Source organism: Bidens hawaiensis, unplaced genomic scaffold (assembly GCF_021521415.1).
Source record: "Bidens hawaiensis isolate Kalapana, Puna unplaced genomic scaffold, B.hawaiensis_p1.1 tig00015453_1, whole genome shotgun sequence".
Taxonomy (NCBI): domain Eukaryota; kingdom Viridiplantae; phylum Streptophyta; class Magnoliopsida; order Asterales; family Asteraceae; genus Bidens; species Bidens hawaiensis.
This window is the reverse complement of record NW_027492383.1, coordinates 395,330-466,374: the sequence shown is the minus strand read 5'-3', so window position 1 is coordinate 466,374 and position 71,045 is coordinate 395,330. Positions and strand designations below refer to the sequence as shown.

Below are 71,045 nucleotides of genomic sequence, written 5' to 3'. Positions count from 1 at the left end.
GATACGTCAACAATGACTCTGGAATTGTGTGAAGGTGGGTTAAGGATAACAAAGGATGGTATTCATTTGTTGACGGGTCTACCAAATGTAGGTGAAGTAGTTGTAAAGTGTGAGGATGAAAAATCCATACTAAGGGTAAGTAAGGCATGGGAAGAGGTCCATGGAAAAAGTGATGTGAGCCCTCCGGATATTGATAGCAGGCTTGGAACATATGATCAAGCTGACTGGTTGTTCAAGGTTGACTTTCTAATGCTTTTCATGTCTGCAATGGTAGAGTGTTTTGGAAACGGTAGATGTCTGAAGGCGTTTTTACCGTTCTTTAGTAAGGAGTGTGATGTGAATAAGATTGACTGGTGTGAGGTTATATACCGGAGTATACGGACAAATGGAAGCGTGATGATTGTAAGAATTACTATGTGGGGCCGCTAACAATACTAGCTGTAAGTGATGTTACCTAATGGATTTATCCTTATTTGTTCTATAAAGTATTAGGTCTGTGATAGTGGCTTCAATTATTTTTGTTTTTACATGTCGGTATGGTGTAGGGAGTTGGACGTAGTATGACTGATATAACTGTAGAGAATAGTTGTTGTTGTGGACCTTGATGTAAAAAATTTAAAATATATCTAATTACGGTTTCTGGGATATCTGTTTGGGTAGATGTATTAAACGTAAATAATGATGTTTGCGATGTTCGAATTTGTATTATAGTGACAAGGTAGTCGTCTTTGTTGTACATGTGGATAGGGTGTAGGTAGTTAGACGTAGTTGAAACTGATATATATGTTGAGATTGTAAACAGTAATGTGGTCGCTGTAGTGAACCTTAGTGTCATTTAAATTACAGGTATCCTAGTTACTATTTTCTGGATAAAATATTGGTTAGGTATCTTCATAGTAGATACTGATGTTTGATATGTTTGTAGTTGTATTATGTTGAGAATGTAAGGGTGGATGGAGTAGCAGCGTTACTATCTAATCTGGGACTATCTGGCTAGACGTTGGATAAGTTGAAAGACAGGCAACATCTTGAAATAGTTGGTGGTGGGTTCGGTAGACGGACCAAAGTAAAAAAGATTGGATCGTCTAGCAAGAGAACTGTTGGGTCATATTTGTGGTTTAGGCTTTGTATATTGGGCTTATTGTTTGGCTACACTATGTAAACCGAAATCAAGGGATTCGGTGGGCTTTGCATGTATTAGGCCTAGGTTAGTAGTCTATATATAGGATGCATGTTTACATTTGTAGGGTTGCTAGCTGGTTGGTTGTTCGTCCATTGTATTTGGAACCGTGTAAGCTAAGGGCTTAAGCACCCGACGTATAATATACGTGTGTTTTTAAGCTTGCTTATTTTGTTTTGCTTGTGTTCTTTATTGCCTCATAGAATCAGCTTGGTGATTAGTTTCCGCCTAATCATTGAGTATATTGATATCACATTGAAAGATCCATTCACGGGACTTACAATTGGTATCGTAGCCTATAGACCTATTCTAGGCTCGGTCATTGGTGATATCAAGGATTCTGTTTTTTTTTTTTTTGATCTAAGAAGGTTTCTCGTGTTGAAGGTTTCTGGATCTCGAAGAAGGGTGTTCTTCGTGTTCTTCGGGTGAGGAAGGCTGAATTCAGAATAGATTTTGGTATATCTTGCATTTAATTTGAATCCCATCTTTCTCGGGATTTAGTTAAATTTTCAAGAATTACCATATCTTTGTCTATTCTTAGTTCTCGGGTTGAATTTGAAGTTTTCGGGAAGATTTCAAAGTTCACGGTCTGCAGCCAAGGTTTTCGGGGACATTCTCAAATTCTCTGGCTAAATTCATTGTTCTCGGGTTCAATTCGTCGTTCTCGGCCAGATTTGATAGTTCTTGGTCAAAACCAAAGTTCTCGGCTACGGTTTGAAGGTTCTCAGGAAAGTTTCAGGGTTCTCGGGATTGTTCTCTGGCTCTCTGGTTCTCTGTTTGACTCAACAGTTCTCGGGTCTTTATTCGGGTCCACAGGTAACTAATTGGGTTCTCAGATAGACGGGTCAGTCCTTGGGTTTTCTGTGTACACTTGGGCTCTCTGTTGGGCCTTCTGTTCATCTGGGCCTGTCATCTGAGGTAATTTCATGGCTTTCACCTTCACCAAATCCTCTGAGGTAAGTCCTGTATTATGTTCTCAATCATATATTGATAAAGTGGGACTGTACAAAATTCACTATAGTAATCTACTTAGAGAAATGGAGGAAATTAAATATGAAAATACTACCTTTAAGAAACTGGAAAAGGCATTAAAAGAGAAAATAGAGGCACAACAAAAGGATTTTTCAAAACTTCAATCTGATTTCAGAACAAAATGTTGTCACCTCCTTGATACTAGAAAGAAAATTGACGAACTAACCACTGAGTTAGATGCATCAAAGTTGGAGAAGACCAAATTAACTAATAAATTTGAAAATATTGAATTGAATTTTAAAAAATTTGATATCTCTAGCGTTGTTGTTGAGTCAATGATAGAAAACCAGTTGAAATGGAAAGAGAATAAGGGTGTGGGCATTGGGTACAACATGGTTCCCCCACCATACAATGACAATTACACTGGGCTTCCTCTTACTAAAGAAGAGGAAGAAAAGGAAAAGTGTATGCGGTATGGTAAGTCAACTGCAACTGGCAAAAGTATGGTTGGTCCAGTTACGGCAACTGAATCAATATCTGGGGTGAACGATTCTAATGTGTTTGCTCAATGTGCAGATGAAGTAAAAGTTGAGGATTGGACTGATGAGGATGATGATTCACCTATAAATTCTCATGTTTCATTGAATCTACATGTTTTGAATACTATTGCTACAAATATTTGTGTGGGCTCTGTTTTAAAAAACAAAGACAATCGTGTGGTTGATTTCTCTAAAACTTCTAAAAACAGTGATCTGCTTTCTATTAAACTTGATAAAACTAAGAATTTTCATAAATATTCATCACCCAAGTTTGTTAAAGAAGGAAGTTCATGTACTTGTAACTGTGAGAAATCCAGTGCTAAGTCCAAAGGAGGAGAAACAAGCTCACACAACAGAGCAAGACCAGGAATCGGCCACTACGATTTTTACGTTAAAAGGCAAACTTGTTTCAACTGTGGCATTCCCGGTCATATTGCTAGAAATTGTTCTCGTCTCCCGTATGTTCAATATTACAGACACCATCAGAGGACTATGCCTCAAAATACCTACAAAAATTTTAACTCACATAAAACGAGGTATTATAAGGCAAAGCCCTCTGACGGTGATTGGAGGAGAAACAAGGCTGACAGGTCAAGTTTCCATCAGACCAAGCCTTATTCGGTTCAAAAGCGGAACGGAAACTCGGGTTCGGCTCCAAGACCCAAGTGGGCCTCAGAATCGAAATCGTTTAGAAGAACAAAGTCAAATGTGTATCCCATTCGCAAACCGGAGACTAAGTCAACCACTTGTGTAAATCACAAAGTTTTCAAACCAAAATACAAATGGTTGCCCAAGTCTCCGGTAACAAAGTCTTCAACGTCCCCTGGTTCAATTTTTGATAATCAGGAAGACATGTCATGGCAACCTGTGACACGTTTTAACAAGTCAGGTTTACCCAGAACGACTATGGACTGGGTACCTAAGACTAACTTATCTCGCACATCGTGTAGGAACAGCTATGGAGGAATATCGTCAGACCGTGGTATGTTGATAGTGGTTGTTCCAGGCACATGACAGGAGACATATCTCAACTGCATGACATTCAAATCTTTAATGGAGGGTATGTTTCCCTTGCGAGAGGGGAGAAGGGAAAGATTACACAGAAGGGTACTTGTCTATCAGATTTGTGACAAAGGTTATCGGGATGCAACATCGATTGATGGACTATGGTTTGGAATTTCTTAATACTCCTATTTTCTGTGATAATGATGCTACAATTGTCATTGTTAAAAACCCGGTTCAACATTCTAAAACCAAGCACATAGAAATTAAAATTCATTTTATTCGTGATTGTTATGACCGGAAGCTAATTCATCTTGAACAGGTCCACACTGATTATAATGTGGCGGACCTATTTACGAAACCGGTTGGAACAGCCAGATTCAATGTGCTTGTAGGGTTTCTTAAGATGTTACATTTTGAAGACTAAGTATTTTTTAGGTTAAATTTGTACATAAAAGTTTTTCGGTTTTAGGTAAAATTTCTGTACAAATTTGGGGGGAGAAAAAGAAAAATACAAAAAGAGTGTGTGTGTTAAAAAAAAAAAAAAACGTTTTGTTCCTTTGCTTAAAATCATGCCGGTTACTCAAGTTCAACGGACATATTTCATATGTTTGGTCCTGTCATCAATTCCTGACTCACGGGATAGCCATTAACCTTAGGGCTTAAAGTGACCGGGGCAACTGAATATACATAAAAAAAACTGTTTTTGTTTAACTATCGTTTTAATTTCTCTCACTGAAAATTATGTCGGACGCCTAAAGTTTGAGGGACACATTTTATGTGTTTGGTCCTATCGTCTACCTGTAGACTCATAGGATAGCCATTCACCTGAAAACTGAAGGTAACTTGGGTGATTGAATTTCAAAATTGTCTTCGGGTTCATCATCTGGGAAGTGATATTATTATTCAGCTAAAAGCTGTTTAGAAGCTTTAAATATTTTCAAATGAAAATTGATCCAACCTTTGAGAAATGATAGATAAATTGATTTTGTGTGCCTAACGTGTGAAGTTATTAAGCTAAAAAGGCTTTTGAACAGTCATTGATGTGTGATGGTTGGGTAAAAGTTAGTTTATTTTATATATTAATTAGTTAAATAATTGAATGAACATTGGTACTTCAAGCGTTGTTATGTGTTTTCAGGACTTTGGAAGTTAAGGAGCTTAAACGAGCTAATTCAAAGCCATCCGGAGGAAGATTAAGCAAGCCTCGAGATGATGGAAGCATGGGGAAACATATATGGATGGTTAAGAAGGATTCGGGAGAGGATTGGATGAGAAATATGAAGCCGAAGCGAAAACTGAACAACATGGGTTACCAGGAAAGTGTGTTTTAGTAAAACGGGCATATCTTGGCCTAGAAAATGAGTTACGGAATCCATAATATATGAACTTCATGTTTCTATCTTCGCGTATCGCGAAGATGCACCACATATCGCGAAGTTGCTCAATGTCGGCAAAAGTTAGGGTTTTCACTATATAAACGATTTTTCGACCCTATTTCGGATATAACGACTTCCAGAGGTAAAAGAGGAGTTCTAGGGCGATTTTCCATCATTCCAAAGCTTTCGGTTTGTCCTAAGATCTTATGTTCATCAAGATAAGTACTTTAACGATTATGTCGATGTCCGGCTAATTGTGTGTCTTCGTTCTAGGCTAAGGTTTTGTGTGAAGTACTGTTTTGATCAGATTCTAATGCTTAATGGTTATAGCTTGATTGAATTTATATGATTTGTCTTGCTTAATTAGTTATTTGGTTGATTAAAGGTTGTGTTTGTGATTATTGCTTTGTGTAATGTTTGTTTGGTTGTTCATCAACATTTAGGGTTAGGTGTAACGCCCGTTAATTCCGGTTTCAAGAATTAAAGCTTGTAGGGTGTGTATAATTCTCGGGATTTGTCCGACGTTTCTCGGAAGCCTTTACGTCTTCCCGGTACGTTAAAGAAGCTAACTTTTCCTTCCATTTTTCCTTACACTTCAATCTGGAGGGACTAGAGTGTAATATATTATGTTATAACATAAACTAACCCTAGCCCCCCCCCCCTTGTTGCGATCGGCAGAAAGCAAGGACCCAAGACCCATGAATTTTTCTTTTTGCAGCCAAGTCTAAGCCTTAGAACTTCAATTCAAGGTATGTACTACGATTCCCCAAGTCTTTTACACCATAATTGATCGCTATAACGCGCGTATTGATCGATTTATGGCTTGTTGTATGCTAGCCGGGTGGCTATCCAATTGAGCGTTTCCAGGGCTGTTTTGAGTGAGGTTTTTGCACCAAAATCCTCCTTGGTATGTGTGGTACATCATACTTAAAAACTGTATTCATTGAAGGTGTTTAGGTCTGTCAATCGATTTTAGTTCGAAAACTAGGGTTTACCGGGTGTAGAATTGGCAATTGTTGAGTTTGATGCGTTAATTGATCGAATGACCAACCGAATCAGTTTGTACAGCCCTAGGGGGGGGTTTAAGGGCTGTGGGAAAATTAAATTTTTGGAACTCGGGGATGTTTAGGTTGGTGATTAGCTAATCGAGTCGGTTGTGCGCAAATTGTCGTTTAAACGTTAAAGTGAGTGTTGTAAAAGGGAACCGCCACCCATATCGACTCGTGTGGTATGTTTATGAGAAATGAGCAGGTTATGATGGGGATTCGGTCCATTTGGGGCTGATTTGCTTGACAAATGATTTAAGAACTTATTTCGCGCATATTCGACTCGATTGGCTTGCAAGCGGGTAAACTGTACATCATGGTTAACCCCGATCATGATAGTAGGGTGGGTTCGGTTAATTGAAAGGTTTTAGGGGCTGAGGTAAAGTAATTGGGTATGGGTTGGGCCTCAGGCCAAAGTGTTGGGCTTGAACGACCCATTAGGCAAGTGTGTTCTTACGGTCTAGTTTTGACGCGTTGTGTACAATTTACAGGCCCTTACTTGTGAGTGTGCACTTAGGGACTTCCTAGCCCGTTGCAGGTGTTCGGTTGATTTCAGGTGAGTTCTTGATGCCCCGTTTAACTCTTTTTAAGTTTTGGGCTAGCATGCACACCTAAGCGATTTTGCTTGATGAAATGTTTTAAACTGTTTTGCATAGGCTTGCTAGTATTGGTAGGCATTGGAATGTTATAGAATGTGTGTATGTATATATATATATTATTGTATGGCCAATATTTGGCGAATGTTGTAGTCGTTATCGACTACGGAATGTTACGTATGCCTACTTCGTGTTTGCATGCGTTGAATGGAATGTTACGTGGTGGGGTTGTACGTTTTCTCAGCCCTGAATGTTATTATTGAATGTTATATATATATATATATAGGAAGGCACGTATAGAGATGTTCATACGTAAGGATGATTATTTATTAAATGTGATGACCTAACTGATGTATTTCCGTTTACAGTTTTAAAAACGTTGGAATGATTATTAAGACTTTTGTTACTTATTTAAAACTTGAACTCACTCAGCTTAACCTGACTTTATGTGCATGTTAGTGTGAGTTTCAGGTTAGGAAGAGGATGCCTTATCGCTTAGACGTGCACGAAACTACTTGGACGGTGAAGAGCATACGGGATTTGAAGATTTTATGATTAAACATTTCATTTTAAAAATTTTTCATTAAAGATAATTATGTTGGTTTTGGGCAAAATTCCCGGGTTTTGGGAACTTATTTTATTATTTACGTTTTCCGCTGAATTTTACTCTGAAATTGGTTGCTTAATGAAACGATTGATTTGTTTTTAGTTTAAATATTTTATAAGTGTTTGTATGATTACCAACTGTGGGGTTCCCGGGGTTCGGGGCCTTACATTAGGCTCTTGTGTCCTTGAACTATAATCATCAAACCTTATCATTGAGTTAATTATCCTGCACATAGAATTGGTAATTGTGGTGTCCGGGTTCATTTGTGTCAACAATTCGGTTAGGGTATCGCTTGTCATCATAAATCAAACCATAGGACTAGCAATTATTGTAAAACCAAAGACTAGAGAATCTGTGATTGACGTATGAAACACATAACCCGAACCTAGAATGAATGCTTTTTAAGTAATATTGTTTACAAATCCTTTTAAGTAATAATTAGTCTTAATTAAATCTTTTTATAAAAACCACTTGACATCGTCTGTCCGCATTAGTTTAATAATTAATTTAGTAATAATAAATTAGCACTTTCCTTGAGTTCCTGTGGAGACGACCTTACTTACCCATACTTATTATAGGTATTTAAGTCTTAAAATTAATTGTTTGAGTAGACCGCGACAGCCTACGTCAATGTGTATGGTAGCTTTCCATGATAATTAAAAGTTTGAAGTGATATAAACTAAATCTGCTAAACTTATTGTGGAGAGTCATTTTGAAGATGCTTTGCATGTCTCTAGATACATCTCTTCGAATGATAGGCAGAAAAGTAATTACCCAGTCATACACGAGCCCGTTAGTGTCTTGATCACCAAAAATATTATCTTTAAAAAAAAAAATTTTTGATGTAAATATATATGAAAATTATTGTCATTCAAATTTGTTTTCCTTAAGCTTAAAGGGGTCCCAGGGAACGATAGGGATGGGGCATACAAATATGTCCTAAACATCCTGAATGTAAGGCTTGTAAGTCCGGATGGCATGTAAGTCCAACGTTCAACCTTAAAGCTTAAAAATTATCTTTGTATAGAGAAAATTCTTTTGATCAAGCATTAGGGGTTGTAGTCAAATTGGGGTGATATGGGGAAAGCCAAATACGCCTTGAGAATAGATAAGGGGCAACATAGGTCCATAAGTGATGTCCATATAAGCTTTATGCCTAATTGAATCTAATCATATCACTGGCTCAATGAAAGTTATACTAAGTTCCAAATACCTGCCATCAACCTTTTCACTATGTCAAAATAACGCTGAAAATGGATCATTGTGAAAGTATCTTAATCAATATGATTTCATGTTAAGATCTTTTCTTAAAAAGAGTTGCTCATTTTTAAACAGCTGAAATTTGATCCTAATATATGTTAAATGCTCTGAAGGCTGGATAGATAAATTAATTTTGTTTTTAAGTTTAGTTTTATTCTATTTTATTTTTAATTTAACTTTATTTTTATTTACCTCATATTTACTCATGTTGAAACAAATGTCTTTAAGAAATCGTTTTTATCATGAATCGGGATTGTTTTTTTAGGTCATGAAATTTCACGACTGCTAGTCTTGATCCTTGGATCATTATGTTTGACCAAATGTGTCCATAATATTTGTGTTCTTGGCCCAGCCATCTTTGGCCCAAGTTGTTTGTGTTAATGGTGTTCTTGGCCCATCCGGGTTCTCGGCCCAGATGGGTATCTCAGAAGTTCAAAAGGTTTTGTTTACAGATTTGATTAAGTTTGGAAGGGAGTAAAAGTGGTTTATCAAGGTCTTCATCCGTTGGTCAAGTTTGGAAGATTTGCTGAGATCGAGGCAGATGTTGATGCTGCTGGTGCAGCTGTAGCTGAGGAACATATGGTTCTCGCTCAAAGATACAACACTTAGTACCTACTGCTGAATAAGTTAAAGAGTTCGAAAGGTTCAAGAAAAAGCTCCAGTTGACTGCATTGAATCCTCCTCAATTAGTCACTGCGACACATGTTGAAGATGATATTGACGAAGAGCTAGCCACCGATCTTATTCCACGCAAACGACGAAAGAAAGATTCGAGACTGGGTGTGCAGGCTAGTGATGTGATACCAACTACTCAACCAACTGTTGCTGAGCTCGTTACTGTTGAAGCTCAGACAGCTCAAGGCCCATCTAATGCTGCTCAACAAACTCAACAACAGATTTTTGAAGATATTCTCGAGCATGAATAAAGCAATAAACTAAGGGGGAGATTGTTGGGTTATATTTGCGGTTTATGCTTTGTATATTGGGCTTATTGTTGGGCTACACTATGTAAACCGAAATCAAGGGATTCGGTGGGCTTTGCATGTGTTGGGCCTAGGTTAGTAGTCTATATATAGAATGTATGTTTACATTTGTAGGGTTGCTGGTTGGTGGTTCGTTCATTTTGATTATTCAACCGTGTAAGTTAAGGGCTTAAGCACCCGACGTATAATATACGTGTGTTTTGAAGCTTCTTTGTGTGTTTTGCTTGTGTTCTTTATTGCCTCATAGAATCAGCTTGGTGATTAGTTTTCGCCTAATCATCGAGTATATTGATATCACATTGAAAGATCCGTTTACGGGACTTACAAGAACTGGTAAGGAGAAAGTTAACACTGAGGATAGTCTGGCAATAGAAGAATATGAGGTGCAGGTATGATTCATTTATGTACCATATGTGATTGTGGATTAATGTTTACTTGGATGAAAATACAGTCGAGATTCTAATAGTTACAAATGTTGTGTATGTAGGCTAAGGTGCAGCGCATGTGGAAAGTGTTATCCATGCTTTCCCGATGCAAGGAAGAATTTGAAAAATTAATGGTAGAAGCGAACAATGCGTATCCCGGTAATGGTGAGCTAAAAGAACTTGATGAAAAATACACGGAGGTTGTTCAAATTGAAGAAGACCGGAATAGGTATTTGGGGGATTTTGGAAATAAACAAAGAGATAAGAAGGTGGTGGATGTGCGTGTTGAAAAAACAGTTAAACATGGCAGCTTGTGTAGGGAAGGGTAGTAACGAAAAAAGCAGCGAGCATAGTGTAATGAAAGCGATAGAAGAAAAGGGAGAACGGCTACTAGAAGTTGATGAAGTAGATGATCTAGAGCCTAATGGATCACCATTTTGGAGTGATCCGGATGTTGTGAAAGAGTTGTGCGACAGTGCGGACAAGGTGAGTTCCGGTGGGAAAGGAAGCAGAAGTGGAAGTGATGGTGGAATTGATATTGCTACGGCATTGAAGGGTGTAACACAAGAAACTAATCCGAGTTTGGTTGAACCGTCGTTTAGTTTGGGAATGACACAAAATTGGTGATAACGTGGTGATGAAGACACCAATGACAACAAAGATAGCAGGTGACACACTTGGTATGGATGTTGAGTTGAGGACGGGGGAGAATCAAGAAGGGCAATTGATAGATAGTGATACGGAGCACGTTCTGTTGAGTGAAGTGTCCAAAAGGATGGTCAAAAAAGGTAAAGGTATCGAAAGGGGGAAAAGGGAGAAACGTCAAAGCTACCGGCTCAGATCACCTTATATGTATAGGTCAGTGGATGTTACCAGCATAGAAGAAAAAGATAAGACTCTTGTGTGGAGGTACATACATCGGATTGGTTGTCCAGAAACGTAAGTCGTCTGATCTAATTCAAATTAAGTTCATATGTTAGTGTTAATAGTTGTAACAAATATTGTGTTTCAATGTAGGGAAACGTTGTTTTCGACTGTAGGTGGACTTTTAGGTTCACGGGGTGCATTCGAGACGCTGCAGCCGAACATGGCGATAAGTAGCAACGTCATCTCATGTTTCTCAATGGTGTTGAATGAAGGGGAGGCAGCTAGGAGCAATTCGTCACCGTATCGGTTGTTTCTTGGACCCATCGAGCTTGTAAGTTATGTTAGAGTTGTTTTCCATGTATGTTGCCATTAATGTTTAGTAGTCGGGTGTATTGGGCTTGTGTTGACAACTTATTAGGTGATAGTACTGAAGTTGTAAACGTTGGTGTAGGTTGCAGACAGAATTTGGATGGGCTCGTGCGTTAGAAATACGTGATTATGTTGTGTAATGGTGTGTAGTTACTATGGTGTTTGTTGGGTGTTTTGACATGTAGCATAGTACACTTAGTTGAAATTGCAAATGTGCTTGGATTTGCTGGTTGATCAGATGCGTAGTGTAAGCGTGTTCAACTGTCTGTGATGGTTAGTGTTTTTTGAGGTTATGAGAACGCATAGACGTTATGGTTGATTGGAAGGGGTTGTGTATACATGTTCAACTGTGTGTGTCGATTATTGAATGTTGAGATTAACATAGTGCTTAGAGGTTTTGGTTGATTGGATACCGTGGTGTATACATGTGTAACTGTCTTTTTTTATTTTTATTTTTTTATTTATATTAACCGAATGATTATACGTGATGGATGATCGGTTACGGTAGTAGTGTATTCATGTTGAAGTGTTTGCGTGTTGGTCACGTTTTGTAAATTAACAGAATTATTAGAGTTAATGGTTGAGCGGATACGGTTGTGTGGGCCTGCTTAAATCTGGGTGTTTTTAATTGTTTTTTGATGTTAACAGAATAGTTAGAGTTGATGGTTGATCCGATACGGCAGATTGTACATCTTTAGCTGTATGTGTGTTTTTATTTTTGTTGTAATTAACATACTCTTTATAGTTGATGGTTGATCGGATACAGGATTGTACACGGTTTTAACTTCTTGTGTTAATTAACAGAATGGAAGCTTGATAGGATTAGAAGATGTGACGTTCACAGCGGGTCTTGGATTGATAAAGGAGAATCTAAGGTGGGCTGTTGGCAATGATGTGACAACATTAAAGATACGGCCCTATGACATGTTTGTAATACCGATTTTGACAGGTGATCACTGTTATTTGGTGTGCTTTGATGTGAAAAATCTGGCAATTGAGGTGTTAGACAATGTTGATAAGTCGACAAACAAAAGGCGGTCGAAATCAGAGAAGGATGCAGATGAAGAGTATAGTGGTGTTTGCACACGTACGGTGTTGAAGCTGGTTAGTATCGTTTCAGTCAAATGCTAATTTGTTTTTTGTTTAATGTTTGCTAGTAAATGACAAAGCTGAGTAACGGCTAATGATGTGCACTTTAACTGCAGAAAGAGTTTTTTGTGAATTACCTCCACATCGTTGATTATCCAAAAGCAATTCCAATGGAAGGGGTAGAACCGAAGTGGCTGAAGTTAAAATACAGCAGAAAAGAATATGAAGAATCCGGGTTGTTCACAATGAGGCATATGGAGACGTTTAGGGGGGGAGTAACTGCTGCTGTGGGCTTGGGGAGGTTTCGATGAAGAATAAAAACGTATTAATCAACTTAAGGATAAAGTACACAGCAAAGATTCTGCTTTCTTGCGTCAACAAGCACAAAGTGAAGATCGATGAAGCGTTGGTAAGTGAGTGATGGATTTATGCGTGAAGTCTACAAACACGCGTTTATTGTTTAATGTTTTATGGCTATATGAAGTATGTTTCATGGTTTTCTGTCCTAAACTTCTTTTTTTTTTTTAAAGACATTAGTATGTTTTGTTTAAGCTTGATAAAACGTTATGTTATGACGATGTGCTTTCTATTATGATGTTTAGTCCATGTATCAAGGCTGTGTTTGGGTGACCCAATTTTGAGGATGTTTAATTGTAATGGGATTTTAGTATGTTAATGAAGTTGGTATGTTAAGCACTGTTTTATGTTTTGTCGGATGCAGTAAATAAATGGATAACTGAGCTGTTGCGTTAGGTTGGTTTTGACACACAAAGAATGGGTTTTTTTTGTTGTTTGTTTATTTTTTGTTGATGTTAGATGCCAAATGTAATGGTTGTTGCTTGAGTTTGTTATCATCAAAAAGTTTCTTTTGTCAAAGTAGTTACTGACATGCTCAGATGTTGAGGTAATGTGGTCATGTACGAAACTGAAAGTCGTGTATTGCAAAGTAAGATAATGTTGTGTGTAACATACATATGAAATCAACCGTCTATGGATGCTAAAACGTACGAGTTGCGCACACATTGCACCCATAAAACGTGCATAACTACTGGGTGACGCAGACAAGCGAACGCACTTGGATGCTAGACCATGTTAGTAGCTACATGAATACATGTGAACACAGTTACCTATCCAAAAAGATGGACTGCATAAAAACAGTGGGATGCTTCTGTGCGGAGTAGATTGGAGAATCGCACATAGAGATGGAGACGTACGTAAACACCAATTGGTGCATCAGAATGATAAGACAGAATTGTAGTTGACCAAGATGTGAGCCGATACGGGCGGTAATCCATGTAGGACCGACACGCGTATGCCTGTTAGGAACGTGCGGGCGTAAGTACGGGTACACTACCCTTTGGGTTTGTGTTGGCGGCAAGAGGTATGTACACGAATGTGCATGTACATGTTGAATGGTCGGGTGGACCCGCAAGTGGAATTGTATGTGTGAGTGTGTATGTTCGTTAACAAACGCTTTCTGATGTTAATACCAAAAATATGTTTGTACGAACAGACTGGGAAAGCGTGTACAATAATTGGGAACACAAAAACGGATACAGACACATGCTCACAGACACGTTATATGATAATAAATTGATATGCGAACGTACTGAAGTTTGGGCGCGGACGTAAGCGCCCAACTGAAGCACAACGACTGTAGAGGTTATGCGTGTAAGCAGATTGACCGACCCCCAGGCTGTGCCTTCACGTGAAATGGTAGTTGTTGGTTATGTTAAAACCAACCTTGGTAAGTAAGCTTATAACATGTTTTGTATATTTAGTTATTGAAAGGCTTTTGTAAACAGACCTTTGTGAAGGATGTGAGTTCACCACAGCAAAAACCAAATATGATTGTTTTAACACAGCAAAAACCATATGGTAAAACATGTATTGTACATAAAAAAAACAAATAAGCACAAGTTACACAAGTATATGAAACTTTAAGGGTTATTAAAGTCAGACCTCTAGTATAACATGTCTTGTACATGTAGTCATACAATAAAAGTATATAAAAAGGAAAATTAATGTTTATTGAACATGTAAAGTTGTAGCTGTAGATGGTAAGTTCTCGGAAATAAACAAACAATATAAAAAAACGGAAAACAAGAAAAAAGGTCTTATTCGGTATTGTAGTCGGTATCGCTGGTATCATCCAAATCTTCAGAAGAATCTGTTTCAGATGTGTCAACGGCCTCATCGGTTTCAGCATATTCCGCCGGTTGGTAATCGGTTGTTGCCATTTTGTCTTTTCTCTTTTGTTGCCTTTCCTTTCGGCATTGTTCCCTTTCTTTTCGCCTGCGTTCCTTCTCTTCCATAACTTTCTTATGGTTACGTGAGTCATGACCACGAACCCGTTTGTTACATTTTGCACAAAAACGTTTTGGTTTTTTGCTTTTCTTCTTAGCCTTCTCGCCTGGACCAATCTTGCGCTTGCGAGATCCTGAACCCTTATTTTTAATCCCTGTTGGTGGCTTTATTGTGATTTGCTCAGGTAGCTTGTAGTCAATCAAATCTTGTATTATGGCGGAGTTGGTATCATAGGAAGGTTCTATAGGAATTTTTTCCCATATTTTGTCCTTGATCTGATGCATCTGATCGACCAAAGATTGGAGAAGTTATATGTTTCCTCGTGCACGGTCGGCGCACTGATTGGTCAAAGACAAAAACTGTTGCCTTAGTTTAAATCTTTCATCAAGGGGAACGCCGTATCTGGTTTCAATCTTGAACAGTGATGAGGGTAGGCCGTCACTCCTCCATCGAGATGGAATGTATTTTTCAGGGATTTCATCAATTAGCTCGATTTGGAGGACGTTGAAGATGTGTCTACACAGGTAGCTGATGCGAGTGAAACTCTTACAGGAACATGAAAATGTGTTGTCATTGGGATTGTGAGTCACCTGCAGTATACGTTCGATCAGGGTGAGTAGTTAGTGACATGACAGTAGGTAAGTGACAAATGTAAGATATTTTGTTACATGACAGGAGATGTACCTTAAATTCGCCAACAAACCCATTGCGTTTGTCTTTGTGATTGATAAGATGAATGTTTAGTCCATCTGCGGAGTAAACACGTGTACGCGCAAAATGATACAATCCCTTTGTAATCTCTTTATGAACTTCTTTGAAAATTGTTATAGTGTAGACGTAGGAGGCGTGACGCTCGATTGGCAAACGGGTCTCTAACGGCGGTGTCTTTGTTGTGGTATCATTTTACAATCCGCGCTGCACGTGTCGTTGAGCATTCAATGCCATTTCAAAGCAGTTCATGAATTGAACATGATTGTTGCCAGGGCTAGAATATACTTTGAATTGTGAGTTGCAACTCTCAGAACGTGAGGTAGTCTTCATCAAACAACACTCATTGGAATATCTCTAAAGTAAGCCGGAACCCAACTTTCCCTAATAGCAAACATGTCTTTTAACCATTTGTTTTCTGTTAAATTAAATTCGTCAATCAAATCATGCCATCTGGATTCAAACGTGTCGGGCTTGATGAATACGTTCCAAACCAGCTTGTTAACACGACATCTAATTTCTTCATTAACCTGAATCTCACCCTTCAGCTATAAAACAAAAAAAAGTAACTAGTATTGTTGAACGTGCAATAGAGCCAATAACTAACTTAAAATGACCGTCGCATACCAAAATAATTAAGAACAGGAATAGAACATTCTTGTTGAAAGGTGTATACATACCTTAACAGGTATTTTGTTTGTAATGTGCCACATGCACAGTCTATGTGTAGATTCAGTCAAAACAGATGAAACCGCTTGTTTCATTGCTGGATCTTGATCTGTCAACACTAACCTGGGCTGCTTGCCATGAGCTGATAGGAACGCATCTAGTAACCACTGGTATGAGTCAATCGTTTCGGAATGTATTAAGCCGGCACCGAAGGTAACACATTTCTTGTGACAGTCAACGCCCGTGAAAGGGACAAAAATCATGTCATGCCTAAATTAAAATAAAGTGTGGTAAAATAGAATTATAATTTGTTTCCGAGAAACATAACGCGATATTTGTTACCTGTTTGTTGAGTATGTTGCATCAAAAGCTAGCACTTCACCAAACATATTGTAGTTGCATATAGATACGCCGTCAGACCAGAATATAGACCTTAGCACACCGTCAACAACTTTGAATTGGAAAAAAAATCCTCCAAATGACTCATGTTGTGGGTAAACCTATCGACAATCATCAAAATGAGTTTTGAAGCAAAAAGGGAAAATGATAGTACATTGATGGGATTGATCTAGTACATGGATAAACTAGATTAAAAATTACCATAAGGCCAGCAATATGATATGCGAAGATAGGCTTGACAGATTATATAGCAACTGATAAGATATAAAGATAATGAATGCCGAACCTAGTGGAATTACATCTTGAAAGATTGATACTATATCTGATTTAAAGAAAAGTCAAAAGTCAAAATGATTACTGTGTGTGCATGCTTTCATTTTTTGAAGAAAATTCTGCTTTGTTTTTATTTTATTTTGCAAAGAAATTCAACTTTATTTTTTCTTTATTTTTATTCAAATATTGGATCATCTCCTGCGCGATAAGATTATCTGACCTGAGGGTTAATATTTGAGTATTCTGCTATATTTTCTTAGTATTTCGTATAAAATCTTGGACTTTCTCCGCGCGATAATTCGAGATTATCCGAATTGAGGGTTAAGATTTTATGCAATTTCAACTTATTTTTTATCTTTTTATTTTGTTGAAATGGAACCTTATCTAAGTGTAGTAATACCGATCTTAAGGGAAAATTTTGACATTCTGCTTTATTTTCTTGTTATTATTTTTGCATGAGTCATAGTTAATCAAAATTTGAAAAAAATCAAAAGAAAAACGTACATGTGATATTCACTGTATAAAAGATAGAAATGTTATATCTGATTGATGGGGTCCACATATGGTTTTGTGCCTAATTGAACCAAATTAAAGCATATCGTAAAGTTTCCGACAAGTCTGTGAAAAGTTTAAAAGGACAATTATATCTACAATCATCGTTGGGTTACGTGTATAATAATCATCGAAATTGAAGTGTTACTTAGTGATAGTTTCGTCAATATGATTCCCTGCTCAACTCACAAAAATATGTACTGCTTTAATAGTTTAGTCGTTTAATGTTTTTCATTATTTGTTATTTGAAATTTTTTGAAAATTCAAAAAGATTTTTCTTTCTTTTTCAATTCTGCTTTAGTTTCGATTTACCAAGCTAGCGAATAATTCAAAAAGAAAAGGAAAAGAATTGATCCCCAAAAAGATTTAAGTTAATCGTTCTTAACGTAACTTACAACTGGTATCGGTTGTGCATTTAACGTAAAAATCCGCTTAAGTTAAGAATTACCGATCAATGGTGATCGGGTAATTTTAATGTATGCAATTAAAACCTAAATGGGTTTAGTTGAATATTTAATTCTTTGTTTAAAACCCTAAATTGGATTTAAATATTATTTAATTCCTTAAATGAGAATTTTGTCTGATTCACTAAGGAACTTGGTGATTCGTTAAAATGGTTTAACGAATGTAATACCATTCGTTATTTAATCATAACGAATGAGTTTCTCATTCTTTATAAATACATTCGCTTCCGTTGTGCATAACGAATGAATGACATCCATGTGACCATTAACAAATGGAATGGATTTAATGTATCATTCGTTAAGAATTTAACGAATGACACTCTCTTTCGTTTGAAACATTAACGAATAACATATATTTATTAAAGTTTAACGAATGAATCCTTATTCGTTCAAAATTATTGACGAATCAGGAAAATAAGTTAACGAATGAGGCCATTCCTTAGTTCAAATTTGAACGAATGACCTCGAAAACTGTGAAATTATTGAGTTATAATCCCAATGTGGCTAGTTAACTTATCTGAGTCTGACAACGATGCGCTATTTACTAGTCAGATCAGATTTGCTAACGTAAGTGACTACGAGCTTGCTATGCAGTTTCAGAAGGTTGTTAGAGTCTGTTATGCATACAAGATACACAGTTGCGTTGACTGGAAGACCAAGATGTTCCAGAGATAAAGAGCTCGAGACGAGGGGGAGTTTGTTAATACATGTTTTGTACGTCTCGATCTTTATCAAGGTTATTAATGTATAGTTTAAAGTATAGGGGTTATAATGTAATTATGGCAAAAAGGCCATTCGCTCTATTGCGTGTTACATTCGTTATTCGTCTAATTGTAAACTCATTCGTTAACCCTATTTAACAAATGAGATAACGAATGAGGGTCATTCGCTATCACTTAAAGTATTAACGAATAAGCATATTTATTCATTAAGGTATTTGTAACGAATGACCTATTCGTTAAGTTAAGTTTAACAAATGGGGTCATCTTCCTATATATACCCCTGTAATCTATTCTAATAGTAACAGTTCTAATTATTCCTTGAATTCTCTCGTTACTCTGCCGAATTGTTCTCTCAACCTACACATCACACACACTAACGTATCTCGAGCATAACAGTATACCTAGTCAACATGAGCATCGATGTAATCACAAGATCTAGATCCTTAATAAGCTCTCTCAAGAGTAATTATCATTTTAAATTATGTAATTGTTTTTATCTATTTGTTATATTTTAGTTAATCTATTTTTACTAATTTTTTATTATATTGCTATTTATTTAAATAAAATTATAAAAATTAAATATTTTATAGTATTGTGAAATTCTTATTTAAAATAAATGTAAAAGTAAGTGATGATGTAAAGATGGTTTGAGAAGTTGTGTTGTTGAAGTAAAAAATGTGGTTTTTAAGAAGCTGATGTGACAATGATGTGGCTGGTTTGAACTAAAAACCGTTGGAGATGGTCTTATATTGTTCAAAACCCTAATATCCGTACATATTTGAATTGCACTTAGTTTAATTCGGTTCGTAATCTACTAATCTAGTAATCTGTATGTATGTATCTTGATTCTTGGCTATTATATTGGTATTATATATTACTTTACTGTGAGTTCTTGTTATTTAATGATTTTTATTATCATTATAGGATCAAGGATAATAGTTTTGACTACACCACTATTGTAGACTTCACCACCGAAGTTATACCCGAGTTAGAAACGTTCGAAGGCACTAAGCAGGTATTTTGGGTATCGCCATGGATCGTATCTACGGTGAGTGTTGAAGTTGGTGAGGGTGATCGGTATTTCAAGGTAAATGTTAACACAATGGAATTCAAAGACTTGACTTTTGAACAATTTTCGGACCTCAAGGCGGTTATCGTTCAGCAACATGAAAGCACAATGGAATCTTATGACATGAAAATGATTGGATCTATGCTTATATCTATACTATCGTTGAATCCACAACTATACTATCGTTGAGAGGAGGCATTAAAATCAGTGTCAGCATTGACTTTTAAGAAAGTCAATGTAACTGTAAATTATAGCAAAGGTAAAACATCGTTGTATTAGATTTATTTTAAAAATAAAATCTTCATACCGATATTGTTATATTAAATATTGTGTGTATAAAGATAATATTTATGATCAAATGTTATTACATATTAAAAAACTAAATTTACTAGGTGATGTAAAATAAATGTCAAGTGTCTTCTTGACCAAATGTTGATAATGATGAATTGATCATGAAATGAATTCCTAAAATATCTCAGTGCTCTATTTCCAATTTCTCCCTGTATTCAAAACAAAATCAAAAGCAAAAAAGCAACGTTGACGATTATTCAAAGCAAGAATCCAGTTTTGTAATATAATTATTAACTCTATATCAAAAACTTAATCAAGCAAAAAACTTTACACATATGTATCCCGGATTTTGATGATTTTTCAATAATGGACAAAACACATATGAAGCTAGAAATTAGTCTATGGTTTTTTCGTTGTATTACTACTAGAAAATATACCTTTAATGACATGCGAAATATGACAAACAAGCCGTGTGCCATAAAAAATTGTCTATCTTTTATAAAATTTAAAGGAAAGATGCCACATATATTTTGTGTGTCATCATTTTAGTGTCATAAAAAGTTAGAAAAAAAACACGGAAATACTCTTTGAATAATTTTGTCATCTTTGTGTGTCACCTTATAATTCTAAACCCCGGCTTGTTAAAAAATTGAATCGAGCCAAGCTTAATTAAATGACTTGAGCTTTTAGTTTGACTCCATTAATAAACAACCTCAAGTCTGAGCTTGATATATCGAGATCGAGCCTTAACTAGCGCAGCTCGGATCGGCTCGTTTACACCCTTATCCATTGGGATATAGAACACTACAACATAATGGAAGAAATTAAGCTTCTGTGAAACTCTAACAAACCTCAAAACTCATAGAATTCAATTTATTCTCCTGTGTTCATACTTTAAAATTCGAATTCCATATTATAAAATTCAACCTAATTACAGGCTGTTTCTCGGATACACCATATAATTCACATCAAAACATCATAACAATGCCCTAGCACCAGTAAAACCCTCGGTTCAATCTCCCCTATCCTGTAGATTGGAAGAAATACCTGCATACTTGAAGCATTGAAGGCCAAATCGGAAACACAAATGACAGATTGAGAAAAGACCTAGGGCATCACGAATAATTGTGACTTTTCACAATCGTGATCGTTGCTTCTGTAATCGTCTTCACGAAGAACAGCAATCCTTGCAATTTAATCATCGAATGCTTCTATCTGGACGAAAGATGAAGAAGCCACTGCTCATTTCAGAGATCGGTTCGGTCTATCCACCATATCTTTCACAGAATCCGAAGGTCTGTATACTATTTTCGCTTAATCGATTCATGTTTTGTTCGATACAGACAATCTGTCGCAGCTAGTTTACACCCCTATCGGTGAATTACATTATGAGTTTAACTTCAAAAGTATGCTGTATATTTGATGATGTTATATATTTGTTGATGTTATGTGGCTAGTCATACCAAAACAACATGAAGTTTAACTAGTTGCAGGTGTGGTACTACGGTTAGGGCTCTGGTTATTAAGAGTACAGACTGATTGATGTACAAAACTATATTAGGGTGTAGATATTTGTTGTTGAAATTTGAAAATAATATAAGGTCCTTATGCTGGTTAAGTTAGTGTTTACCATGTTTGTTAAGTCTTCGTTTTTTTGTGCATCTACAATTCCCTTCGGTTCTGTTTCATATGATCAAACATGTATTCATTTGATTCGTGTTCATCGCTGTTCTTTAGTTTAGGACTTTAGGCCATATGTTTCAATGTTTAGATTTCAGGATTGTTGTAGTTTAGGTTGTGTTTCCATGCTGATTTATGTTATAGGTTGCAAATATTCATCAAAGTTTTTAAAAATATTATGTAGAGGTAACTTATAAGTATTCTGTGACTATGTATTAAATTATATAGCTATCATATCTCGAATGAATTCAAGTGTATAAATCTCAAGAATGTAACCCTATACTTATTAGCCTGTATTACTTATAGTTATCAAATGCGCTAGTTGCACTCAAGGCGCATTGGCCTCACAAAGTGAGGGTCTGAGAGGAAAAAAAATGCACTTAACTAAAAAAATTAAAAATATATTATTTATGTGGAAAATAATACTATTCTTCAAATAAAATAAACAAAAGTATGTTTTATAACATCTGCCATCGTTATCATTTCATCACTGTCATTTTGGTTAATGAATCTCATCATAATTAAGTCTTCATGTTTGTCTGTATGTATATAGATCTAACCATCATGAAGAAATGTACATTATGTAAAAGAAGTATATAACCGAATAGCACGAGTTAAAAGATGGAAGATACTAATGTATGTTTTTTTTTTCAACTATTTTGTTGCTGCAGAACAAAGGCGATCGACAAGGGTATTGGTGTGGATAATATGCATTACATTATTATGGTCTCTGGAAGGTAATATTTGTATGGTTTTTATATATTTAAACGTTAACACTTTTAGAAACTATGAATTTAAGCTACTGTCTTGCCTTTAAAGGTTTTTTTTTTTCTTTTTTCTTTTGACATAGCTAAGAAGATGAGCAGATTAAGGGTATAGTGGCAACAAGATATACCAAAGTTATTGTTGCATCCTACACAACCATGTTGATAATTTGCTAACAAAAATCAAATTACCAAGTGATGTCCGCCCTTTCATAGATGCCGCAATGGGTTAGGTAAAGCTTTCAACATAATTAGCATGTTTCATCTAATTTTAATCATCTTTCACTAATCTAATATTTTTCTCAGCTTGGGAGAGGGAACGATGAATACACGGATGATGATATTGATTGGAATTCGTGAAGAATGGTAGACTTTTTTTGACATCGTTTAGTTACTAGTGAAATTTTGTATCAGCGTTAATGAAATGTTAACTTTGAAATATTGTTAATTTTGAAAGTTTTTTAGTATTTTATGAAATATTATATGAAATGGATTGCTTTGCTATGCATGAATTTTAAGTTGTATTATATACATTAATTGCGTGTCAATAACCATTTTTATTACTTGAAACCATGACACGCAAATGCGTGTCAAAAATGATGTCAAGAACGCATGTCATAAAAAGATGACAAACAAATTCGCGTCATATTTATTTTATGACAGGGCCTTCCTTAACACGCTTTGGCGTGTCATCTACCTCCTTTAATGATGCGCATTGCGCATCATTAAAGGCCTACTTTCCAGTAGTGTATGCAATTATTAATAATTTAGTATACATACTAGGATATAACCCGTGTAATACACGGGTGGTTAAAAAAATACAACAAAAATGTTAAATTTAATAATATACGTAATAACATACCTTGCGGTCTCAAAAACATATTAAAATATACTTATATATCTAAAAATATATTTAATACAACATATTTTTATCTTATGGATTTACCTTATAGAAGAATGATTTTGTTTTAATAATATAGATAAGTAGATTAAAATTAAATAACGTATTAGATGTAAATTATAATTTTGGAAATTATTGAGGTGGAATCTTATGTGGATAGTTTAATTAAAAGCCATGTGAAAGCCATGTTGCTTTTATATAATAGTTAGATAGATTAGATATGACGATGGACTTTAATTTATATATGTCTAATAATGTGCTCTTTATGTATGTATGAGAAAATAATATGAAAAAGAAAATAAAGAAGATTCTTCATAAAAGTGACAAAATACATATGCTATACGACCCGTATGCCTAAAATCATACAACAGAAGCTGACTGGCCACGTTTCAACATCTATCTTAGAGAGTAGAAACTCGATAAATTAATACTCGATTATTTAATAAACTCTCTAAGATAATATTTTTTGCCGGTCCCGACTCGGGGATAGGGTGCTAAATTAATAATTCGCTAAAATTATAAGATAATACATTTTTGATAATTTCTTTAGACCCTATATAAAATATAAATTAATAATTCCTTATATATAGCATATTACATGAATGATTTATGAAGGTTTCTTGAAAAATGACTTAATTGTCTTTTGTTTTTTGTTGAAATCAATTTCCCCTTGAATTTCGTCTCTAATTTTTCTTAGCATGGTAAGAACTTCTGGTGTTGTTTTCTCATAGCTCAACAAGAAATTGTTCAATGTGATTGCCGCTTTAATAGCTTCGTTTCGCGAAGGGGGCTCCATTGTAGAACTTTTATCATCTTCTTCATCGATATCATCTTTATTAATTCCAATAACGCTTTCAATAATTTCTTCATCAGTCAACAACTGTGCAACTACATTTTCTTCTGGGTGAGTCAGAACATTATACTATAAATTAATAAAATATTAATTAATATATAAATTAATAATTATTAATTTATCGATTAATTAATAACTCTTTTAATTAATAAATTTTGGTGGTCCCAAATGTATTATTTTATAGAGTTTCTACTATATATGCATAAAGTTTGAGTCATACTTCAAGTTTGGCCAAGTTAATTTTTTCAAGTTCAAACATAGATGTGTCATAAATTTATATATATATATATATATATATATATATATATATATATATATATATATCCAACCCCTTATATTATGTGAGGGGTGTTTTTATAATTTAGAGGGTGATTCAGGGTATTGTGAGTGAAGAGTTTTTTTATATTTTAGAAAAAATAGTGATTTTTCTGTATATTTGAAAAGTTACTGTTCATCCCCTATAATTTTTTAATATATTTTGAAAATAGTTGTGAGTGAAGGAAAGAGAAAAGGTAATGATAAAATGTATAAAAAGTAATATTTAATTGAAATTGAGAAAGAAAATAAAGTAACTTTTTTTCTCCTGAAAACATATATAAAAATTAGTAAAAAAATGTTAAAAAATAGCAAAACATTTTTTTTTGATATTTCGATGTTTTGTATTAAATGTTACAACATATATTACATGTAACAAAAAAAAACGATGTTACATAGGGTTTTTATTTACAATTAAAGTGAATAAAAAATATAAATGTAACTTTTTTTCTCCTGAAAACATATATAAAAATTAGTAAAAAAATGTTAAAAAATAGCAAAACATTTTTTTTTGATATTTCGATGTTTTGTATTAAATGTTAGAACATATATTACATGTAACAAAAAAAAAACGATGTTACATAGGGTTTTCGCGGGTTTTCACAACTCAAGTGGGTTTTCATTTTAACCTTACCATATATATATATATATATATATATATATATATATATATATATATATATAGCGGATGGTTCATGAGAGAAATGATATTACTGTGATAAATGTAAGGAATGAATATGAGCCACTAATTTTAATTTAGGTTTTAAATGCTTAAAGATAAATAAGGAAAGTATTAATGCATGCTCCATGTTCAATTAATATAACTAATAAATATAATAGTTATCTATTTAATTAATATAACTAATCAAGTTTTTATAATTGGAAAATATAAAGAATTCATTTATTTTTATAACTTATTTTTTTCTTTCTTGAATTTTTATCCTACATAGGTACAATTTATTCATACATTAAAATTTCTTTTTAACCAAAACCAATTTCTTCCAACTCAATATATTAATATCAATCAACACGTATTTACATTGTGATGAATAATACAAAAAACTATCTTGCACGTGTTTACATTAAATATCAACAAAAAAGGACACAACCTACACAAAAACATATAACCTACACTTGTTCTAAGAATAAGAAAACATATAACCGACACACAAAATTCAGCATCAATAAACTACACACGCACACGAAAACGTATAACCTACACACGAAAAACATATAACCTACACTCGAAAATTTTATCCTACACATTTAAATACAATTTATTCATACATTAAATATTTTTTCTATCGAAAACCAATTTCTTCCAACTCAATATATCAATATCCATCAACACGTAGGTACATTGTGATGAATAATACAAAAACTATCTTACATATGTTAGCATTAAATATCAATAAAAAATATACAACCTACACAAAAACATATGACATACATTTGTTTTAAGAATAAGAAAACATATTACCTACACACGAAAAACATATAACCTACACACGTATAGGATGTGTGTATCTTTTTCTAGTTTATATAATTGTTGATGTCGAATTACATATGTAAGTTGTATACTCTTTTGTATTTTGTACGTTTTTATTGCTCAAAACAAGCTTAGGTTATATAATTTTGTGTATGTTGTATATTTATTGTTTATATTTAATAAACACATTTGTATGATAATTTTTTTATTATTATTTATAACAATATTTTTTCTAAGTATATCAATTGGAAAAAAAAATAATATGTTTTGATAGTTATTAATTAGAGAGGATTTATTTTGATTATATTAGCTGTATTAATTGAAAAGAGAGAGATTTATTATGGTTATTTTAGTTGTATTAATTGAACAGAGAGAATGCATTTATTGTTGCATTTACATTTTTTTCATTTATTTTTAAACATTTAAAACATAAAATAAAACTAGTAGTCCATATTCATTTCTCACAGTAATTTCATTTCTCTTCTGAACTTAAGCCTATATATATATATATATATCGGAGATTTCAAATTAGAACCCCTTTGAGTTTTAAGAACTCGAAAGAACTCAGTGTAACGATTTTTTTTCGGATTTTTTTACACGTGCGTAATATATTTAGGTTACATATACGTAAAAAAATTACAGAATTTTTTACGCACCGAGTCAACTTTTTACATATGTGTAATGGATGTAAAAGTTAGTGCAATCACATACATATTTATTCTCTCTCCTACAAGGAAGGGATATTTTGAGATTTAAGAACTTAATAACTCAATTATTAGCCACACATTTAATTAAATATATATATATATATATATTAAAAACCATGTTCTCCTCCATTCGCTAACTTTACTATTCATATCAAATTTTAACCAAAAATTTTATCATTTACTACTAATCAAAGTATTAAATTTGGACTACAAAATAGTGACGGATTATTATTATTATTATACATACACACACAAAACTCATTTTTCATGCTCAGACATGTCATTAACGTTTTTGTCTACCCACTTTTCCGCTGCCTGCTTACTTTCTCTTCGCCGTTCATGCAATCAAGTAAGCGTCCGTCCACTGTCCTGCTATACATTCGTCATATGTTGACGGAGGCGGACTTCCGTTTCTGTCTTCTTTGACGGCACGTAATCAACAGGGAACATACAATCCTCGGGTTAGGTAACAATCCATCCAGGTATAAATGTTTAAACTTCTACTGAGTAACTACTGTCCCACTATACGTTCTCCATATGTTGACGGGGGCAGACTTTCGTTTCTGTCTTCTTTGACGGCGCGTAATCAACAGGGAACATACAATTCTCTGGTTAGGTAACAATCCATCTAGGTATAAATGTTTAAACTTCTACTGAATAGCTAAAAGTGTATATAATCAAATTTAGTTGGAAACCTAGAATAAAGCGATTCTAGTTGTGCAGTTTTCTTACAGATTTTAATTGTATGTCACGTACTAAAAAAACAACTGTGTATCCACCATCACTTAACACACTAATATATCTGCGTGTCGCAACGCGTGAGTATAAAAACTTGTTGAAAATAAGAAAAAATAAACTCTATTCCCACTTTCTCTATACATGTTCTCTCAATGTTTTTTATTTATTATTATTATTATTATTATTGTTATTATTATTATTGTTATGTTATTTTATTATTATTTTGTGTGTGTTTTTTTAATAATAAAACTCAAAGCAACTCCCATCATAGGTTAAAATTCCTAAAATAGCCCTTTTTTCTCAAAATTATTTAGAATTTGGACTGTCAAGACACATTGTGAAAAGATAAAAATAAAGAGGGAGCATGCCAAATTTCGAAGGAAAGTTAGGTAGTAGACGAAATTTGGGGTAAAGTCCAAATTTTTTTGTAATCTTGGAGCAAAAGTTCATATTTTTCCAAAACGTTTTTTTTTTCAAAAAAAACCGTCTTGAGAAACTGTTTTTTTATGTTTCTGATCGAGGCAATTTGGTTTCGTTTATTTATATATTAATTATTTATTAAATGAATAAATTTTATTATCTATTATAGCTGTTTACTTTGTTTTATTATATTTTATTACTCCTACACATAATAGATTAAATAATATAATTATGAAAAAGGAGATCACTATGTTTTAATTCATAATGCAGCCTTGGAATTGCATTGCCAAAAGAGTTTATCATTTGTCGTTGGAATAAAATGCAACAAAAAGTTATTATGGCTTTCACTTCAAAGAAACTTAGATGCAAGAATATCTAAATAGGCTTATGCTGGGTTCGATAATCAGTGGTGGGCTGAATTAAAATAAAAAACCCAAGGGTAGGAATTGAAAGAAAAACGGAAGTTGACCGCTGTACAAGGAGAGGTTTCTTTTGGGGGCAGTTACGGACACAAGGAAGAAAATTAATTTCTTTTAAAAAAGAGTTACAAGATCATAAAAGAACAATTATAAAAGAGGTTCAACACCATTGGAAATCACTGGACATCCATGCTTGAAGATTGGAAAAACAAAAGTGAAGATGATCTCCACAACCATGAGCGGCTAATTCACCCATAATCATTCCTGGGTGTAGGGTTTTGTAAGTTTTAGGGTTTTTTCACATATATGATTTGAGACAATATTTTATGTAATCATTTGGTTTGAATGACATGAATTAAGTAATCTTGTATTATTATGAACTTGCGTTGTTAAGATTTCCTTGCATCATTGACCTCGTAAGATGATCATTGACAATTATTCTTTATTTTTGACCGGTCCGACGACGACCGATCAGTTTCCTATATTTCCCGTCCATATTTTCAAATTCTTGGAAAAAGAGATTTTGAAATCTCGTATTGAGAGACCACCACCACCCACCGTTCGCCTTCTACCACCACCACTACCGCCACCACCCACCACCACCAATGCCACCCACCGTTCGCCACCACCACCATCCACCCCCCACCACCCACCCACCATCGTCACCACCCACCACCATCGTCCGCCACCACCATCCGTCACCACCACCCATCGTCCTCCACCACCACCGTCTTCTCCATCATCTTCATCTTCATCTTCATTTTCTTCATCATCATCTTCATCTTCACCTTCTTCATCTTCATCTTTACCGTCGGGTGGTAGACGGTGGTGGTGGTGACGGATGGTGGTGGCGGTAGTGGTGGTGGTAGAAGGCGAACGATGGGTGGTGGTGGTGGTGGTGGTAGAATCTAGTCTCTCAATACGAGATTTCAAAATCTCTTTTTTCAAAAATTTGAAAATATGGACGGGAAAGGTAGGAAACATAAAAAAGCAGTCTCTCAATACGGTTTTTTTTTTTAAAAAAAGAGTTTTAGAAAAATATGAACTTTTGTTCCAAGATTACAAAAAAATTTGGACTTTACCTTCATTATTTCCCAAAATTTCGTCTTCTACCTAACTTTCTTTCGAAATTTGGCATGCTTCCTCTTTATTTTTATATTTTTCCAATGACAGTCCAAATTCTAAATAATTTTAAGGAAAAAATGACTATTTTGGAGTCAATACTAGCATACTTCATCTAAATGAAGTAAACCAGGCGAAGGATGAAACTTATGCCATGCTAATTTATTAACTCAAATATGTGCATATGCATCTGTTAGCTCATATTGTCAAGTGTCGGTCGGCGTATGGTTTCCGGGGAGAACACCTAAGTCAAATTCTGAAGTCAGCGTGGACCCGGTTAAGACAACATAGTCTGGTCAGAGTAGGGCATCGGGGCTCTCCAAATTTGGAGAGTGCGGTAGCCTAAATACAAGAAAGTCCCCGTTCTAAAAAAAACTAAGACATATGCAGTAGTCAACTAATAAATATTGATTCTCTGTTTAAGGTTATGTACTAATTATTTAGGTTATTTCGAACGGGAAAAAAATCGCACGGTATTTTGAGTACCAAGTTAGCAAAGCACAATGGGTCGGATTGAACCATACCCGAATTTCAGCATATGACAATACCCACAACAATCCATAAATCAATTTTACCTCCCTCTATAATTCAGAGTTAATGTAGAATATAGATATAACAATTAATAATAATAAATGCACAAAACTACGTTAGCGGGACCACGACAGAAGTGCCCGCAACACATCGTTGTCTTCGAGGACGTCTAGGTGTCTTCCCCCACCCCGTTAAGCTTCCATCCTCCAGTCCCACCACCTCCAGCAATGGTGGTGGAGGTGGTAGGGTGGCGGAAGGAGGCGGTGGCTCCACAGCCGCCACCACAGACTTACGCTTTCCCTTGGTTCCGTTCCTCCTCGTCAGACCTGCATTCCAAGAATGCCCGGTAGCTCTCATTAACCCTCCAAAAATCTGAAGATCTTCGGTTACCTCGTGTCTGGAAAGAGAAACCAACCCAGGAAGGATATCCCTTTGGAAATCCCTCCTGGGCCTACCTCGTCTCGCTTGGCCCCTTCTGGGTCGGGCCAGGCATGTTGATGGGCCTGCTTCATCTGGCTCCTGGAAATCAGAAGCCAGAGGCTTTGGCATGTAATCTTCTTCTTTAGTCAACTCTTGTTTCAAAGTCAACTCTTCATATTCGTCCCGCTCATTCAACACAAAACTCGCATTTTCAACTACCTCGACAAACCATAGGAGGCGGTCATTGTCATTAGAATGAACCACCACCTCAGACGTGGACCCGACTTGATCTTGCTGACCGGATATCTCGGTCAGCCCGGTCATCGCAACTATTGCTTCAGCTGCCACCTTGGCAAGAAACTCATCATCAATGGCTTCTTCTTCCTCGGGTACAGCAGGCGCTTCTAAATCAATCTCCATCGTTATCTTCTTCACTTTCTCTGGTACTAAAACATCTTCTGCCTCGGTCAAACAAGAATTCAAATCAAACTGATTCTTGACTTTATCGATTTCCATGTCGGGTTTTTTCCCAATATCAAAATCTTCCATATCAATCTCCTTGTTTGCATGATCATCCCATGCGACATTAATATCAAATCCTCGATTCTCCGTTTCACCTTTTGTTTTCCCATTTTCACGAGGGCACCAAAGCGAAGCCGAAGTGGACACAAGCGATGACGATTCATTTTTCGAAACGCAAGAATTCCCAAAAACCGAAAACCCGAGAATCTTTTCATTTTTAATAATATTCGGTCTTGCTTGAAGCCATGGCAGTACTGTTTGATCACATTTTCTTGAGCTATTGCTGTCGTTATTCAAGTCAATGCCTTTCGTAGTATCAGTCAAATCTATAAAGTTTGAACCTTTAAAGATCTTTTGTGACCTGTCATCAATATTATTGTACTTTCTATGATCAAAACCACCAGAAGGCAAACGCGTATACGGATCTTTTGACCTGGATGACGACCCGTGAAAAAATTCGTTTGATGTGTAACGTCCGTTCACATGCCACTTGTCTCTAGAAACCGCATGGCTTAGTGGAGATGATATAAAAGATTGTTGTCTCTGTAATGAAGTCAACTTTTGAATCAAACCACCATTTGACTTTCCCCGAAAATTACCCAAATCTGTCGACGGGATACACAGAGTGGGAAACGGTAAAGGGGTAAAACAGTAATTATCCTGAACTTTATTAGTTATTCCTGTTAAAAGAACAAGCATAGCAATTAACACGCGGGCATAAAAAATATATATAAAAAAAAAGACAAAATAAACGTTACCTGTTTCACGAGTCGGGTCAAGACACAGTGGCCCGTTTGGTTTAGCCGAGGGTCGAAGACCATTAACTGACCCATGACTCATTCGCTCTTCAACAATAACAGGTTCGTTAACATTGGGTAACCCACCGGGGCCCCTATAACTCGATTCTTCGGATGCGTGTTCATGGTCATCGTTGTCATCAGGCGGGAGTTCAAGGTCAAATAACTTTTTTCTAACTTTTGATGGTCTATTATCCATTATTTCACAATCCTTGAAACTATTATTATTATTATTATTATTATTATTATTATTATTATTCCATTTTGGTATTTGCCATCTATGACCATCTTCATAGGATGGTGATGCGTCGATCGAAATATGGTGTTGATGGTACTCGTTTCTTTTAACTTCTTCCATCATGTCTCTTTGTCTTCTATAAAGACGGTGAAGTTCAAAAACCTGTTTTTTAGACACAAAAAAAGTCAAATACATTAGAACTCTTGAAAAGAATTTGACTTTGACCATTAAGATTTGAGCCTAGTACTTCCCAAATCTGATCTTGATTTCTTAAATAAATTAGGGGGTGTTTGGATGTGCTTTTTTAGTGATTATAAGATATTAAATCATCAGAATCAGATAATCAAATGTAACAAAACTGTGTTTGGATGTGTTTTTAATAGTTGGTGTTCTAATAAACAGAAAAAAAATGTTTATTGTTTGGAATTCTGATTATTTATCAAATTAATACATAAATTTCCCAAAAAATACCCTTTTTGTGAAAAGAAAAAAACTGAGACGGGTCATGTGAGACGAAATAAAAAAGCCTGAAAATTTATGTTAAAAGTAGGGTAATTAGGAATATTATTTTACCATTTAATAATCAGTTTATCTAAACATAAAAAATTAGTTATGGTGATTACAATGTGATAACCAGATAATAAATTTCAAACAGCAAGTCCCCCCCCCTAGACGTATTCGTCGGTTTTTTCTTCGCAAATAAAATAATTCTTACCAATTTCAACGCTTTAGCTAACGAAACCGACACTCAAAAGTCAAAATGTCAACTTTTGTTACCTGATTCTTGAAAACCGCCTCATGTTCAAGCATTTTTTGTTTTAATCCATCTTTATCACACCCGGGATTTGCATCTGCAACGGTTCTTGGTATATAAGTGTTGTAATAATGGCCATTAGTCAAACTTTTATCGCCATAAAACAGAGGCCAGCTGCTGCTATTTGAATCCTGGTTAACGTCCCCCATCGATTAATACCCTTCGAAAGAGCTTTTGCAGTGTACTTCTGTTCCCATTCCTGTTGACCAAATATATAAAAGTCAACGTTACTGCCACCGAATACTTCACATGTATGTTACATGTTTAGAGAGACGTTTAAACAATTATGCGAATGTTACAATTCTCTACTTAAAATTGGTTATCTATTTAACGTGCACCTAATTAATTGTCGAAAAAAGTGAGCAAACTTTACAATCTTTATTGTCAAACAAAAGTAGTCCAATTTTCAAAATTTAGCATAAAGATAAACTTAATCATGTGAAGTCATCATATACAAGATTGTGCCTAATTTTGCTTTAAACTACTTTTAATAAATAATAATTGCAATTAATTGCAGCCTAACATCACATTCAATTAAATTTCATAACTGTCTCATCAAGTTGAACAAGATATATAAATATGATATATTTTTTAAAAATTTAGAGCAAATTCAAACAATCTTGAACCACAAATTAACATCTCAACATCCCTAAATTATAAAAATTTACCCAAAAAAAAAATCTCAAATGTTCAGCTTAAAATTAATGGAGACTCTAAACTAGAGAAACAAAGATTACAGACAGATCCAAAATTATAAATCTTGATTATCAAAAACCCAAATCAAGAAACTAAAAAAAAATAATAATTTAAAAAAATAAACCCAAAAATATTTAAAAAAAAAAACAAAATATTAAAAGAATTTACCTTATACCCACATCCTGAAGTCCCCTGAGCTTCAAGAATTCACCGTTGACCAGTTTCTTGAACAAGAACTCAAGAATCTTGAAACAAGAATTGACAGGTGGAAATGAAAAATGACAAATAACAATTAATCTTGATTCTTTTCAAATTCATAATCTTGATTATCAAACACCCAAATCAAGAAAATAAACAAAATAATTTAAAAGTAAAAAAAAACAAAAATATTTTTTAGAAAAAAAAACAAACAAGATTAAAAGAATTTACCTTATACCCACATCCTAAAATCCCCTCAGCTTCAAGAATTCATCGTTGACCAGTCTCTTGAACAAGAACTCAAGAATCTTGAAACAAGAATTGACAGGTGGGAATGATAAATGACAAATAATAATAATAATAATAATAATAATAACAACTAACAAAAGTTGTTGTTGGGATAATAATAATAATAATAATAATAATAATAAGCCCACCACTGAAGGAGGTTAGATCGTGAGTTGATGAAATAAAGGAAGGTTTTTTAGAGAGAGAAAGCTAAGGTTTTGGATGAGAGAGAGAGTAAGAGATCCCAGATAAGAAATCTTCATTTCATTTCATACAAACAAAAGACCTTCTAAGAACAGTGACATAAAACATGTCAACATCTGGTCTTCTTTTTATTCTCTGTTTTTTTCTTTTAATATTCATTTCTTTTGCTGAAATGAATAAATTAATGATTTATGGGGGGTTTCAAGAAATTAGTATTTTTGGATTTTTTTATTGTACAGACATTCATGAGAATTTATTGGCATATGATAAAACTGTCAAATGTATTATTATTGTTTGTATTATTGGTATTACATCAAATTAGGGGTTTGAAGTTCTGACATGACTAAAAAAACCTGACACAAACTTAATATGAAATTCGTGGCTTGTTTGGATCAATTTGGCGGGTTGACCCTACCCATTTATTTTTATGTGTTACTTGTAATAGTTTGAGTGGGTTGGATATCTTATACCAAGTTTAAAGTATTAGTTGTGGTGAATAAAAACAAATGACAAAAAACTCTTGTGTCAAAAGGTTATGTTCGGATGAACCTGTGAATGTTTGAGTTCATGTCGGGTTAGATCCATTTAAAAAAAACTAAAAATAAAATCTAAGCCGTATTTAACGAAAAAAAATTAGTCTGGGTTGAAGTTAATTTAAAAGTAAAGAAAATAGAAAAAAAACATTTTCTCTCAAGAAGTTTTTAAAATTTTGGTTAATAAGGTAATTTGGTGTAGAGAAAGATGGAATTTGTCAATGATGACTCAGGGGCGAGCCAAAGGTAGTCGGGCATTGGCCACCGCTAAGGGCCCGTTATCGAGAGATGACCGAAATTAAAAATAATGTTTATATGTATTAAAAATTATGAGTAATTCAGGACGTATTTCTAATTCTAAGTTAGGGCTTGATTAAAAAAAAAAATTCTAGATACTTAAGTCCACAAATAGTTGCATCCTTAATAGTCTGAAGTTAGAAGTTACTCAAGTTAGCCAACAATCCAGTTGATTAATTAATGATCAGCCGAATAAGCTAGACTTTTTACTCATAAGCCTAGCAATCCACAATATATTTAGCGGGTGTAGATTCCTAATAAAAAATTCTTATAACTTTTCAATAAGTTAATAAGTTACAAAAATGTAACGTATTAATTTATCACTCTCACACCAAAAGCATACCCAAACACCTTTTTACTTTTTAATAAGTTGTAAGTAGACTAAAATAAACAATCCCAAACACCCCCTTAATTTAGATATAAACCAATCAAAACTCTCATAAAAAAGATTGCATTCAATAAAATAAATAAATAAATAAAAGAGTTTGTGGTTGATGTAAATTGGGGTATTAAATGGGTTGTGTATTGAAGTTGACATGTACCCGAGTTTAAACGAACAGGAAAACGAGCCAACCTATAACCGACCGGGTTGACCCAACCCATTTAACTAAATGAGTTCGCAGGTTCAACCCAAAACTAACTTGCACATATTTATACCAAATCCAAATCCCACAAAATTCGTGTTAGATTCGTACCATGTCAGAAATTCATACCTCTACCGAAATAAATTAAGATCAATAATGAAAGTCAACCTCTGTCTGCATCTATCATATATATATATATATATATATATATATATATATATATATAGGGTGGTAAGGTTAAAATGAAAACCCACTTGATTTATGAAAACTCTAGAAACTTATTCTCAACCATATGTTTTTAATTAAAGTTTAAATGTGATCCACAATTAAAGTTAATAAAAAATGTAAACATAAATATAACTTTTTCTCTCTCCTGAAAACATATATAAAAATTAGTAAAAAAATGTTAAAAAATAGCAAAACATTTTTTTTTAGTTTTCGATGTTTTGTATTAAATGTTACAACATATATTACGTGTGTAACAAAAAAAAAACAAAAAAAACGATGTTACATAGGGTTTTTACAATTTAAGTTAGTTTTTCCATTTTATACTTCCCCTATATATATATATAGATCTTTGCATTGTTGAATGGTATCTCAACTAGAGTCAGCACTATTGACAAGTCACATAAAAGTATAAAACCAAATCATGTTCCACGTACGTTTTTGACCTAGAATATTGTACAAATCTACCACCGACCGTACTTTGAAAAAATAATAACCTATTTTTTCTTTCTATAATATTTTAAATTAATAGACCATTTCCTAATACTAACTAATACTAATGGGTTGTTTGTATCTCTTATTTTACCTCTTTATAACTTTTTTTCTTTTTTAATAAGTCACAATATCAAACACATTAATTTCTTATATATTAACTTAGATTATTTTTCTGATATAAAGCTATATAAAGGACCAGGATATACGCCCAATAATTTCTTATCTTACAAAGACTTCTTACCTTACATCAATACACGTAATCCGCATTTACATAACTGTAAATACAGAACATAAATTACACACAAAAAGTACATAATTTTGCATAAATTAAAATAATTATGCTATAGGAAAAATAATCACACACGAAGAAACGTAATTACGCATGAAGAAAATTCTGCAACTTATAAGGTAATAACAACCTAGATTTTTTTTCATGTGTTACAATTGTGCCATCACATTTTTTAAGTGTAATGAAGGGTCGTTCTCTCATACGCTTTTTGAACGATAAGTGATCTTAATCTAAATGATTATTGCATTGTATCATTTACTGTATTACTTCATTCATGTACACAATATTAATGACTTATAATAATTTAAAAAAAAATAAAATGATAAATGAATATTTAGAAGAATAGACATAAAAGTATTCACCTATTAAAAAAAGTGTGGAGAAATATTTCTTCCATGTTTCTGTAAAAGTTGTTAAAAGATGATAGATTTGGAGGACCACATTTGAGATGGCTTGATACCCCTCCATTAATCACTTATAATCACCAACCACCCAAAAAGACCTTTCACCCCTTTCCCTTATATTTTTTTTTCAGTGTTATTTAGCCCCCTTAAAAGTAGTGTTAAGTTCCGATGTTGCCCCCCTCTCCCCCCAAGAAAATAATTCCTGAGTCCGTCATTACCTGTACCAATCAAGTTTATCGGCACCAAAGTTTAATGATTTAGGTATTTTGTACTAGTACGATTGTACGAAGCTACTACATCAGTAGTTAGTACCTCAGCAGTTACTAGCTGTCATGACTTCCCATGATATATATATATATATATATATATATATATATATATATATATATATAAATTACTTTTAAAGGTTTTCTATTTAAGTTGCTAACTCAACTATTCATGTCAAATCTTTTTTAGAAAAAAAAAAGCAAATTAACTAACAACTCAGTTTCATTCATATATATATATATATATATAGATATATAGGAGAAAGTTAACATACAAATAAAATTAGCGTGCTAAACATGAGAATCAAATAGAGTAATTATATATACAAGTAGAGTAATTATGTAATTACATCATAAAGTAACAATAAATAAGCTATACATTACTTGAACCTGAATCTTCATCAAATAAGCTTTGCCTATTAAGTCTTACCACCAGTTACTGAATTAATTTTATAAGCTATACTTGAGTTAACATTGATCTTAAGATCCTATAATGTGTTGTCCATTATAACATCTTTGCAGGCATAGTATCCCAATCTTGACAACAAGAATGAAGGATCAACAATGATCATGTTTAGCCTAATTAATGAATTATGATAACTACAAACGAACTATCTTTATTAATATAAACTAATTACAACATTTGAATTTGAATAAATAGTTAAAGAAAATTGTGTATTTCTCAAATACCTCACAAAAATGGCTTCTTTCTCAAATCTCATAATCTACATCCATCATCCAATTCTCCTGCAATTGATCCATACCCATGCTTGCACATCAACCCTAACACCCTATAAAACTTATGTCTATACTGTTCTTTTTGTCCCGAATACGCCTTAAACAATATAATTAACGTTCCTTTTGACCACCCGTAACTAAATCTCTCCATCTCAGTTAAAACTTGCTCCATTTCATCTATCCGTTTTTGTGAGGCGAGCACCCACATTAGCTCATGGTACAACGCACGACGCATTCTCCACCCTGAACGCCCTGCACGCGCTATAAACGTTGCCAGCTTGTCAACCGCGTTGTTCCTAATATATGTTGAAGTAATCGTATGCATAATTTTCACTGTATTAACACTCGTGTTATGGTCAAACGCCTCGTGTATTGACTCATCCATTTGGTCAACCAAATCCTCTTCCGCATAAACTCTGATAAGTAGCACGTTTAACCACGGCTTGTACTCGTTTTCAGGGATCAATCTCATTAATTCTTTAATTCTTTTAACTCGATTTCTATTAGGAGCCTTGCAGTATGCACATATCATAGCTCTAATTAAAGTAACATGCTTTTCACGAAGAACACGCGGTCCCAAGATATTATAAAAATGTTCCATTTTCTCTAAATTACCTGAATGTGCGAACCCTCGAAGCATTAGTAAATGCGTGTCAAGGTTAGCGCGTACGAGTCCCGTCTCCATCAAACGATAAGTAGTCTCCATACTTTCCCACATCCAGGCGGTTAAATAACCTGTGATCATATTATTATAAGTGATTATATCAGGGGCGATATTGTAATCTTTCATTTCTTGAAACACGGTTTCCATTTGATCTACAAGTACTCTACGACCATATACTGATATTAGCATGTTGAATGTAGCTGACGTCGGTTGACAGTTGATATCTTGTTTTAGATCAAGAAAAACGGAATTGCATTTTTCACTTAGACCGTTGTACATATAAGCACCCACAAGCGCGTTGTAAATCGAGGTGTTTTTGATCCGTTTGTTGGTAGCTTCCCTGAAAAGATCAACAGCTAGATCTACATCTTTTACTCGACCCGCGAGTTTGATGCCTTTTGCATATTCTTCTGGTGACATAGGCCTCATCTCATCTTTTTTTCTTCTCCAATTAAAAGCCTATATAACATATACAAATATAATAACAATTGAAAAACTTGTATATGCCAAAACCGCTAACTACAGTTTCGGTAGGGGTGTGAATAACTGACACCACACAAGCCTAGGACGAAATTTGCAGGTTTGGGTTTGGTATAAAATGGGTTCTGGTCGGTTTTGGGCGTTTAGTTAAACGAGTGTCTGTGTTTGCCCAGCAAATATGTAAATAATTAAATTGGTTTGACCCGTTTTAACACATTTTCTTTTTATGTTATTTTCTAAAAATTTGTTTTATGCAGCAAATTAAATTTGTTGGGTATCTTATGACAAAGTTTAAAACTAAAAACGAAACTGACATAAGTTTTATAATTTAAATGTAACTGTTTTATATGCATTTGTTTTTTTTTTTTTGGTTGTAAAAGTGTAAAAGTATTAATATGTGAAAACAATAAGAAACAGAAAACTTTCAGGTCTTTAAAAGAAAAGGAAAAGAAAAAAAGAAAGAAAACTTTTAAGGTAAAGCGGGTCGTATTCGTGCCATCCGCAAATATACGTGTGTAGTGTTTGGGTTCACGTGTCTGACATAATTTTCATGTTCTGTTCGTGTTGGGTTGAATCCGCCAACCCGAGAACACAACCAGTTTAGAACCCCTAGGTTTCTGGGAACAACAAACCAAAGTGCCAAACACACAGGCAGATTTACCATTTTGGTGGTTTAACGGTTACGTTTTGGAGGTTTGAACAGATCTTTTTTTTAGTTTATTTACAAAACCATTAGTTTGTATAAAAAATTTTGAAATGGTATTATATGATTCATGACTATAATACGCATACCTAATTACGTATTCCAAAGATGAAAATAAATATTTATAAAAGAAAGGTAAGAACGGCACGGTTTACATGGTTGTTTCAAGTTCCAAACCGAATCAAGTGGCTAAACTTGCAAACCACCAAAACCAAACCGTTTGGACTTTGGATCTCAAACGGGCCAAACTGACAATATTGCTTCGATTTAGACAGTTCAGTTGGTGTCAACAGTTTATGAACAACTCTAATAATTAACACATAAAAAAATAAAATAAAAAAAAACCATTATTATTACCTTGATAGCCAAATGAGGAGAAGATTCCAACAACCTAAGAAGCTCAACAAAAGCAGCCCCATCAGAATACATTTTTAACAAATTCAACCCCTCAACTTCCAACAAGTTTTCAAAAGAGTCTCCGTCTTTCACATCCTTCATCAAATCATCTTTTATTAGAGAAACCTTTTTAAACATTTCTTCTTTAGAACGTACGTCAGCATAAGCCCATTTATCAGCAAACTGTCCATACAACTCTGAAATTGCTTTGGATGATGAAGATTCAGTATATACCCATCGGGTGGTATTTGATATCGTTGTTGGATTTGTTAGAAATTTGGATATAAAATATCCACGCGGGCAATACAAGAGGTCCACTTTTGCTGATCCTCCATCGCATATTCTGAATATTCTCTTCATATTTACCTGAAGACAAGAAAAATACACATAGTTGAGTATTTTTTAGGCTGAAATATCTAACGAAAATAACAGAAACAGAAGAAAAAAAAGTATTGTACTAGTCGTTTGGAAACGAATGTGATTCTAGTCCTTGTTGCATTATTCTACTTATATATAGTGTGACAGTTGACATTTGACATTTCAACTTTCAAGTAGTTTAAAGCACTGAAGCTTACCAATATCTTGAGTGATATATTATATATGTATGTGCAGTGCTTCTATATCTATAAAAGAGGCACGCAAAAACTCCATTTACCAAAAAGTGACATGATAATTCTTTACAAACCTAACCATTGCTAGAGTTCTGTTAAACCACGTCAGTAAAAGAACAAGAAAACAGCTTAAAAATCAATTCTTTGTCTTTCTTATCAGATTATTTTTATTTTTCTTTCGCAAATGGAATCCCTATCTATGATCCTATTCAGACTTCTTGATTCTGCTTGTAGTTTTAAAAAAAGTTCAATCAATTATCGATCGACTCAGTCATGTTTTTTGTTGTCTTCATAGACGATAGGTTTCTCGAGGTTACACTGGATGTCCTAATAACTTATAGCGCTTATTGAAGTTATTAGAATATTAGTATTTGATTATTCTGAGTTCCTCTAAAGGTGACAAGTCAGCCCTAGTCGGGTTCGGGTGCTACAGTTATATTAAGAAGTATCATTTCATCAATTTAATCCAAACATTCTAACAAACAAACAAACTTTTCACATATTAATCACATCAACAAACATATAAAAAAGGATCTTTTTACATAATACACGCCTGGCAATACGCTTAAGCAACACGATAGCCAAAGCGAGATGTAAACGTTATCTTCATGGAAACTTAAATATTTCAAAATTCAATATCATTTATTTGCAACACTTGAAGAAGATGTGTACTATAATAATTCATTTATATAAAGCTAAATAAAATCTTATGGCTTATAATTCTAACATAAATTAATATTCTTTTGCCTAAATCAGATTGATGTATTGTATTGTGTAATTGTGTTGCTTGATATCAACTGAATAACAATGCATTATCAAATACTTATAAATACAGAGGATTGGAAAGACGTTACCTTATTATTATTATTATTAATTGAGTCAGAAACAGATCGGAGACGAAGGAATTGAAACTCTGTTAGATATCGTCGTTTGTGATTTGATTTGGGGGTTTAGGGTTTAAGGAATTGATCGACGAGTGAGCTGAGACTAGAGGTGACCATAGACCCGGATAGACCCGGACCGATCTCACCCGGTTATATTATAGTAGGGTCAGTCCCTGCGTCTTGAGAATCCTATTAAATGGGCTATGGGTTCGGGTCAGGTCGGGTCTTGTGGGTGCGATCTGTTTGCTCCTATATAAACCGGGGAGGACCCTTAACACCGGATTTGATTCGGTTATTTATAATAGGGTCGGTTTCTGGGTCTTGATAATACTATTAAACGGGTCTGGGTCGAGCTTGACGCGTTTGCTCACCCCTAGGGGTGACGGATTCAGTTCGCAGTCTGTCATTTGTGTGTGACTTGGGTCGAGACGCGGGTCAGGGAAAGGACCCGATTATTGCTTTGATAAGGGGTGTAAACGAGCTCGTGTAGGCTTGAGCTCGGCTCATAAGTCGTGAGCAGCTCTTTAAGTATAAGCTTGAGCTTGGCTTATTTCGAGCATTATTTGCTTATGACTACTTTTCAAGTTTGAACTCGACTCAAGCTTGACTCGTTTGCAAATGTATTAGTTATTATTGTTACATTTATACTTATCTATTTTGTATATATTTTTAAAAGTTTATTTTTAGAGTTTCAATGTCTCAAAGCATTCCTAGCTAGCAACATCTCTATCTTCATCTCTATGATTACACTAAAACACACTATATTTTCTTTATCTTTTTCAATTAAATAATATTTTTTTATACTTTTATCATTGTCTTTTTTCTCTTCTCGACTCACAATCACTTTCAATAAACATTAAAAAAAATTATAGAGGGTGAATAGTGTTTTTTCAAATTTATTCATACAGAGATCTCACTTACAATAATATGGACGACCAACTGAGTTTGAGGTGGTTTTGCTGAGTTTGAACAGCGAAGACGAGAATGCATAAAGAAGGCTTGAAGCGACCGGCCAAGCCAAGCTTGGATGGGAGTGTTTCACAATAAATAAATGCCTCGTGAAATCCTAATAAAAAAACGTTCTAACTTGTTCATACTTCACATTTTTTTTTGGCTCAAACTAAACCAAAATCAGAACATTTATCTTTAGTTTTTGAAAATCGTTTGCTTTTTTAATACGCTCAGTTTGATCTTGTTTTCTTGGGTTTTACTATTTGGTACACACATGATATGTATAAGACTACTACACTTAGAACCAAAAGCCTATTACATTTGGTCGGGCTCGGGCTATGGGCCTAATTGTTTGTATTCCTAACAAGTTAAAAATAAAATTTTTTTGTTACAATTTATTTAATTTCTATAAATGATATGTAATTTATTTTATTTTTAGTTATTATGGGGTTTTCCAGTTTCAGGCTATAAATTAACAAAAACCCTAGACATTGATATCAACAATCAAGTAATCACCGGGTATTCATAACTCATGCATCGTCTAATCTCTGATGATTTCATTGTGTTTCAGTTTCGAAGCAACAAAGTCACAAATCATGTGCCTTTGAGAAAAAAATAAAGGTATGCATTATGTATTTTTCGAGTTACTCGGTTAAGATTATTATTGTTTTTTGCTATTGGTTTCTTACTGGTTTACTAACCTAAATAAGATTCATGTTTTTTAAATACAAGTTGCAATGCATACTTTACAATTTAACTTAACAAAATGTTTATTAGATAGTAGGAACAAAATATCAAATAAAGACACACCCAACATCATGTTTCATATTGCGTCAACCAAACCGAACATGCTTAGTCACTTAAACAACCAACATCAGTTTCCAACACAATTAGTAACTATTTAAGAGATAACTAGACTTTCAGTTGAAATATATGGGACGAAGATAGAAACAACATATGTGTGTGTAGGGCAAAACAGCATATCATCTTCACAACTAAACGAAACATATGTGAGGAAAAATAGAATTTTTTGTTGATGATAGTTAGCATTTATATATGTGAATTCGGGTTAATCGGCCTTTTTTCAACCCAAATGCCAAATCAAATACAATTTTCGGGTTTCGGATTCCATCTTAATCGGGTTCAGATTGTTAGGTTTCGAGTTTATTCGGGCAATACCCTTAGTGTCCGCGAAACTCAAACCCAATATCTTTGGATGTTTTAAATATTTTGTCTCGACTACTGGACAACCAACTCAGGATAGAAAATATATAGTTCAACTGAGAACTCCTTATCTTTCTCTTTGTGTGAGGACTCTGAAAAGGCTTGTTACAAAATTATAATCGATATGTCAGATAACATGCCATTTGAAATCCAAGTGGAAATCATCAAAAGGCTTCCTCTTAAATCGCTGGTTCAGTTTCAAACCGTCTCCAAAACATGGAAGTCTATGATAGATGACGTTGATTATATTGCTCGTTATATATAGCGGCCAAAAGGAACATCTAGTTTTAGCGTTTTGTGATTCCGTTGATTCTAAGGTAAAATACGTTTCGGTTGCTGATGAATATACATTCCCCGTTCACAAAGTTTCTCCGCCTATTCCCCTTATGATATTGATATGTTTGTTTGGCGATAATCTAAAAGGACGTGGAAGGGCTATAATTTGGAATCCTTCCATTAGAAAAGCCTTTGCTCTTGATGTGCCTAATGTGGCATATGTGAAAACATATGGAACCGTTCTAGGTTTTGGGGTTTGTCATGAGACTACTAACCCTAAGATTGTCAAGATCACATATATTGAAAATTGGAGTAACATGGAAAGTATAAGTTGCATCCCCTATCAAGTTGAGGTTTTTACATTAAGCGTAGGGGTTTGGAGACTTCCTTATGGCAATCTCCCTCGTAAAACAATTCAGTTCAATGAACTTCATGAAGGTGTGGGTGTAGCCATAGATGGTATTTGTATTGGCTGCTGTTGATAGGATTACTATAGGTGGTGAATATTGTAGTGTTGGGTTCGTAGGCCTTGTTGGCCCGGTTTATTATATGAAGTCAAAAGAGGAGACGGGTGTGGGCGGTCGGGCCCAAGCCCGGCCCGGTTTAGATTTCTTGCATAATAATTTACTAACCCTAGTTCAGTCTCTATATAAACAACATTATGTACTTGTAATATTGGTCACTCAATAAAGATATACCTAGTTGCCACCCGTGGACGTAGGTCAGTTTAGACCGAACCACGTTAAATCATCGTGTTTGTTTATTGCTTTCGTGTCGTGTTCAGTTTCGTGTGTCCGTTCAATTCTAACAAGTGGTATCTAGAGCTTAGGTTCGGGATCACACGAAGAACACGTTGAACCGGTTCAGCCGCCTGTTACGCCATCGCACCAGATCTGTTTTAGGGTTCAGCTGCAATCTCGCAGTCGCCACCTTGGTTCTGTTGCTTCCGCTCGCCGTCGTCATCTGCAGGTTAGCGATTAGGGTTTCATTACCCAGCCGTCGCCGATTAAAGGGTTGTAATTGGGTTATGTTTGAAAGCTATTAACCACCGTATAACCACCACTGTACACGGTCACTTGCTGATAGGGTTAAAGCATAAGTAAGTGGCAGTGAGTTTGATTTTATTTTTCTTTTATTCATCGGGTGTTGGTTGGGATTGAGCAAATTGAAAAGAAGTTGAATTATTATTTAATCTTGGAGTTCGTGAGTTTTCAAGAAAGAGTAAAGGAATGAAGACTTATTTCTTTGTTGCTATCCATAGTAAACATGAAGTAAAAAGGAAAAGAAAAAAACTATTTTTAGCTTTTCTTTTGGTTGAGTATTTGAACAAGAGACTTCAATTAAGCAAAGTATGAGCCTAGAATAATAAAGCAAGATCCTATTTTTTGTTAAAGAGTCGTTGTTAGTCAGAAGAAAAGTTAAAGAAACGAAGAGTCAGTGCCAACCGTGTTTGTCAGGTTTTATCGTTTCAGTTTAAAGTTTCAGTTTTCTGATTTTTAGTTCGTTATTCCGCTGCACGTTTAAAATAGGTTGATTTTTTAACAGAGTTCAGTAGAACAGTCGTTAAGTTCAGGTTCGTGTTGCTGTGTCTGTCTCTGTTTTTTATCCAGTTTTTCGTTTTAGTCATTGTTATGGCAGAAGACGGAAAGGTTTCGATACAGAAGTTTGACGGACAGAAGTTCGGTTGGTGGAAGATGCAGATTGAGGCACTACTTTGTCAGAAAGACTTGGATGTAGTGTTTGAGGATGAAAAACCAGAAAAGTTGTCAGAAGCAGATTGGAAGAAGTTAGACAAGAAAGCTAGGGCTTGTATTACATTGTCGTTGTCGGAAGATGTGGCGTTTAACGTCATGAAAGAAACCACAGCCCGTGGTATGATGGACGCACTATCCAACATGTATGAGAAGCCTTCGGCAGCGAATAAAGTCTATCTTATCCGAGAGCTAGTGACAACTCGAATGAAAGAGGGTGGGTCAGTTACAACTCATATCAATAATCTTAATTCGATCTTGTCCCGCTTAGTGTCAGTTGACATTAAGTTTGATGATGAAGTTCAAGGCCTCTTGTTATTATCCTCTTTGCCCGACAGTTGGTCGCAAACAGTGACTGCAGTTTGTAGTTCGTCTACAAATATTACTTTCGATGGGATTCGAGATCTGATTCTGGGAGAAGATTCAAGACGCAGAAGTTCAGGTGAATCATCAGGCAATATGCTAGTCACAGAAGGTAGAGGCAGGAGAAAACAGCGAGGCAGTGGGAGCAGGAAGAGGAGTCAGTCTAAGACTCGTAAGGATATTGAATGTTGGGGTTGTAAAGAAAAAGGACACTTCAGAAATCAGTGTCCGAATGGTAAGAAAGAGGTGAACGTTACAGAAGACGACACAGATGACGGGGTCAATAGTGATGAGGCTTTGGTTTGTAGTGTTGAGAGTAGCGTTGATGCTTGGGTGATGGATTCTGGTGCATCGTTTCATGCCACTCACTGTAGTGAAACGATGAAGAATATTAAATTTGGGGATTTTGGAAAGGTTCGACTAGCGAATGATGATATTTTAGAGGTTACGGGTATGGGAGAAGTTGATTTGATAACTTCAGCCGGTACTTCTTGGACTTTGAAAGACGTGAGGGTTATTCCAAGTTTGAAGAAACGTTTGATTTCAGTTGGGCAGTTGGATGACCAGGGGCACGATGTTAAGTTCGGGAATGGGCAGTGGAAAGTAGTCAAAGGGAATCTCGTTGTTGCTCGTGGCAAGAAAATGGGTTCGTTGTATATGGTCGATATGTCATCGAAAGGAGTGGATCCAGTTTTGGTGAAAGACAAAATCCGGTTCACAGAATCTCGTGGGCAGAAGAAGGTTCGTTTTGCAAGTAACAAACCCAGAGCCAAAGTGAAGATTCAGGATGAACGAGCTAGGAAGGTTAAATCAGTTGGGGGACATCGTGACAGTGGGAGCACAGGTCGTGTTTCAGTTACAGTTCCAGGTCGACAGTGGATTAAGAAAACCAGTATTCCAGCTGTAAAAGTCTCTCCAATGAATTACTTGCTGAATATGGAGAGTGTTTGTTCTCAGGTTATCTCAGGATCCGGTAGTTCGTTACAGTGGGAGCCGGTAGGGACAGAGAATGGGTCAGGGGCAGTTTCAGCCGTGACTGACGTGTTGGAGCTCCGGGGAGCTTCAACGGGCCTTCTGGTTAATTGATGAGAAGGCGGGTGGCAACTAGAAGAAGTTTAATGTTCAGATTACAGAAGTACAATCAGGAGTGCAGACGAGAGTACTCAAGGCCTCCGAGTGGGAGATTGTTGGGTTCGTAGGCCTTGTTGGCCCGGTTTATTATATGAAGTCAAAAGAGGAGACGGGTGTGGGCGGTCGGGCCCAAGCCCGGCCCGGTTTAGATTTCTTGCATAATAATTTACTAACCCTAGTTCAGTCTCTATATAAACAACATTATGTACTTGTAATATTGGTCACTCAATAAAGATATACCTAGTTGCCACCCGTGGACGTAGGTCAGTTTAGACCGAACCACGTTAAATCCTCGTGTTCGTTTATTGCTTTCGTGTCGTGTTCAGTTTCGTGTGTGCGTTTAATCCTAACATGTAGGTCTATGATTGTTTCATTTGATATGACAAGTGAAAAATTTAGAGAAATATACCTCCCGGATATTTTAGAATGCGTATCGGTTGGTGATTTGGAACTCTATAAGCTGAATGAGTATCTTGTTGTGCTTGAACGTATGACAATTGTATGGATTATGGAGGATGGTGTTTCAAAATCGTTTACAAAGCTATACTTTGTTGATCCTATCAGTTATTTTGTACGGAAATTTAGGAAGACAGGTGAACCTGTAATTAGTGAGAATAATGTAGACGGTAGGAGTACACTTGCTGTTTATGAACACGACACAAAACATGTAAGTAATCTTGGGATTAATGAAGTAAGTTGTGTCCTTTTCGTGTGTACCTACATAGAAAGCCTACTTCTGTTTGATCAGATATCTTCTATGCTATATTTGACACTGGGATTTAAGAAGTGTGGTATCTATAAGGGAGGTTGAACTTGTAACCATGGCACGTTAATGTTATTAGGATTTTAACATGACATAAATCAAGGATGAAGATTCAGCATTTCAACTTTGGAGCTGTCAAATGACAATCCGTGTTAGGGGATCGAACGACATTACTAATTTTTTAAGTTGATAGCAACAGCAATTTCTTCTTAGTAGTCTTATGTTTTGTTTACTGTCAAGACTTTGGGATTTCTTACCTATTGTTTGGCTGTTATAATAAGTCATGGTTTTTTGGATAATTAGGAAATTTTAAACATTGGTGATGTGCTTCTAACATGCTTGGTATGCATATTTTATAAATGTTCATATCATTTAGTAAATCTAGTTAAAAATAATGGGCACGGGAGTGTAAATATTGTTAAAAAAGAATACAAACTTGTGGAAAATTACCAAAGGAAACAAACTCTATATATATGTGGATTTAAAGGCTTTAAGCAGCTTCCTGCATTTTAAAACCATATATCTATGGATATAAGAAGAACACTCATATGATGCTTCTTGTTATTTAGCACTATGGTTAGAGGAATCTCGAAAATTACGTAATATATTGATTGATATGATTAATTAAGAGAAGCTCTTCTGCACTTCAATTGCAAGTTCTTCAACACTTATCTGGCATTCCAATCCTATCTGCACATAATGATTGACCAAGTGACCGAACAACATGTTAGTGCAGGAAAATAAAGATGATCAAGTCAGATAAACAAAGTTTACGTGCGTACTAAGTCATACTTTACGTGTATACTAAGTCATACGAATGGCAACGAGATAACATATATCGATAAATTTATTCTACTCTCTTGAACAAACACACTTCAAAATGCTTAACTTTAACACATGCATTTTGTTGTTAACTTTGAGGGAGGCTCAATGTCTTTAGAGGACTGAAGCAAAATTTAGTTCCCGACTTTTTCTCCATTAGAATATTATGTATTCTAAGTTTTTTTTTTCTAACAAATGTGTAAAATAACATTGATGAGAAACAAAATGGTGCCCTTATCCCACCTTGTTAAGGTACCAAAATGATGTTAAAAAAATGTTTTTAAAACAGTGGTCCCAAACCTATCATTAAGGCATTAGGCCTTTTGGGGTTTAATTTCAAAGACATTAGTTATGTAGTTATTAATTTTCATAAGGCAAGACCTCAAATTTTAAGAGCCTAAAGCCTTTGTTTAATTATTTTAAATAATCATCTTTGACCAATTAGTATCATTGTATCAAAGAGTGGATAAGGATTTATCATCATTCCAGGTGGATGCGTTCAAGTTCCGTCGTTGTAGCAAAAAAGGTATAATTTAAGAGTAGCGTAGAGCATGATGTTGGCGTAAAAACAAAACATTTTAAATAACCATATAAACTACTCTTGCTTTTAGGGTTGATGAAGACTTGTAGATGTTCTTAACATGTTTCTAGTCGGTTTGCTTTCGTGCAATTTCGTGAGTTTTATAATAGAAAACAACGACCATCGATCAATCATAGCAATGAGAATACTATGATATATATATATACCTTAATAACAAAGGAGTAAAGGACAGTGTCCTCCATGCTGCTGATATTGAGATGCAGGATCTCAAGAGAAAGATTTTCCAACAAACTAATTATCTTCACAACTTGCCCCGGAATTCTCTTTGACACGGTCCTCAAGACGACATTTGAACCCGAGATCTTTGCTTCCACATCCGCGACTGGTGAGTTACATGATGCTCCAAGTTCTTTGATATTCTCATGCACAACGATAGAGTGTTCCGACTGTGGAGTGCTCGGTCCCAGTAAAGGCTTGGGGCTTGGACCAGGGCTAGGACTTATGCTCCTACGCCTTTTCTTCGATTCCAATAACTCTAAAACTAGTTGCATTTCCTTGATGAATTCTATTACACCACCTATAATCGATGCTTGATCTCCCTGGCATAGTAATAAATATCCAAAAAAAAAATTATAATGTTGTGTAAACACAATTGAGACAATCCAATGTCATGAAAAGAAAGATCATGACATATAAAAGGCTTGTGATCGGGCTAAACCTTATAGAAAAGAATATCATTATACACAGGTAAATACAACTAGCTAGGCTTGAACCTTTCTGGCTGTATTTTTTTAATTAATTATGCTTACTTATAATAGCTAGGTTCTTGAGTGAATGAATTTTCTAGCACTCATACTTCTAAATTTGTTGCACACTACCTATAACTTTTATTCTCAAATATGGGTTCTTTAGGATAAAATCCTTTATACCTTATATGACAACTTCACTTTGCATAATCTGGTCAGATTTGTATAGTCCATGAATCTTAACTCGCTATCTTATAGACCACGAGTAATCCAAAATTGAAGTTAAACAAAAAAAAAAGCACCCATTTGTTATTATATAAAATATTAAAGAAAAAATCGCACTTAAATTTAATATCTGTTGAGCATCCCACAAAATTAGTTAATCCATCAATCATTTTTCATAAAATTACATTTGGGTTTCAACACACATGAAAGAGAATTTTAAAAAAATAATAATAAAGAAAAACTCATACTTACCAAAATAAACAAGAAAACCCTAAATTTAATATTGGTTGAGCGTATATATCCCACAAAAAAATAGTTAAAATCTATCAACCATTTTTCATAAAATAACATTAGGGTTTTCAACTTTTAAGTTTTAACATATAAAAGATAATAACAAACCCACCCTTTTGATGTAGAAGCATGGTGTCATAGATCTCAAGACCTTCAAGTGTTCATTCATCTGTCTTCTCCGATTTCTCTCCACCGCTATATGCGACATGATGATCTTCCAATCTTCCAAACAGGCTAGCTAGTCAAGATAAAAGATAACTACTACATATTATATGCATATAAGCAGACATATATATATAGGGTAGTGTGTTACGTGTGTGAGTTTGCATACAAGTAGCCAGGTTCTTATAAATGCTATATAAGGGTTGCAGTCTCAGTCTCGTGAGGTTAATAATTTTTTTACTACTCTCTCTTAAGTCTTATCTTTTGGTTGTATGTGTGAAGTTTTTGCGTGTCATTTTTATGAGAGGTGGTAATATTACGTGGGAGGAGTTAATTCTCATCTTGTGTTCATGCGCATACTTCATCCTTAAGAAAATATAAGAAATAATTGTGTCAATTTGTCTACGGTTAACGTTTTAGAGCGTGCATGGTTCGGTTCGGCATTGGGCTAATTTAAGGCGAACCAAAAACCAAAATGTCGGTTTAAACTTTTAGTTGTTGAAAAAGCTGTTTGGTTTTTGGTTTGGGTTCGTTTTGATTTCCATTTTTTCGGTTTCGCCATTTTTTCTTGAAATTTTGAGCTGAAAAAAATTGTTGGCTAAATATATATTTTGGTGTAAATTTAGTTAATAATTAATTAAATGCTATACATTTATACTAAAGTATTTGACTAAACTATATATTAAACTATTATTAATTAATTAGAAATTAAAAAAAAACTATAAGTTTAATTTGGTTGTTTTGGTTTTGTTACATACAAAACCAAAAGTTGGGTTTTTACGGAAAAATAAAACCAAACCTTCCGTGTTTTTTTTCATTTCGGTTATTTCGAATTGTTTATTTCGGTTTTTTCGGTTTCATGAGGGCTCACATAGTTAAAGTAAAACATTAATTATTATGCTTTTATTATGCTTTAGTTAACATAAAAAAAATAATCTGATCTGTTTTATATAATAAAGTATTAAAGTGAATTTGCAGGGAGTAGAACATTCTAACATGTTTTTTATGCTAGGTGGTAAAAGTCTTGTGATTTATTTGATTTCATTAAATTTTCATATATTATTAAATAACCTTATCAGATTCTCGTGCTTATTAAAAAAATATTGCATATATATTTCATGTTAAAATATAAAAGTATAAAACCATAACGAGATTCGGATTCATGTTTAGTGGACTTAATATTTTAATTATGTGATTTGTTTAACTAATGACACGAATTTAATAATGATGTAATGATGAATTAAAAAACGAAACCATCTTCTTCTCCGATGAGACCTACCTCTCTAGCGAGTCTCGCGCGCCTACCACTTCTGTTCATTGTCTTGTAGGCTATATTCTTTAGAGAGATACATTTTTAAAGTATATGAATACTTTCAGCTTGAATAGTATAACTCAAGAATACAAGATCGGGTTTATGTTCATCTGATTTGCGTCTAACCTCAAAATAGACCAAAGACCGTGTTTTATATGCATCAAACCATCACATTGTATAGTTGAAACGATATAAAATTTTATGAATCATGTCTAGCTTGGCACATGTAGTTAAAAAGACATTGATAATTCCAAAATACCGCATTTTTAGTTCACCACCAACGCTTCTTTCCTAATCCTACACCAAGTGTGTGTATATATTCTTTCAACTCTTATTTTTATACAATTTTAATTTTTTTGTAACTATAACTAATATCATTAAAAACAATAATCTTAGGAAAAACTACATTTATACGAAAGAAACTAGTAAATGTGGTATTACTATTAACAAGGTTAAGAAAAATAAAGATAACCTTTTTTCTATTTTTTTTGGCTATATGGTTCAAGTAAATGATTATATCACTTCGGGTAATAAGGTCGTGTATCAAAGAATCTCATACTCGATCTCACACATGTGAAACAGTTCTTTTGCAATGTCATACGCGATCCCATTCTTGAACACTCGTCCTAGATGTTTTAGTTAATCCTGTCAGTTTTGATTTTTCTGCCATCCCGGCACACTTGAAACCCAGGTTCACTCATGAGCAAAGTGTCCAAGCATACACATGAGTTCATTATATTGTTCGTTTGCTCCATCGTAATTCTTCAATTGAGTATCTTGTAACCAACAATAGACTCTTATTAAATTAAGGTATATTGGTTTTTATTAATCCTAACTATCATATTTCGGTTGATGTCAGTCCTAATTAACGATTTGGCTGATAGCGATCCACCTTTTATCATACTTATTTCCAACGGTCCGCAACTAACATAATGCTAACTCAACTAGTTGCAGGTCGATGGAAAAATGTTTTTGGTTGGAAAACTCAACATTCCGTTCCAAGAATCTTTTCAACCTTAGAACGGACCCTTAGAAACCTATTTTTCTAGTAAAAACTACATTGTTAAGGTTGTCGGAACCCTAGATACATCGTCGGAATCAGTTGGTGATGCTCAAGTGGTGGTGGGGTTTCCCAGAAAAAAATATGTTGCTTTTCCGGCGACTTGCAACTAACGACATTAGCCCGTTGGGAAAAAACATGATAAAATATGATATCGTTATCAGCCAATTCGTTAGTTGGAATTAATAAAAACCAATACACGTTAAAATACTAAAGAAAGCATAAGGGTATATTTGAACACAAAACTTACTATAAGGGCCCTATTAACATAAAACTTATCACAAAGTCACGTGCCCGACCTAAACGACGCCGTTGCAAGCAATATCAAGCAGCTGTATGCATCAGTAACAAACGAGTCAAACTTTGCTGGTCAACAACACTACCTGAAATTAATCAATTATCAGCCAATTGAGCTTCAGTAATGGCGATTGCTGGTGACTTTAGGGTTTCTGCTGCGTTAGGCCCATCACCTTCAAACCCACTTCGTGTCAATTTACAACCCAAGGTCTGTTTTCAGTTTTTCAATTTCATCGTCTGTTAACGAGTCATTAATTACGTTCTAATTATTGAACCTGTGTTTGTTTTTTTGTTAAATTTAGTGCTGATTTTGCTATGTTATTGCTTTAATTTGAGTAATAATTAATGAAATCAGTGAATGTATGTGGTTTGCAAAATTAGGGCTTTTTTGGGGATTTGGGCGTGTGTGGAATATCCGGTTTGTGTGAGCTTAATTACCGAAATTAGACGTAACCGAATAAACCGATAAGTGAATGTTATTAACCGACCATTCGGTTATGTTTATGGTTAGTGTGTCTTCTTCAACTGACTTTGACCGAAACCGAACAGAACCTTGTATGTTTGGGTTTTCCAAACTTTATGCCTCAATTTGGGCGTATGTGTTTTATCCGGTTCGTTTGAGCTTAATTTGTTGTAGATTTTGATTCATGAACAATTAGGTTATGATTAACTGAATATTATTAACTGACTATTTGGTTATGTTTACGGTTAATGTGTCTTCTTTAACCGACTTTATCTGAAATTGAAACTGGTATGTTTGTGTTTTTCCAAACTTTCTACCTCCATTTTCATCTTCGAGCATTTAAATTCATGGTGTAACTGTCTATACCCGAGCTTGAAACGCCATCTGAGCCGTTTTCAACTGGAACAAAGGAAAAACAAATAATTAAAAAAAATACATTGGACAGTTAACCAAATTTAACGAAACCCGATCCATAACCAACGGTTAACCGACCTATAGTTAACAGGACGTTCGGTTATGGACTTATGGTTATGGTTAAGCCCCCATAACTGAACGAAACCGACTTTGCACACCTTATGGTGAAAACTTTTTATCAAATATAAATGTAGTGATGATTTCAAAAACAAAAATAAATCAATAAAAACCATTATGTTCAGTGTTCACCATGTAAATGGACTAATAAATATTGCTCCCTTTGGTTTACAAGATGAAGTTTAACTACAGGATAAACTTATATTACACTTTGAATGAATCATTGTTATTATTATTATTTTCATGGAGCATTTTAGAATCCGCTCTATAACTCAAAACGGTAAAATGCTACTTTTATTATGGGACGGATTGAGCTTATGATTATTAGTTATAACCATTCATTTTCATTTTTCATAGCTTGTGGTTCGAATGTTTCTTTACATATCTGATGTCCATTGCATATTCAGTTCTCTGAGTTAATTAGAGATAACATGCTATATCCACCTTTAAAGTTTAACTTTAGTTTGCATTGTGCTCAATAACATGCCTATAAAGCATCTGTTTCATACTTTTTTAGTTATAGAATGCGTTTCTTTCTTTACATTTTTGCAAAATTTTCTTGTATGATCCTACTTCTTGGAGTTTGTGTGTTCTTTAGAGGTGACAAGATAATGATAACAAGTCAAAACGGGCCGGGACTCGGTTAGGTTAGGTTGTTTTCGTCCATCTTGATTTGCTGAATAACTGGAGTATTAACTATGATTTCAAAAATATAATACTATTAATAACTTTCATCATGTTTGACATCTTTTCCTTTTAGATTTTTTCTTGTCTCGTTGAAACGCAAACCAAATCGACCTGTTTATATGAAACGGGTCGAAATGGCCATCTCTGTTATATGTCTTAAACATATATCCTTCTTGAATACAGGTGGATTCTATTAGTTTCATTAATGGCGGATTGAGTGTTACCGAAAGCATGCCCTTGGGGTCAAAATGGCCATCTTCAATCACTCATGTGCAAAGCACACGGTGCCATGCTAAACGACCTTTGAGGCTCATTAACGACTATGAAATCTCAACAAACTCCATTAACCAAGATGCAGAAAGCTTCTTATTAAACGCCATAAACTTAAACTTCTTTGAGCGTTTAAGTTTAGCATGGAAAATAATATTCCCATCTCCAACAATGATCAAGAACTCAAACGCAAGTGTCGCTAAACAACGGTTGAAAATGATACTTTTTTCTGACCGGTGTGCAGTCAGTGAAGAGGCGAAACAGAAGATAGTCACCAATATAGTCAACTCGCTTTCGGATTTTGTGGTGATCGAGTCTCAAGATAAAGTCCAGCTCAGCGTGTCCACAGACCCCGCCCTCGGGACAATTTACTCAGTAACCGTGCCTGTGAGACGTGTGAAGGCTGAGTATCAAGAAGAAGATGGTGAGGGGACGATAATGGATGTTGAGTATAAGGATAATGGGATGGATTCGGGTTTGATGGATGTGAAGTTTGAATTTTATGTTCCAGAGTGAATGATTATTATTTGTGTTTTGGGGTGATTCCACTGTTCAAGATTGTAATCTTGAAAAAGAAATTGTTGAGATTTGTTATGTTTTTTACAGCAAATGTTGTAAATATTTGATATTGCTTGTTAGATGTTTTAATCCTGAGTTGGTTCTTGACTAAAGATATTATATGGGTAGAATTGCAAGATTATTGTATGAAATTGTTGGAACGGACCGCTGGATCGTGATTCTTGAACCGTCTTCACTTGGGTTGGATCAGTGTGCTCAATCGCTATTCTTGAACCGTCTTCACCTGGGCCGACTGGTTACTGGTTAAAAACTTAAAACATGAACAACTACTAGCATCCTTGTCTTGGTTGACACTTTGTTTTTTTTTTTGTTTTTTTGTTTTTACGGTTACTGTTCGCACAACGAAGAACTACATAAACATCGTCCTTTCATGGTCCTCGAGAGCATTCAACCACTCGATACAAATGGCACCGCCATTCTTCAGAGTACCACAAAGTAACAAAATAAATCATGACAAACATCCTTCAGGTTCCCATTTTATAACAGACTTCGTCATTACAACTAACAAACGTTAGAACTTCCCGTCAAACCCAATCACGTGCCATACCCATGAGTAGAGGTGGGCAAATATACCGGTTAACTGAACCGACCCCCGAAAATCGAACCGAAACCGAACTGATTTGAAACCGATTATGTAAAAACCAGTTTGGAACCTATTGAAACCGGTTTAGAACCGGTTTGTACTTTTCTTCACCAAAACCGGTTTCAAACCGTTTAACCGAACTAAACCCAGCCAAAACTGTCTCAACTTGGAACTGAAACCGATTAGAAACCAAACTGGTTTGAAACCGATTATGTAGAAACCGGTTTGGAACAGATTGAAACTGTAGGTTCGGAACCGGTTTGTACTTTTCTCCACCAAAACCGGTTAACCGAACCGAAACCGGCCAAAACTGGTCTCAACCCGAACCGAAACCAGTCAGAAACCGAACTGGTTTGAAACCGAATATGTAGAAACCGGTTTGGAACAGATTGAAACCGTATGTTCGGAACCGGTTTGTACCTTTCTCCACCAAAACCGGTTAACCGAACCGAAACCGGCCAAAACTAGTCTCTACCCTAACGAAACCAATCACAAACCATATTTTTGTTGACCAAACCGAACCGGTTTTGAGTTTTAAATATAGAAAAACTGATCGTTCTCTTGTTGCCACAGGTAGCGGGAAACATTTTCAAAACTTTCAGTTTCATCTCCGTCATCCAACCGCCGTCAGCAACCACCGTGCTACCGGCAGAACCGCCGACCACGACGTCACGAAGCTCCGGCAAGCAGCTGCAGCTCTTGATTCATCCAACCGTAGAAATAAAAACAACAGATCTGCAGTTCATTCTATCAACAAACCCTAGGTCAGTTCAGTCAGCTCAATACTCTCTCATATCTGCATAATCGTTTATAATCTTCTTATCTTATCATTCATTTAGCGTTTTTGACTTTAGTCTAGGGTTTTGACTTTTGACTAGCAGCAATTATTCACTAGCCAGAACCCTAGGTTCACTAATTTAGTTCAATGGTTATCGATAAACTAAATTAAACATGTCACAGCTTGTTACATCAATTCAGTATTTTGATTACATATGGCATAATAGTTATATAATAGTTTCTAAATAGGCAAAATGTTGCATTTATAATATGATGACCAAACGTTACACGATTGCATAAATTGCTAAGAACATTAGCTATTATTCAACTGTTTACCAGTCGTTAGAAGAATGTGTTCTCTTGTACTTAGAACTTAGAAGAATGTGTTGATATTGAAGTACTTCGAAACGATAAGTTGTCGAAATCAGTAAACGATTTGAACAAATGTTGTTGAAGTGATTCTGTATACTTTGGTGTTTTATGTTCATTTGGTTGCTTTTGGGGGATGAATTTGAAGTTCAGTTTTTTTTATTAATTAATTATGTAGCATTACATATCGCAACACATAACATGTCACACTTGTGGCATCATATATGAATTTAGATGACAAAACGGCACACCTTAAGTCCTTAACTATTTATTTAAACCTTTTGTATATCTCAGGGCTCAACAACTTTAAGATTTACTAGTTTACAAAGATGAATGCACATTGTTTAAAGTTTGAAGAAAATCCGATTCAAGACGCTATTTCCAGAATTCGCTTCGCTCCAGCATCCAACAATCTCCTCGTCTCTTCCTGGGATACTGTAAGTTATTATCTTTATTGTGAGTTTGTGTGCATATATATTCAGTATTATTGATTTATAAAATATTTTGTATGTGCAGAGTCTTAGATTGTATGATGTGGATGGATCTAAAGTGACTTATGAAGCTTCTGGGGAAGCTGAGCTTCTGGATTGTTGTTTTCAAGGGGAGACGATTGCATTTAGTACTGGTTCTGATTGTTCCATAACTAGGTTTGTTTTCAGGTTTACACTGTTTGATTAAGTTTAGTTGACGAGTTAAATTTATCGTTAAAAATCTTGAAATAAATGTGTTTTTGGGTTTTGATATTAGACATGATTTAGTGAAATGCATAATGATGATATTGACAAACATAGATGTGAATGCAACCAAGTTGGATATCTATGTTTGACCTTGAAAGTCAACGTTTGAATATTGAACTTATATTTTAGGTGTTAACTTGCATAGTTTATAGTGATCATGTTTTCTTCAGTTACAATATTCAGTTTTCATTCATCATATATGCATTTTGCTTCATGCCACTGCCAGATTCCGTTGCATCATAACACGATGTCTGTTTACATGTTATCTTTATAACTTGTTTTGTGATCCATGCATGGCCCTTTATAATATCTTTTTTTGTAGGTATGATTTACATTCTGGAATCATTAAAATAATTGGAAATCATGATGATTTAGCAACTTGTGTTGAATATTCTGATGCAACAGGTAACAGTTGTTACTTTCAAATTGCTAACTGTATGTTAGTGCCAATTTTGTATTTAGAGTAAATTACACTTTTCCTTCTTTAAGGTTTGTACCATTTTTTAGATATCGTCTTTAAACAAAGGAAATAACAAGAAACATCCTTTATGTTTTAAAACGCCTCACGTTTTTTTTTTCACTAACGGGGGTTAGTTTTTTCATTAATGCTCTCATGTGCAGAGCACATGACAGGATTTTGCTGTATTTAGCGTCCGTTAGTGGAAAGGATGAAGTGTGCAAACTTTTTAAAACATAAAGAATGCTTTTTTTTTTGTTATTTTCTTAATTTAAAAACAATTTCTGAACAATGGTATAAAGTTAGTTATAAACTTAAAGGACAAAAAGGGTAATTTACTCTTTTATCATACGATATAAAATATGGTTATTGCTATAAATAGTCATCATATTTAAACTGTTTCTAATTTTCTATACTTGCAATTTTTTGCCTTTTGTATCTGATTTTCTTGTAACCGGTTACTGGCTTTCTTTTTTGCAGGTCAAGTTATTACTGGTGGTTGGGATAAAAAGGTTAAGTGCTGGGATTCACGTTCAATGAAGGCTTTAAGTGTAAATACAGTTAATGTGGCAGTTGAATCTATGTCCCTTAGTGGATTTACTGCAATGGTTGCGGTTGGATCATCAGTTAATTTTTATGATTTACGCAAGTTCAATGATTCATATTATAGCAAAAGGATGGACATCCAAATTAAGTGTGTCCGACCTGTTGGGTTTTATACAAGTTTATCAAAGTCAAGTTAACCATATTTAACTAGAAAACGCAACGGAAGCTTAGATTTTAAATCTAGTTATGAACATACCATTATGTTAAAATCAAAACCCAATGAACAAGGATCAAAATTACAAGAACAATATGCTCACAAAATGTAAATGTACCTTCTTCTACCTTTAGAAGAATAAGTAAGATATTGAAGATGATGGTGGATGAATGGCAAGCCTCCAAAGAAGAAGACCTCAAGATAGTGATACCCCAAGCTATTTGTGACAACACCAATTTGATTGCTAGGATTTATGAACACTTAAACAAGCTCACCAAGCTCTCCCAAAATCCCCTCTTTGGCCGTGAGTTTTGGAGGAGGAAGAGAGAGAGGATTTTTGATTCAACTCTTGAATTCAAAATGGGGACAAGATCAAAATGCATGTCTTGTGAATGGTGGAGTATAAAGAGATGGTCCACACAAAAGGACAAAACATTTGGTTGAACCAAAACCACCACCCACATGGGGTGGCCGGTTTTCCTTTTTTTTTTTTTTTTTTTTTTTTTTTGTTGTTTTGTTTTAACCATTTAAAACATCTCCTTTTATTTTATAAAACTCATTTTTATAAAATGCACATACATTTATGTAATTATTTAACCAATTAAATAATTAATTTATATAAACAAATTATCCAGATAATTTATTTAAATCCTCAAGTGTGTTTGTTTAGAAAACCAATTTTCTACACACGTAGTGTTCGGTATTCGTTTAAATGATCAAATCATTAAAAGAATACATTTGGTGTCGTCTAGCTTGTTATTGGGTATGACCCGACTTGGATCAAACACAGTTAGCCACATTAGTATAAGTATGTGTCTCGGGCATACGTAATTCCAACAATCTCCCACTTGCACGAGATACATAGAAAATTAATGCAAGTGGTGAATACCGCCTAACAACAGTTCACCACCCCTAATGTGTTTGACGAAGTGCCATTCAATAACATCATCCCTTCAAGTCCCTTACTTGATATGATTTAGGTGAATCTATCATTATATCCCTTTGTTACTAGATGTCATGTTGAATCTAAGAGACATAGGTGATCATTCTCTTTACAATTCAACTTTATCAGGCCTTAGACATCTAAACTCTCAACACATAAGAGGAACAAATTCCGTCTTGACTGTATACGCCTCTCACTATCACTTTATACTCCACCTGAGCTCATCCTTATGTACCATCTTTTACGAATAGCGAAGGGGAGAGTCAAAGTGTAATACTCGGTGAAAATCAAGACCCAATATACATCTCAGGTCTAAGGATAATATGAAATTCTCCTTTACTCAAAATTACTAATGATCAGGTCAATCGACTCCATGTAGTAATATTGAGAGCGGGTCAGTCCAATATTTGTATCCCACAAATATCTATGAACTTTGGCAGCAAACCTATGCTCCATATTCATTCCTTATGAATATCCACCAATCCTAGTTCATAATAGTCTTGCTTCATATTTGTTCCCACAAATGTGATCGACTACGGACTTTTAGAATAAGATAACTTATTCATGGATTAAACATGCAATATTAGAATTTAACTCAAGATTCCATAATCATATAAAAGAGTTAAATTACAAAAGTCTTTTAAACGTAATACAAACTAGATCAAATCCAATTACTAGAATATCGAAGTCCTAAGCCACTCGCATGACGCTCATGTTTCGGTCTTTCTAGGAGCTTCGTGAATGGATCCGCAAGATTTTGATCAGTTCCAACTTTGCGAATACATATCTTTCCCTTTTCAACTTCATCCCTTATGTAGTTGAATCTCCGCTCTATGTGCCTTGTCTTTTGGTGCGAACGAGGTTCCTTGATTTGTGCAATCGCACCCTCGTTGTCACAAAAGATTTCTAGGGGGTCTTGAATGGAAGAGACCACCCCTAGATCAGTAATGAATTTCTTCAACCATGCAGCTTCCTGAGCTGCCAATGAAGCGGCGATGTATTCTGATTCTGTAGTGGACAATGCTACCACTTCCTGTTTTGAGCTCTTCCAAGAGACAGCTCCTCCATTAAGAGTGAACACATACCCAGATTGTGATCGAGAATCATCTCGATCAGTTTGGAAGCTCGCATCCGTGTAACCTTTTATAGCGAGTTCCTCCTCACCAGATCCATATATCAGAAACATATCCTTAGTCCTCCTAAGGTATTTCAATATGCTCTTAACAGCCATCCAATGACTGTCTCCTGGATTCTGTTGGTATCTGCTTGTCATGCTCAAAGCGCATGACACATCCGGTCTAGTACATATCATCGCATACATGATGGATCCTATAGCAGAAGCATATGGGATTTGTTTCATCATGTCTTGCTCACCCTTTGAGCTTGGACATTGAGCTGAACTCAATATGGTCCCTCTTTGAATAGGTACAAAACCTTTCTTGGAGTTTTCCATCTTGAACCTTTTCAAGATCTTATCAATGTATGTACTTTGGTTCAAACCTATCAAGCGCCTTGACCTATCCCTATAGATCTTTATTCCCAAAATATAGGCAGCTTCACCAAGATCCTTGATGGAAAATCTACTTCCAAGCCAAGCCTTAACGCTTTCCATGGTTGGAATGTCATTTCCAAATAGTAGAATGTCATCGACATACAATACTAAGAAGGTAATTATACTCCCACTAGCTTTCTTATACACACAAGCCTCATCAGCGTTCTTGATGAATCCAAAACTTTTGATTTCTTCATCAAAACGATGATTCCAAGTTCTAGATGCTTGTTTCAATCCATAGATTGATTTCTTTAACTTGCATACTTTATTAGGATGTTTTGGATCGACAAAACCTTCAGGCTGAACCATATAGACATCTTCCTCAAGATATCCATTTAGGAAAGCGGTCTTGACATCCATTTGCCAGATTTCATAATCATAATGTGCAGCTATGGCAAATAATATCCTAATAGACTTTAGCATTGCCACAGGCGAAAAAGTTTCATCATAATCAACCCCTTGAGTTTGAGTGAAACCTTTAGCTACAAGTCTTGCTTTATAAGTATCCAAGTTTCCATGCATATCAGTTTTCCTTTTGAAAACCCACTTACTTCCAACAGCTTTGGAGTTGAGTGGTGGTTCAACCAATTCCCAAACTTGGTTGTCATACATGGATTGCATCTCAACGTTCATGGCTTCAAGCCATTTGTCACAATCATTCTTGGACATTGCATCACGGTATGTGGTCGGTTCATCCGAATCTACCACGTAGCAACCTTCTACAAAAAATCCATATTTTTCAGGTGGATTGCTAATTCTACCAGATCTGCGAACGTTTTGTGTGTTTTGATCAACCACTTGATCACTTTCAACAACCTCTTGTTGAGTGCTAGTATCAACCAATTGTGTATCATCTTGTGATTCTTGATCCTCATCAAATTTCACTGTTCTACTATTAGTTCCTTCCTCAAGGAACTTAGTTTCCAAGAACTTACCCTTTCGAGCAATAATAACATTTTGCTCACTAGGATCGTAAAAGTAATATCCTAAATCATCTTTAGGATAACCTATAAAGATACACTTAGTGGATCGGACTTCTAATTTGTTTGGGGTGTATTGCTTTACATAAGCTTCACAACCCCAAACTTTTAAGAATGATAGCGATGGAGCCTTTCCATGCCATACTTCAAAAGGTGTCTTCTCCACTTTCTTGGTTGGAGCCATATTCAATATGCGAACAGCGGAAAGTAAAGCATAGCCCCAAAATGATAGAGGTAAAGTGCTTCTAGCCATCATCGATCGAACCATATCTAATAGGGTACGATTTCTCCTTTCAGACACACCATTATGTTGTGGTGTTCCAGGTGGAGTAAGTTGTGAAATAATTCCACAACTCTTAAGATGATCTTGAAAAACACCACTTAGGTATTCACCTCCTCTATCACTACGAAGTACTTTGATTGTTGTCTTAAGTTGTCTTTCTACTTCAGTTTTGAAGTCTTTGAACATTTCAAAAGCTTCATCTTTGTGTTTCATTAAGTACACATAACCATATCGACTATAATCGTCAATAAAGGTAATGAAGTATCTTTCACCATTCCTAGTTATTGGTCTAAAAGGACCACATACATCCGAATGTATGATACCCAATAATTCTTTTGACCTTTCAAAAGTCTTATTAAAGGGTTGCTTTGTCATTTTGCCTTGTAAACAAGATTCACATACATCAAATGAATCAAACTCATTGGTTTCTAGAATACCACTCTTGCGAAGAGTTTGCATGCGATTCTTGCTTATATGTCCAAGGCGACAATGCCAAAGATAGGAATCACCCAAGTCCTTCTTGAGTTTCTTGGTGTTGACATTATACATTGAACTACTATGTGACATACCACTTTGATCTATTTCATATATACCATTCATGGGTATAGCTTTAAAATAAAATATGCCATTCATCAAAACATGAATATCATAATCAATAAACTTAAGATCAAAGCCACATTGTTTTAAAAGGGACACGGAAATAATGTTTCTCCTTAACTTAGGAGCATACAAAACATTTTTCAAAATTACTTCCAAACCACTTGGAAGCTTTAACATGTAGTCTCCTTGAGCTTGGACTTCAACTCTTGCTCCATTGCCCATAAAGAGACTAATGTCCCCTTTGTTGAGTTGCTTACTTCTTTTGAACCCCTGCAACAAATTGCAAATGTGAGTTCCACATCCGGTATCAAGTACCCATGTATTTGAAGAAATAACATTTAGTTCAACATATATAGTAAAGATAATACCTGAGGTTTGCTCCGCATCCCTCTTATCTTTTAACGCTTTGAGATAGGTCGGACAATTTCTTTTCCAATGACCTATCTCTCCACACTCAAAGCATGGATCTTGCGTCGCAACCTTTTGCTTCTTTTCCTTCGGTTTGTAGGGCGTGATGGCTTTCCTCTTTCCCTTTCCTTGGACGTGGCCCTTGCCCTTAGCAACACTTGCTTTGGGGTTGGAGTTATGTCCCCTTTTGCCTTCATTGATTGTTAGAACGGGTAAAACCCTTTTACCCATTCCCGCTTCGGCCGTTCTTAGCATTGCGTGAAGCTCACCAATGCTTTTGTCCCACCCGTTCATGTTATAGTTCATGACAAAGGTTTCAAACCTTTTGGTCAAAGAGTTGAGGATCAAATCCGTAGCCAACTCATTAGAGACGGGACAATTCAACCTACGAAGCTTTTCAATGTAGCTTTTCATCTTTAGGACATAAGATGAGACGCTTTGGGTTTCCTCCATACGACATGCATGAAACGCTCGAACCGTTTCGAAACGTTCCGCTCTAGCTTGTTGAAGGAACATTTCCTTCAATTGAGTTATCATGTCGTATGCCCCATGATGCTCGAAATCCTTTTGGATTTCGGGAATCATAGTTCCCAACATGAGGCAAGAGGCTTGCACCGAATCTTTGGTGTACTTAACCCAATCGTAATAAGCCTCCTCATCTTCCACGTTAGGCTCGTCGGGAATGGGATCGTCTAAGACATATGATATCTCTTCTTGTTTGAGAACTATTCTCAAGTTGCGATACCAATCCATAAAGTTATTATGGTTTAGACGATCCTTTTCAAGGATGGTTCTTAAGGATAGGTTACGGGTGTTATGGGTAGAGGTGTTTGCATTGTTAGCGGCCATCTACAAAATTTAACAAAGTTTTATTTTAGTATTATAAACAATTTAATTATTAATACCCTTTTATTCCAAATTTTAAAATAATAATTAAATTCTAGAATCCAATGATAAATCAAATTTCGGTTAGGTGACCTTTATCCCGTTATTTGATTTAACAAGGTAGTCAACCTTGACAATTGCAACCCTTTGCAACTTCTAGAGGTATGGGACCATTCGAAATCCTTATTTCGTGTTGGCATGTTTATCCCATCAACACCATTGGACCCCATGCTTAGGTGACCTTTATCACATGGTTTCCAATTCAAGTCGTCCTACTTGTATAAACATGTAAGATTAACATACAAGTGGTTAGGTGACCTTTATCCCACAATTATGTTAATATTACCTTAAGTATATTAGTTTGCTCTAAAATGGTTAGGTGACCTTTATCCCATTTAAAGTTTCCTAATAGGTTAAGTGTCTTACAAAAGGATGGTGTTAGACTTGTTTCCTTGGTAATTATGAAAAAGGGATTTTTAAGTTTTCCAATATTCTAGTTTGAAAAACATTATGCCATATCCTAACATGCATTTAGTAATATGGCGATTTTGAAAACCAATTTTCAAGGTTCTAGTTATAATAAAACCAATTTTATTATATGTGAGTAATCGCTTAGTTTTAATAAACCCATTTTATTAACTAATTGACGCGATATTACCAAATATATATTAGAACCCGTTTTATGCTAGTTGTCGTTCCTATGTGACGGTTTGGATATCCTAATATCTATCAACCACACATTACATAAAGTAAAAACAAACAACCAAGCATACATGCAAAATATAGTCATAACCGAGAACCGCTAAGTTTGACCATACTTGTTAGCCGAAACAAGTATAGGTCATAAGTCTCACCTAAGGGACAAAACATGACACAAGGATGGAATGTTGACTCCCACTTGACCTTGCATCCAAATGCTTCAAGTATCCTTTCCAAGTTGTTGTGTTCTTGTTGGGCTTGTAAATGGGCTCCAAACTTCCAAAAGTCTTCTTGGGCCCAAGAGTGAAATTTATGGGCCTAATGGGCTTGAATCCCATGTGGGCCGGTGAGGCCCAACAAGCCCAAAATTTCGGTCCAAGGCCCAAATCCACCAATTCTTGCATCTTCAATTTTTACAAAATGTATCCTAATACATATTTTTCTAAAAAAAAGAAAATGCAACTAATCTATTTATTACATACCAACTTATGAATAAATAAATTACATAAGCCTAAGATTATGAATTATTACATACCATATTGAATAATAAACATAATCAACATACACAAACAACAATCAACACATCCAAGGTCTCGGTTTCGGTTATGACACAATCAAACATACCAAATGTTCTAAGCATAGCAACTAAGCAACCAATGCCCAAAATCACCAAAAGGAATCGGGCCCCCCCCCCCCCCCAAGAGGCTACGGCCCATCCCCCCCCCCCAAAATTTTTGCAATTTTGATATTTCAACATCCAAATGTTAAATGGTTTCCTAAGATCTTTGCATGCATGTCAAGATCTTACAAAACCATGAGGGGTAAAATCCACCAAAATTTCGGACCCCTTTTTCACCCATGAAAAAACCGAAATCTATGAACATGCAAGGAGCATAAGTCCTTGTAACCGGCTCTTGATGCCATTGTTGGGTTTTATACAAGTTTATCAAAGTCAAGTTAACCATATTTAACTAGAAAACGCAACGGAAGCTTAGATTTTAAATCTAGTTATGAACATACCATTATGTTAAAATCAAAACCCAATGAACAAGGATCAAAATTACAAGAACAATATGCTCACAAAATGTAAATGTACCTTCTTCTACCTTTAGAAGAATAAGTAAGATATTGAAGATGATGGTGGATGAATGGCAAGCCTCCAAAGAAGAAGACCTCAAGATAGTGATACCCCAAGCTATTTGTGACAACACCAATTTGATTGCTAGGATTTATGAACACTTAAACAAGCTCACCAAGCTCTCCCAAAATCCCCTCTTTGGCCGTGAGTTTTGGAGGAGGAAGAGAGAGAGGATTTTTGATTCAACTCTTGAATTCAAAATGGGGACAAGATCAAAAATGCATGTCTTGTGAATGGTGGAGTATAAAGAGATGGTCCACACAAAAGGACAAAACATTTGGTTGAACCAAAACCACCACCCACATGGGGTGGCCGGTTTTCCTTTTTTTTTTTTTTTTTTTTTTTTTTTTTTGTTGTTTTGTTTTAACCATTTAAAACATCTCCTTTTATTTTATAAAACTCATTTTTATAAAATGCACATACATTTATGTAATTATTTAACCAATTAAATAATTAATTTATATAAACAAATTATCCAGATAATTTATTTAAATCCTCAAGTGTGTTTGTTTAGAAAACCAATTTTCTACACACGTAGTGTTCGGTATTCGTTTAAATGATCAAATCATTAAAAGAATACATTTGGTGTCGTCTAGCTTGTTATTGGGTATGACCCGACTTGGATCAAACACAGTTAGCCACATTAGTATAAGTATGTGTCTCGGGCATACGTAATTCCAACACGACCATATTTGGATCAAGGTAATTCTGTAATAAATTTATAAATTTTGATGATCTTTCTATGCAAATCAGCTATTTATTTATTTATTATTATTATTATTTTATTATTATTATTATTATTATTTTATTATTATTATTATTATTATTATTATTATTATTATTATGCAGGAGTTGCTGCTGGATCAGTTGAAGGACGTGTGTCATTGAAATGTTATAATCCATCCAATCAAAACGAAGCCGAGTATGTTTATATCTTATAATACTCTATTAAAGCGTTAAAATAACATGCATATTTCTTCTTTAGTAATATTATCATGATACTGTTATGTTGCTAATAACAATTTGAAACTATACTTGTTGCAGGTTTGCTTTTCGATGCATTCCAATGGCAAAGGAGAAAAAGCATAATATGGCTGCTGTTAATGATATAATATTTAGTCCATCGTACGTCTCTTTTACTCATTAGTTATGAAAAATAATTAAAGTTCATATGACTGATTATATTCTGTGTTCAGGACTTATGGCGACTTTATTACTGGTGATAATGATGGTTATGTCACCATATGGAATGCTCAAAGCAGAAAAAGAGTTTTTGAGGTAATTTTTATTTTTAATCCAGTAATAGATATTTTAAGAATAACTAAAGTAACATTTTTGTAGGATTAAACTAAAATTAGACTTTGTTATTGTTTCAGATGCCAAAGTTTGAAAACAGTATTGCATCGTTATCATTCAACTCTGGAGGACGACTTCTGGCTGTTGCTTCAAGCTATACATACCAAGAAGCAAATGAATTGTTAGTATATCTTGATTCATCTTGTATTTTTTTATTTAATTTTTCATCCGTTTTTGTCAACTGATATCAAACGTTTTAAACTTGAGTTATATAATTACTGTTATCTGATCTTGAATTTTTTTTTGCAGGGAAATACTTCCAAGGATATACATACACGAAATGAATGATCAACACATTAGTTCGACTTCGGCTGGAAGTTCAAGATAAGCGATTTTTACATAAACATAAAGGTCAATACTTGAAGGCTCGAAGCTATTGATAATATTGTTTTTTTAAGTTTGATCAAAAGGGGTGCTAGCTCTTGTTGTTAACTCATGAGAGTCGAAGGATGTTTTTGTTGTAGAACGTTTTAAAGGTTAACACTATCATCAAAGTTCGGATGTGAACATGAATGACAAAAAACAAAGACCCGAGTTTATGCGGCAAAACATACAGTATTAGTTTGTATCGTGTGTTATTGTGTAGCTTAACTCACTCAATGGCTCAATGCTATACAAATCTTGTGTGCATTCATGAAAGCACAAGTAATCATATTGATTTGCTTTATGTGATATCAGTGAAACTGTTTGATCCCTTGTGAATTTCATTAAACTAAAACTGTTATAAATGACATCCTGTTTATGCTAAAAGACCCGAGTTCATTTAACTCAAGAAAGGAAAGAAAAAGAATCATTTTCCTTTCTCTTTCTTTTCCTTCCAAATTGGAAGGAAAGATATCCATTCAATTTTACTCTTTAAAAACACTACTTTCTTTTCTTTTCTTCTGTTAAAGGAATCTTTGAAGTATGAAACACATCGAAATTATCTTTCTCCTCATAAAAAAACTCATGAACACACTTTATATATTCTTTCACTTCCTTTCCTTTTCTTTCTCCCCATAAGTGAAACTCAGGTACACAGTGTAAAAGTAATCAAGCTGATTGGTTAAATTGGAACCACTAATATATCCGATTTGGCTATTAACGACACATATGAATCAATATGTTACCTGTTTTAACTTATAAGCGAGTCGGGTTTTTTGGGAAAACACTTCTTTACCTGAATGATGTTTTTGCCGGATCAATTGGTTAAAAAAAAACATGTGAATTGCTCCATTTGGGTACTCTGGGCACCCTCAGTTTCTCCATTTCGGTTCGATTCAAGTAGCTCACCAACACCTCCGTCATCGGTTCGGTTTTAGTACCCAATTATAAAACTCACCAGCGTCTTCATATTCATCCGGCTTCCACCCTGTCTGGATTCAGTTTGCTTCATAGGTGAACCCATGAAATTTTGTCTTGGGGGTTGGCGCCAATTTTCTTGGGGCGCGGTCCGACGTTTAAAAAAAAACACAATTCAAGTCCGTACAGACGACCCTAATGCTAAAGCATTGGGTCCGACTCTAGTTCGAGTAGGAACTTGTTGAAAAAAGAAGCTTTAAAAGACAAATAGATGAAAAGTAAAGGACAAATCATGTCAAAAAGCAAAATATAATCTAATCCAACGGCTGGAATCCAATATGATGAGATATCTGTGTACGGCGTTACTTAAAAACCCTAAATCCCCAAAATTTCAACTCTGCAAACTTTACTCTTCGTCCGTCCAATAATAATATTATCAATCTGATCAGTTTGAATCATCATCATCATCATGTCTGACGAAGAGCATCAGTTTGAGTCCAAGGCCGATGCCGGAGCTTCAAAGACCTTCCCGCAGCAAGCCGGTACCATCAGGAAGAACGGTTACATCGTTATTAAGAATCGTGCTTGCAAGGTTTATATACATATATATTAATTCCTTATTATAATTATTATTTCAGATCTGATATTATCGATGTTAATAGTACTTGTAAAACTGATGATGATGATGATAATAAAAATAATAATAATCTCTGATTCGTATGCTAGGTTTATGGATTTGTTAGGGTTTTGATTGATTGAACAATTAATTTTATGTTTTTGATTTAGTTTGGATAATTAATTTTATGTTTTTGATTTAATTTGATATGGTTTTGGTTGTTTGAATAGTTAATTAGTTAGCTCTATTGTTGGAAATTATGTTCATTTGTTGATCTGGATCATCTGATTTATTATATGTTCTTAGGACTGGAAGAGTGAACTGAATCAGACCGAACAAAGTGTTGTTTTGTTTGTTGAGCGAGCGAATGATTCAGGAATAGCCTATCGGATAAAGTTTATTGATGCGGATCTTAGTAATAATCATTGTTTGAAAATAAGCTTTATATGTTATTGGATTAAGATTACTGATATAAGATTTTGGAGTAAGTTATGGATTTGATAATGTTTTGTAGGTTAAATGTTTGTGATAAGCTCTAACGATTTCGTTTGTTGAGCTGATTATTTTTGTCTTATTTGGTAGGGGTCTGCATGGATCGGTTTGGGCTAAAACTGAGCTGAAAATCGAAACTTTAGTTTTTGAAAATTATTTGTTTTTTTTGAGCTTGAAATTGTTGGGAAGAGAAAGAAATTGGCCTAAATTAATGAATTTCTCTCTAAATCA

The 71,045-nt window shown here is 34.8% G+C and overlaps 9 protein-coding genes across 9 annotated transcripts in view; 5 read left to right on the top strand and 4 right to left on the bottom strand.

The window, feature by feature from the left end:
- Nucleotides 1–15,661: 15,661 nt before the first annotated feature.
- Nucleotides 15,662–16,387, bottom strand: LOC143549282 (protein FAR1-RELATED SEQUENCE 5-like). The gene is made up of 3 exons (XM_077040215.1): nt 16,341–16,387; nt 16,010–16,268; nt 15,662–15,877 (listed from the first exon to the last, which is right to left on the bottom strand). The coding sequence occupies exons 1-3, from the start codon at nt 16,385–16,387 to the stop codon at nt 15,662–15,664; spliced, it is 522 nt and encodes a 173-aa protein (XP_076896330.1).
- Nucleotides 16,388–29,760: 13,373 nt separating this feature from the next.
- LOC143549281 (uncharacterized) lies at nt 29,761–31,645 on the bottom strand. Its single transcript, XM_077040214.1, has one exon. The coding sequence runs from the start codon at nt 31,643–31,645 to the stop codon at nt 29,819–29,821; it is 1,827 nt and encodes a 608-aa protein (XP_076896329.1). The 3' UTR covers nt 29,761–29,818.
- A 6,016-nt stretch (nt 31,646–37,661) lies between these two features.
- LOC143549263 (pentatricopeptide repeat-containing protein At2g30780-like) lies at nt 37,662–40,346 on the bottom strand. The gene is made up of 2 exons (XM_077040200.1): nt 39,920–40,346; nt 37,662–38,838 (listed from the first exon to the last, which is right to left on the bottom strand). The coding sequence occupies exons 1-2, from the start codon at nt 40,316–40,318 to the stop codon at nt 37,696–37,698; spliced, it is 1,542 nt and encodes a 513-aa protein (XP_076896315.1). The 5' UTR covers nt 40,319–40,346; the 3' UTR covers nt 37,662–37,695.
- Nucleotides 40,347–43,752: 3,406 nt separating this feature from the next.
- Nucleotides 43,753–47,960, top strand: LOC143549280 (putative F-box protein At5g15670). The gene is made up of 4 exons (XM_077040213.1): nt 43,753–43,882; nt 44,052–44,363; nt 44,943–45,003; nt 47,507–47,960. Exons 1-4 carry the CDS (start codon nt 43,753–43,755, stop codon nt 47,958–47,960), a joined length of 957 nt encoding a protein of 318 aa, XP_076896328.1.
- Nucleotides 47,961–48,536: 576 nt separating this feature from the next.
- On the bottom strand, nt 48,537–50,752 carry LOC143549262 (transcription factor MUTE-like). The gene is made up of 3 exons (XM_077040199.1): nt 50,650–50,752; nt 49,482–49,874; nt 48,537–48,602 (listed from the first exon to the last, which is right to left on the bottom strand). Exons 1-3 carry the CDS (start codon nt 50,743–50,745, stop codon nt 48,537–48,539), a joined length of 555 nt encoding a protein of 184 aa, XP_076896314.1. The 5' UTR covers nt 50,746–50,752.
- Nucleotides 50,753–53,467: 2,715 nt separating this feature from the next.
- Nucleotides 53,468–55,884, top strand: LOC143549261 (cell division topological specificity factor homolog, chloroplastic-like). Its single transcript, XM_077040198.1, has 2 exons — nt 53,468–53,576; nt 55,233–55,884. Exons 1-2 carry the CDS (start codon nt 53,493–53,495, stop codon nt 55,833–55,835), a joined length of 687 nt encoding a protein of 228 aa, XP_076896313.1. The 5' UTR covers nt 53,468–53,492; the 3' UTR covers nt 55,836–55,884.
- A 2,072-nt stretch (nt 55,885–57,956) lies between these two features.
- Nucleotides 57,957–59,564, top strand: LOC143549279 (mitotic checkpoint protein BUB3.3-like). Its single transcript, XM_077040212.1, has 4 exons — nt 57,957–58,064; nt 58,144–58,274; nt 58,687–58,769; nt 59,302–59,564. The coding sequence occupies exons 1-4, from the start codon at nt 57,957–57,959 to the stop codon at nt 59,562–59,564; spliced, it is 585 nt and encodes a 194-aa protein (XP_076896327.1).
- An 8,541-nt stretch (nt 59,565–68,105) lies between these two features.
- On the top strand, nt 68,106–68,818 carry LOC143549260 (mitotic checkpoint protein BUB3.3-like). The gene is made up of 4 exons (XM_077040197.1): nt 68,106–68,194; nt 68,266–68,347; nt 68,446–68,546; nt 68,675–68,818. Exons 1-4 carry the CDS (start codon nt 68,136–68,138, stop codon nt 68,751–68,753), a joined length of 321 nt encoding a protein of 106 aa, XP_076896312.1. The 5' UTR covers nt 68,106–68,135; the 3' UTR covers nt 68,754–68,818.
- A 1,292-nt stretch (nt 68,819–70,110) lies between these two features.
- The window catches only part of LOC143549258 (eukaryotic translation initiation factor 5A-like), a 1,965-nt gene continuing 1,030 nt past the window's right edge, over nt 70,111–71,045 (top strand). The window contains exon 1 of the mRNA XM_077040196.1: nt 70,111–70,298. Within this exon, the coding sequence (XP_076896311.1) occupies nt 70,176–70,298 (123 nt within the window). The 5' untranslated portion in view covers nt 70,111–70,175. The remainder of the gene's footprint in view (nt 70,299–71,045) is intronic.

Excerpts from the sequence above, each read along its gene's own strand:
- LOC143549282 (XM_077040215.1), bottom strand. The coding sequence starts at position 16,387 with ATGTTTGGTGAAGTGCTAGCTTTTGATGCAACATACTCAACAAACAG. Across the intron at positions 16,269-16,340 it reads GCAACATACTCAACAAACAG|GCATGACATGATTTTTGTCC; the intron begins GTAACAAATATC and ends ATTTTAATTTAG. Across the intron at positions 15,878-16,009 it reads CAAACAAAATACCTGTTAAG|CTGAAGGGTGAGATTCAGGT; the intron begins GTATGTATACAC and ends TTTGTTTTATAG.
- LOC143549281 (XM_077040214.1), bottom strand. The coding sequence starts at position 31,645 with ATGGATAATAGACCATCAAAAGTTAGAAAAAAGTTATTTGACCTTGAA.
- LOC143549263 (XM_077040200.1), bottom strand. The coding sequence starts at position 40,318 with ATGAAGAGAATATTCAGAATATGCGATGGAGGATCAGCAAAAGTGGAC. Across the intron at positions 38,839-39,919 it reads CTCCTCATTTGGCTATCAAG|GCTTTTAATTGGAGAAGAAA; the intron begins GTAATAATAATG and ends TATGTTATATAG.
- LOC143549280 (XM_077040213.1), top strand. The coding sequence starts at position 43,753 with ATGTCAGATAACATGCCATTTGAAATCCAAGTGGAAATCATCAAAAGG. Across the intron at positions 43,883-44,051 it reads TGACGTTGATTATATTGCTC|GACGTGGAAGGGCTATAATT; the intron begins GTTATATATAGC and ends ATAATCTAAAAG. Across the intron at positions 44,364-44,942 it reads TGTGGGTGTAGCCATAGATG|CTATTAACCACCGTATAACC; the intron begins GTATTTGTATTG and ends TATGTTTGAAAG.
- LOC143549262 (XM_077040199.1), bottom strand. The coding sequence starts at position 50,745 with ATGTCGCATATAGCGGTGGAGAGAAATCGGAGAAGACAGATGAATGAA. Across the intron at positions 49,875-50,649 it reads CATGCTTCTACATCAAAAGG|GGAGATCAAGCATCGATTAT; the intron begins GTGGGTTTGTTA and ends TTACTATGCCAG. Across the intron at positions 48,603-49,481 it reads TTTACTCCTTTGTTATTAAG|ATAGGATTGGAATGCCAGAT; the intron begins GTATATATATAT and ends CATTATGTGCAG.
- LOC143549261 (XM_077040198.1), top strand. The coding sequence starts at position 53,493 with ATGGCGATTGCTGGTGACTTTAGGGTTTCTGCTGCGTTAGGCCCATCA. Across the intron at positions 53,577-55,232 it reads GTGTCAATTTACAACCCAAG|GTGGATTCTATTAGTTTCAT; the intron begins GTCTGTTTTCAG and ends TCTTGAATACAG.
- LOC143549279 (XM_077040212.1), top strand. The coding sequence starts at position 57,957 with ATGAATGCACATTGTTTAAAGTTTGAAGAAAATCCGATTCAAGACGCT. Across the intron at positions 58,275-58,686 it reads TCTGATTGTTCCATAACTAG|GTATGATTTACATTCTGGAA; the intron begins GTTTGTTTTCAG and ends CTTTTTTTGTAG. Across the intron at positions 58,770-59,301 it reads TGAATATTCTGATGCAACAG|GTCAAGTTATTACTGGTGGT; the intron begins GTAACAGTTGTT and ends TCTTTTTTGCAG.
- LOC143549260 (XM_077040197.1), top strand. The coding sequence starts at position 68,136 with ATGGCAAAGGAGAAAAAGCATAATATGGCTGCTGTTAATGATATAATA. Across the intron at positions 68,195-68,265 it reads GATATAATATTTAGTCCATC|GACTTATGGCGACTTTATTA; the intron begins GTACGTCTCTTT and ends TTCTGTGTTCAG. Across the intron at positions 68,547-68,674 it reads TACCAAGAAGCAAATGAATT|GGAAATACTTCCAAGGATAT; the intron begins GTTAGTATATCT and ends TTTTTTTTGCAG.